A 72,089-nucleotide genomic window follows, 5' to 3' on the forward strand; every position below is an offset into this window, starting at 1 on the left:
CTCACGGTTATTTACTCAGATCATAGATACATCATTGTTGAATTATTACCAAAACTCTTAGTAGAAGCTGCTATTTACATAAAATACCGGTTCTTGCACTTGGTTCGAACGTGAGATAGCGTTGTTACATGGGTAGTTTCTTGTGAACTAGAGACCAAACATATTACATGTGTGCAAATATTTTGATGTCAATGTCACATATAAGCATGGCTTTGCCTGGCTTCACGCAATCGATAAATACATATATTCTCATCTTAGAGTAAGAGTTAAACTCTCGTAACATGTGTCACATGTTTGCCTAGCCATGTTGTACCACTTACGAGCAAGTTTTTGGCTTCTGAACAAGCAGGTGCTCGCAAAGGTTTCATAACTACCTGATAGGTTTATACTTCAGTCTATTATAGACCGCCGCCAATTAGCTGGGATATTGCTGAGTGCGGAGTAAAACTAAACTCACTCACTCACTATTATAAGGGTGGGCTCTATTGTGTCTTTGATGATTTGAATTCAGCCTTTTTATTATATTGTGTGGAAGAGATTGTTTTATAATATATGGATAGGAAATATTAAGGGGCACGTGTTCTGTTTACTTCACAATATGTATGCAAATGTGAAGGCTTGTATTTCTTTAGAAAATAGTATCACCGTGTTTCCGAGTGCATGTTTGGTGTTAGACAAGGATGTCGCCATTACTATTTTCCTTCTTTATTAATGATAATGTTCAAATTTTTGTCAATGGATTACCAAATGTGTATTGATATAAATTTACTAGGACATTTCATTTAACTGTTTCTGCCGATAGTAGTATAAGAATGACACTACAGCTGGAGGTTTACAGAAACGAATTGACAATATAACAAGTTATTGTGATAATTGGCGATTAATGGTTAACACTGGTAAGACCAAAGTGATGTTTTTTTAGGAGACGCGGTAGACTAAAAAATATGAACGCTTCACTCTAGTTTCATCCTACGAGTATGTTGGAGTCCACTTTTCTTCCTCTAGATCATGTTACTCAAGAGATATTTTCACAGCAGACTCTACAGGTTTAGTCGATGCCAAGGTCTCGAGTCCAAGCTTAATGAATCTTTCATCTCGAGTTTGGAGCATATTTTTATGTATAATCTTATTATATTGTAGTGAGGTTTGGGGTTTTCACCCCTAGCCCAATGTTATTGACAACTTCACGACGAGTTTTAAAGAACATGTTACATCTGGGTAGGACTGTAGCAAATATTGCGGCTAGAGGCGCACTTGGACGTTATCCTGTTAAGGTGAATCAGCATGTCAAGATGATCAGCTACTGGCTCAGATTGGTGTACCAACAAGATAATGTTATCTTAAAGCTGTCATTGGCCGAAACTGGGTGTGGTACTGCTTACTCCCATAATATCTCAAATGCCACTCATTGCGTGATACACTGTTTTTTGTTTGAAAAGGCTATTGAAACCCAGAATAGTTTTACCAAGGCTAGTGTATCAAACTGTCCATGACGCTGGCTGTTTCAGAAATACTGATCAAACGAATAGATCATCAATTACCTTCCAGAGAGTTCACCACAGGTTTATATATGACTCGGGTCTCACTTAATCAGTAGATGTTGACGAGGTAACCTCAGGAAGATCTTAATGTTCCCCGTATCAAACAGACTACGTTTCAGAAACACATCTACCAAGATATCAATTTCAAGATTGGTAAAACCAGTAATTTGACAGCCAGATCCCCCTCTGAATAATAAATACCCTATTCGTCTTTCCTGTCAATCTGCACGTTACTAAAGTTCCAGATATAGAGGTATGATAGTCGTCCTTCTGTTAGAGATTAGCCAGACAGTGGACCAATAATAAAACTACAGTCAAATTCAATTTGTTTTACAATGACTACGTCCATTTCTCCAATTTACACTGTGTGAAGAGGGCAAGAGGGGACTACTGTAGGGATTGTTATGTTCACGAGAAAGAGATTAAGGCGGATAGAAATAGCCAACAGTACCCTGGTTAGGGATCCTTAAGTGCACTAGACGCCCCTTCTAAGTGGTGTAATGAATTGATTGTTTCGATCTAACTTGCTCGTGTTTCCTGATAGGAATCTATGTCATTATTCACTACAAAGGACTAGATCTGAAGCCAACACTACACTGGAGTGAATGCATGTGGCAAGAATGATTCCTGTTCTGCGGATGTGTTAAGTAATGTAATTGATGACGGTTGCCATGAAGATGTGTATACAGTGAGGAGAAGCGACAGTACAACAGTTCTCAAAAATGCATAGTTTACGAGTTTATGAATGTTCAACTTACACAATACAATTTAAAGATCTGTAGAAAAGCCGCTGTGAAAGGTAGATTACATTGTTCATATGCTGATGACAGGACATATTTGGGAACAGCATTGATGGTGATATGAAATAATTTTGAGACATACGCGTTGTTCAGTGTGTCATGTCTCGTAAAAATGTGTCCTTATACCTGGTATCAACATTTATGATGCATGTTGGCTAATATCAAAACTGTTAAGCATCTTTTTACCACTGTTGGTGTTCATTTAATTAATGACTTTTTAAAAGAAATTGATTTCATGGATGGATTTTTTATTAATATGTTCTGTAGATAGAAGTATTTTCATGATTGGTAGTTTAGATTAGTAGCATGAATTGTTAGTGGCAGTACCCTCAAGGGGGTGGAAATATCGTTACGGTAAAATTATTGTCCTCCCGAGAGGGCACGTAAGTCCCAAAACGTTCAAAGTCAATGTAAACAGGATTTTTAAGCTTGGTATTTTTGTTTTATTTTTAAAAGGGTACTGTAAGTTCCCATGGTCCCTAGTGTGGTGATCTACCTTCCGTTGTTAGCGATTGGTAGCATGTTTTATATTGTATTGTCCATATAATGATATCAGCTTTAACTTTTCACTCTAGTTTTAATGGTAATTGTGATATTCTGATACACACTGCCCTTTGTCAACAGGTTTTTATGGTATACATACATTCCGTCTCAGTGTTAAATGTTTTCGTCACGATATGACTGAAATACTGCCGATGTGACGTTAAATATTAACTCACTCACTCACGCATGTTGGCTTTGTGTGACATTCTCTGGCCACTGTCCACTTGAGCATGAGATCGACAAACTCTTCATGTTTCCTGTACTGATGAAAGAAACATCAATCTCTTTAACGTTAACCCGCTACATGATACATGCCATTATTCCTGCCAACACTAAACAGAGTGTGTCCCCATGGTGCGGTGATGTACCATATATATTTGTTGGAGATCTATAGTCCGTATTTCATATTGTATTGCCTTCTTTAATTAATAGAAGATTTTAGTTTTCATTGCTAGTTTTAGATTCATATATGTGATATTCTAGTGTTTTTCTGTCCATCGTCGACAGCGTTTACTCTGTTTCGACCTTCATTGTATAAATTGTTACGATATTGAAAACCGAAGTGTAAAAAGTATTTAACAGTGAGCATCGACACTCTCCCAGTGGCACAGTTAAGATATAATAAGTTATACTACTTCTAGAGGTGATGTACCCTGTGTACCCCTTGTACCTTGAGCCGTCTGACTCAAACAGAGAGTACGTAACACCTCATGCCCCAAGCATCGGCTATCGAGGAATGTATCTTTGCGACATTCATTCATGTGCATGAGTAATATATGAGTTTCAGTGAGTAAGCCAAACACGTTACATTTGTTTAGTGTCAGGACTGCACAATGGGTAGACGACTGGAAGGAGTTACTAAACCTGTCCAAATTCATTTCACAAGTTGTTATGAATTTCACTTTATACAAAAAGTAAACCAAAAATAATGAAATTAAGTTTACGAATCCTCATAAGTTTCCCATGCCCTTTGCAAAATGCGCATTTTTCAGAATTTTATTCATCTAAGGATACAATTTGTCTAATAAACAATCATAGATTCCAATCGTTATCATTGGTTTGTTACAAGGGGGTAAGCGTGGTAGTTGGAACAGTGAAACAATGCATTTGTGGTACGTGAAGAGTGTTAATTTAGACCACTCGCACTAGTTCTCGGTGTTTCATTTAATGTGCCTACCCCCTTGTAATACAAACCAATGAATGCGATTTAAGATATGTTCGTTTGTTAAACACCTTTTATCCTAACTTGAATAAGACACTGATATTCAAGGGTTCAATTGGCAAGGTACAATTTTGATGAATCGCAATTCTAATTTCAATTTATTTGATATACGTTTGCGCTTAAAGTGAAATCCATCGGTAAGTTTTCACGACAAACAGACCATAGTATGTTGTAATTTAAATGTCGAATTTCACAGGGAGAATCGATAAAAAATAAATGAAATAAAAACAAAAAGAAAAATAAAACCGTATCGTGATCACTTGTATTTTTATTTTTTGACCTATCAACAATGATTGTTCTGAAACATCAATCTTTAAGAAACTACACGAACGTCGAAGTGAACTTTCAGACAGTATGTTTACAAAATCAAAATCTTAGATGACAGATTGTAGTTGATGAGTGAAAATGAGTTACATGCCCCATCAAAATCGTCTCCACCAGCTGCTGCATGAGAGTGGAACAGTGAAACAATGCACGTACGGGACGTGATGAGCGTTAACTTAGACCATCCCAACTTGTTCTCGGTGTTTCATTTAATGTGCACACACACGCACACATGTACAGGCAAGTAAATTACTTACCTGAATAACACGGGAACATATGGGACATATCAAATTAGGTTATTGCATATGATATCACAAATTTTGAAACAACCATACGACCAAAGCATTGACTACAACAGAAATTCTTAGTTTCACAATTACATATTACTGTCACATGCTAGTTAGACCTTCTACAAGACCAACAGATAGTGTATGACCATGAATGTGTGGTCCAGATTCAAGTAATTACAGACTATCGTCATACAGCCGTGACGTTGCTGTATTGCTGAAACAGAAAACCAGCAGGTAACACCAGGTGACCGAGCAACATAGGAAACACCTGCCCCGGAGTTTTTTGATAACAATATCCAACAAAATCACATTAAATAAAGCTTCCATTTCCATGTGATGCTGAACCGTGAAGAACTGGATTGCAATTGCTCTCCAGGAATACGTTACCAACGGAATCGGGTTTTAAAGTTTTCTGACTGGGTTGACATGTCATTATATCTCAGTTCCGTAGATCGATGTTCATGCTGCTGAACACTGGATTGCCGGGTCCAGAATCGTGTTTTCACAGACTCCGGCATGTAGCTGAGATATTGCTTGGGGTGTGACGTTAAACAACTACGAGACCAAGTAAAGAATAAAGGTGGTCCTAGTATATTTGCACTAGACATGCGTCGGAATAGTTGGTAATATAGCAATGACAAAATACGATAAGCACATAGTATAGAATTACGTTTTCTTTCTGAACAGATTTATTTCATTCCTAAGGCTTTGTTTTATCTTGAAGTTGATTCACGGACAATAAACACAAAAAGTAGGTTCGAGGCTGTAGTGATTTAGATCACTGGTAACACACCAGAGAATTCAATGATTTAAAAACATTATGGTTGTATGTAGTGTCTGTATTTCTTTTGCAGGACAAATAAAAAACAAGAACTTCGTTTGTAGTAGGGAACAAAACAACCACACGTCTGATATGGAATCAATACAGGTGTCAGATAAATTAGTCTGGAGGAGATTTACTTGCCACTTTGAAGTGCACAAAAAATATCATTAGCGCATCTTCAAGGGCCTCTAAATACCTACATCTAACCATTACTGTAAAACTGTTGTACGCCCGTTATCGCACCTGCTTCTGCTCCTTCTGCAAGACTGATGACCAAGTAGAACAAACACACACTATCACATCCATCTGCTTTATCTCTCTCACATTTTTGGTGTGGACATCTGCAGAAATAGATAATGTCGCGAGTTCCGTCACACGAAACGGACCACTTACAAGCATGGCAATAATCAATACACCCAGACCCTTTAATGTTTCGTCGCGTCTCACATGCAACTTCGACAACAGAAACACCTACTCTAATGGCATCATTGGCGCATTCAGTTCCTCTGCCATGTCAGCAATATTCCAGACACATTAGGTGCATTATCTATAAGTGGTCGTGGGTCAGCTAAAGTGTAATGGTGGTGAACTGCATGAGCTGTCGTGATACGTTGACGCACAATCTCATTGTGACCACCAGATCCTGAAATAACAGCACGAGAGCAACACTGTGCAACGTGAGAGATGCAGGGCTACCCTTACAGGTTTCACTCTTGCATTGCCGAAATGCTTTTCAGCCAGATACTAGTAATACGGTTAGTTTCTAACGTTGACCTTCCATGTATACTACAAACAGAAAGTAAAGGAACACTCCTGGGGATTATCAACACAAGGTGATAGTCATATGTAACGTATTTGGGGTGAGGTCATATACTAGTATATACTCTAAGATAAATGCAACTCACTGTCCGCTTTATGGGCACATTCGACGACACGTTAAACCATGCAATGAAACGACTAATCACAGTTGTAAATGAGACCCTATAATGTACTTGCACAAAGTGGTCTTAGCTAGAAACTTTCCCGCAAGTTATCGCTTATATTACTAAGATAGCTCTATATAAGTGCAATTGACATTATTCATATTAATCTGTGCCAAATCATTATGGATTGAAGAACCCATTTATGTTGACACTGATTGCTAACATGCTCTGTGAAAATGCCGTTATCATACGTGTTAACCTATCGTGAAACTTTTCCCAGCCAGCCCTTATATGCATCCACTGCCATACAGTTAAATCGTAAAATCGAACTTGTTCCTGACATAGCTTATACGATCTCCGACTGATACTCTGAAACTGATACATTCTGAGAAAGATGGCATTTGATTGCTGCTGTAAATACCAGAGCACTTTCATTTCATTTCTGTAATATCATGCCAACCACGCACCGCCTGTGTGTATAGCTATAATTCATGTTTTTATTGATTCCATTGAATTATAAATGTCACAATCTGTCATTGTATTTTCTCATTTTCAAACGCAATTTCTTCATCCACCTTGATTCTCATATACTACATTTTAAAAATTAAACTCGAGAGTTACAAAAGCCTTCAGAGAATGTGATAAAGGATAGGTAAATGACATCTGATAAAACACAAATCTTGATTAATTGTCTGGACTCGTGTTTGCCTGGTGTCGAGTTGAGAGAAACTGGTTATCCGTTAGGGCTAGATAGGTTTTGAATGTTGTACGGCGTGTCCATAATTACACTGCAATTACCTTTCTACTATCCGCACATAGAACACTTCAACTAATGTTCCCATTAATCTGACATAGTAACAAGCTTCAGATGTAAACATTAATATCATCTTAATTTATTACAGGTGAACGCTACACATCTTTGACCTTGTTGGATAAAACGGCAAGCCCTCGAAATCTTCGAAATTTTGGTACCAGAGATGGTATGACGTACATCTTCACATTTAACACTTTCTTACACACTACAGAAGATTATATTATCTGTATGTAAATTAAAATTGCAATGAGCTTTGCCGACGATCTGGTATTACGATCGAATCGGCATAAATATGAATGTATGAATGAGTTTAGTTTTACGCCGCACTCTCCAGTATTCCAGCTAAATGGAGACAGTCTGTTAATAATTCCGATATTACTTCGGGGGACACCAGAAATAGGCTTCACATTTGCACCCATTTAGGGAATCGAACCCGGGTCTTCGGCGTGACGCGAACGCTTTAACCTCTAGGTTTTCCCAGTAACTCAATCAAGTCAGTGAGTGAGTGAGTTTTATGCCGCTTTTAGCAATATTCCAGCATTATTACGGCGGGAGACACCAGAAAATTGTACCCATTTGGGGCATCGAACCAGGGTTTTCAGCGTGACGCGAATGCTTTAACCAGTAGGCTTCCCCTAAAGCCTAATAACCCAATCGGGGGACGTAGGACTATGTCTAATTCTTCAGAGGAAAGTGTTGTATGGATATGAAGATCAAGTCTCCTTAACTAACGTATCCAGTCTGAATCCCAGGAAACAGATTATACAGTCAGTCAAAGAACTAGTTTTAGGCAAAATGCCAAATGAAAAGAATCAAATGCACGTCAAATCAAATGACAATCAAATCATTTCGTTAACCTCTTCATCACACTCTTTCTGTCAAGTAGCGTCAATCCGGAGTGATGAGAACGCTTAAACTGCTGGTTCGTGACAGCAGTGACACAGTTTCAGTTCCACAAGGATAATTCAACTGCCTCCATGGTATTGTTGGATAATTACTAAAAGTGGTTCAACGCCCAACTCGCTGAGGCCACTCCAATGTTGCCACACATATATACGTGTACTCCTGATGATTGACAGGACAGTTACCACAGTCACAAGGGACGCCGTTGACTGCCGTGGTCGAGAACAAACCTGCTGAAAAATCCCAATTAGATTACTTTAAATCAGTTTTGAAATCTACAACTTTCAAACGAGGAAATGAGTTTTGTGCTATGATATCGATGTTGCTAATCTGTTTTAACTGATGACATGGAAGTGTATGAGCACATGCAGTTGGATGAATCCCTGTGGGTTATTGCACCATCCTTTTTACCAATGCATTACCTAAGTAAATGAAAAAAACAAAAATATACAAACACCACCTAAATAGCAAATATATTTCACAAATTAAGGTATTAAACACTTTAAGCAACTTGCCGGACATAAAACATCAGTGACTATGAAACAACTGCTTCACAGTCTGCAACAAGTTCGAATCGATTCCACATGAACTTTGTCCATCCAGGAAGGAAAGAGAAGAGAAAGTTTATGAGCTGGCAGTCTCTATGTATGTCAAGCTATGATTACGCCTTCTTTTAAAGAAAGATGGTGTACATTAGGGTTTGCCACTTCGGGATTATATCCAAAAACGTTATTTTCCAACCAAAAAGTGCGACTATGCAAAAATTGTAGAGAAAGTCTGACAACATCATGGCAACGACTCATGCAGGGGAGTCTGACATGTCGTGATGAAGTTACGTATGTATGCGTGGGCACACACACGTGCACACACACTCACACATACACACATACACTCACACACGTACACACTCACACATACGCACACACGTACACACATACACACACTCACACACACATACACGTACACACACTCGCACGTACACACACTCACTCACACACGTACACACTCACACATACACACACTCACACATACACACACACATACACGTACACACACTCACACATACACAAACCATCACACACGCATACACACATACAAACCCTTACGCACATCTAACTCCATACCCACATACACATCCGCACACACACACATACACACACCAAACACACGCAACACACATACACACACACACACACACCTAACCCCACACTTTTCATCGCCTTGAAATTGACATTCATTTGATCTAGACGAATTGAAAACGCACAACCCATTGATATCGTGTTAGAAGCCCAAGCAGACGTGCACCACGATGTCACTGACAGATACATTTCTGGAGCCCCTTGCCGTGATATTACAGGAACATTGCTAAAAGCGGCGTTATTCCTGTACCTCTAATTCTCTGCAATGATCTACCTCATCCATTCCAGAGACACAACTGGATATCCCAACATAGACAAAGTCCGTGTATACTTTTACAAAGTAATTATGTAAATATGGTGTACTTCCTAATAGAGTCGTCACAGACATCAGCACATTTGCGTGATTAGGTGCACCATTACTTCTCTTGTAATGGACAGTGAAGTATCTGGCGTTCTTGTTGTTAACATATCGTGTGGCTATTTAGACGTTCATTAAGGAAGCGGAATTCTAACAAGTCCGTCGGGAGTCTCAATAGCTATGACATGAATATTTCACTAGCTGTGAAGTCAGAGAAACTGTGTCGTTGTTGTTTTAGGTTTTTTTTATGAAAACGCAGCACAAAAGGATGTAGCGAACGAGTCAGTTAACATTGCTCAGGAAGTCTGGGCGTCAAGTGGGAATGAGTTGGTTCTACAGTAAACATTCAAACACTCTGCGTTTACTTAACCAGTGCATGGATGTTTTTGTTCTGTAACAAGGACCTGTCGAAAGATAAGAGTCGGACTCAATTTCATTTAGCGTGTACACAATTATGACGTGGCACATTTCTTGATGAACACCATTTTTTATTAAACACGAGAAAAGTAAACAAACGTAAAGTATTTTGCAGCACGTGAAGATCAAGGTTAGAACCGATCTTCATTAACCCATACTTGTCGTAACATTTCGTGACATCCCGATTGTGTAGATCGATGCTCATGCAGTTGATCACTGGGTTGACCAGGCCAGACTCAATCTTTTACAGATCGCGCGATGTTGTTAGTAAACAAATCAAGTCTGCACCAGACACTCCAGTAGACTGTCACGATAACAGAGTCACAATGAAACAGTGATGACACCAGGTGTTCGCGAAAAGGTGAGCATGTCCTGCCCCACCAGTGGAGCCCTTCATAAACATATGGTAAAGCTAGTCAGTTGTTCACCTGAAATAATTCTAGATTAGATGGTGTATACAGGTCAAAATAGAGAATGTGATATCATTTGTGTCACTGATCCATCAAATGTCGAAATATCCTACACATTTTAAAGTTTTTCAGACGCCTTGGGACCCGTAAAGGTTCGGGGTCGAATAGTTCTTCAGCAAACCATGCTTGCCATAAAAGCCGAGTATGTATGTCGTAAGAGGCGACTAACGGGATCGGGTGGTCAGGTTCACCGACTTGGTTGACACACATCATCGGTTCCCATTTAAGCAGATCGATACTCATGCTGTTAATCTGGAGTGTCTGGTCAGTTACAGACCGTCGCCATATAGCTGGAATATTGCTGAGTGTGGCGTAAATCTAAACACACACTCACTGATGTCTTGAATGAACAACTTCAGAAGAAGAGTGATATGACGCTTTGAAATCGTTGTAAAGGGACATGATAGAAGAGAAGTAAGGGTGCAGCAATGTCATTACCTCATCCCCAAGCGTCACGTAATATCTGCATCCAACTATTAGCATACACAAACTGTTTTAGATCCCGAGGCCAAGCTACTTATGTCTGTCGAATCCTGGTGATAGATTGATGGCAAATCAGAATGCAAACTAGTCGCCCATCAATCTCAATTATCCTTGCCACTCTTGTCTTCTGATTTGTCCAGAATTATGTCGCGAGGTCACCTTGAAACTGACCACGTAAGTAATCAGGTTATCTGTGCAGGACTCTCTAAAGTAGTGTCGCGTCTCACATATGCTAAACAGGAAAACAAACATGAAATCTCATAAAAGTAAGGGTTCATGTTTATGTGTTCTATTCAAACACTTGACAAAAAACCAGTTACGTTTCTTTTGCTGTTCAGTATATATGAAAACAGAAGCAGCTACTGCAACAGTGAACCCTGAAGTCGGCTATGTTCCAGCTGCCGTAGCTGTTTTATCTGCAAATCGTCTAGTCTGGTCCAAGAAAATTAGAGACTGAAAGCAAATGCTGTTGGTGTTCATTAGTATGCACACTGTGATAATGTCAGTATTGGGATGAGAGCGAGACATATTCTGTTCCAGATGGAAGATGCATTTACCAAAAATGGAGATAGACCTGTGGTTCGTTATAGTGCTGAACACCTTTTGGAAAGACTGACCTCTGCTCACTCACTCACTCGCTCACTTATTTTAGTATTTAACATGCGTGCGGACTTGTTGTCATTGTACTGTACACTAAACTAGTACCTTTGGTTTTATGTATTACTGTATCAATATAAACAAAGGCGGCAACGTGAAGTTAGGAACGGATTCGTGATTAGTGATTGGGGATTCGAATCCCGAATCTGAATATTTCTTTTCTTTTCATCTGATTTTTCTTTTGCAGATTCAGAATTCGTTTTGTATGTATGTATGTATGTATGTGTGTGTGCGTGCGTGCGTGCGTGCGTGCGTGCGTGCGTGCGTGCGTGCACGTAGGTAGGTAGGTACGTACGTACAGACGTATGTATGTGCGCATGCTTGCGTGTGTATTTGTGTACGTAAGTATTTGTCTTGCACATTTGGAATTTGGAACTGCAGCGCCCTTGTAACAATGCTCTCTGCACAATTACCTGTCAAACGATTCTATCCTCGCGATGCTGTGCACCCTTGGACTTCCTAAAAGTCTTCCCTGCTTGACAACCCTCCATGGCAATCGAAGAAAAACGAACGATGTCAATATACATTATTTCACCTCCCTTCTAATGTACTAGGTGTTCCTCGTGAACCTGGGTACCTTAAAAACATAAACAACCAAAGTGTGGTTTTCCATATTTGAACCTCAAGTTTGTGAAGAACAGTGTCAATATACATAATCTCACCCCTTCTAATGTACTAGGTGCTCCTCGTGAACCTGGGTTCGTAAACAACCAAATTACCGTTTTTCATATTTGAATCTAAGTTTGAGTTTTCTTTATATTCGGGTTTCGGCATTTTAATCCCGAATCTGAATAATTTTTCGGAATTATGACGAACAGTGTCAATGCATATTATCTCACCCTTTCTAATGTACAGTTCCTCCTTGTGAACCTCGGTATCATAAAGGCACAAACAACCAGAGTACAGTTTCCATGTTTGTACCTCAAGTCTGAGTTTTCTTCACATTCGGGTTTAGGCATTCGGCATTTTTGTCAAGTGAGTCTGTGTGAGAGTTAAGATTTTAAGACACTCCTGCAATATTTCAGCCTTATGGTGGCTGCATGCTTGCCATAAAAGGCGACTATGCTTGTCGTAAGAGGCAACTAACGGGATCGGGTGGTCAGACTAGCTGACTTGGTTGACACATGGCATCGGTTCCCCATTGCGCAGATCGATGCTCATGTTGTTGATCACTGGATTGTCTGGTCCAGACTCGATTATTTACAGACCGTCGCCATATAGCTGGAATATTGCTAAGTGCGACGTAAACCTAAACTCAATCACTCACTCACTTATGGTGGCTGGTAGTTTTAAGTTTATTGTAGAATAAGGTAAATTATTAAACTCCTTGAACAAAGGACAGTAAGATAACTAGTTTAATTTAAAACTTGTAATGAACTCTAGAATATGTTACCAATATATAACAATACTATTATAATATCAAGACTATACAATATAAAGGCTATATATTGCCAGCAGTAGTAGTTGGCACCGTAGGGGCTTAGTGTACCATTGCTTCCTGCATGGACCCTAACTGGATTTAGGCCATCCCTTCTGCTATTAGCAATTTCAGGTAATCTAGCCACAAATTTAAAGAACACGATTAAAACTGGCAGTAATTTTAAATTTACCTTGAACCCTTTGAGACTTACGCACACTCTCAGGAGGACAATAATTTTAAAATGCTTCAACACCCTTTGATGGTTCAGCCATTAACCATTTCAGTTATTAATCTAAACTAGCAATGAAAAATGTTTTAGCAACCATTAATCAAATTATCTTAGACTAGTACTTCTATTTCTTAATTAACACAATTGAAACACAAGTATCACGTATTCGTGACATATAATATACATTGCTGATTTTGAACAAATAACAAAATTATAAGCGTACAATCGCGAATCAAATGTGCAGCATTTTGTACTTGGGTTTACTTCCCTTGAAACGAAGCATCCGGGAGACCGAATCCAGTCAGAGCGGGCGGGTGTGCACTCTATATCGAAGTCTTTTCATTGCCCGGTTCACTTGCCGATACACGGACGACTCACTGTTTGTGTATATAGAGACGATCTGTTTGATTGGCATTTTAGAAGTATGGCGAGTTATAAGAAAGTATGATTCTTTTATGGGTAACACATTCTTTTATTGTATACGATGGGACGTTTCGATGTGGATTCTTATACCGTTGTAAAGCAAGAGTTATGTTAGAGTTTGTAAATACATGCCCTCTGCATTTGCGTTCAAACCAATTACCAAACTTATGTGATGGTGAGCTACTGCGTGGCTGGAAAATGTCGTTCGTCCAGGTGGACAGCAAGACTTGAATGGACAATCGGAGTTAGCACCGTTTTCCGCTTGGTCCAGTCATCCACGAAAAATGGATGCAGTTCGTTTGCAAGCAACAAACATCGCAACATGTCATGTGTACAAATATCACTCCTGCTTCTTTGTGTAATTGCATAATGTGACGGAGACAGAAAGCAATGTATTTTAGTTATGCTGTATAGCCTGATAGGTGTTAATTTCAAATTGCAATGGGTCAGTGAGTGAAGTTCTGCACTGCATATTGTCATTAACAAACAGGCACGCAGATACATAGGCGTAAAATGAAACAGACATTGATAGAGACTTCCTATCACAATCAACATGTTTTTCTATCTTATGCATTGAAACATTTTAGTTTTCAAACTGTGCAATTTAATACATTTTAGTTTTCACCTATGTCATATTGGGGATTACACTTTCTTATTAAAGCATAAATTCTAGTACTTTCTTGGTTCAAACCCGCACCATCTGAGTCAGCCGCTTAATCCCAAATATATTTGTTTTTATGACATGTGACATTTGACCACTTTCCAAACTGGCCTTGTGCAATGTAAATTTCTAGATTTCAACATTGATTTGGAAATCTAAGGAATAAGAAATAGAAAATGAATAAGTAGCAAGAGATAAAATCAGAATCTGAAAAAGATCCTAACCAAAGCAAAATTTACTTTTAAGAAATTCACATTAAATGTATTAAATTCTACTGTGTCCAGATGTAACAAAAGTAACTGTGGAAAATGTCAACATATTGTTGAAGGACACTGTGTAACTTTCACGAGACACGGAATTGTCTACGTGAAACAGAACTTTGACTGTTCTTCCAAAAATATAGAATACTCTCTCAAAAAACGTATATAGGAATTTCAAGTGTATTTTTATGTTTATTTTGAATCATCTTGTAGGCTGTATGAGTCAATGAAATATAACGGAATTGTACACTGGGAATGCGGGCTTATCCGCACCAACTCTAGGAAAGTCAGTTTGAGAGTGTCATATGGAGAAGTGTGGTGGCGCTGAAGTCAATACCTAGTGTGACCACCGATAGCATCCAGAACTGCACAGCGCCGCCTCGGCATCGTACGAATAAATCTCGTTTTGCCCAGTCGCAGCCCACATTGCCTGTAATGCCTGTGCAAGTTGCTGAAGTCTCTGGGACTGAGGGTTACGGCTTCCGTCTGTCCAAGGCACCCCACAGATGTTCGATTGGGTTTAAGCCCGGTGATCGTGAGCGCCAGGGGAGCACATTGATGTTGTGGTTCTGGAGGAAGTCTCTCGTGTGACGTACTGTGTGGGGCCGGGCATTGCCCTGTTGAAACAACTCCCTCTGACGATCAATGATTGGAAGTAGGTGTTGGTTCAGGGTTTCGTCACACTATCTTTGAGTTGTCGGGTTGCCATGGATCATCACAAATCACTTTTACTGCGGCAGGTGATCTCACTCCACATCATAACACTGTCCGGAAGAATCTGTCCACCTGGGGAACGCAAGCGTTGACGAAACGTTCACATCGACGTCTATGCACCTGCATTCTTCCATCGTGTAGTTCCAGTGGAAATCGTGATTCATCACTGAACCAGATTCTACGCCAATTCGATACGTTCCATATCTGAAAGTTGTGGCACCATTGAACTCTATGTAGACCATGTTCTTGTCGAAGCACAGGGCCATAATAGGGTCTTCTTGCGCGTAAAACAGCCTCTCTCAACCTATTTCTGACGGTCTGTAGAGAAAGCCTCCTCAATCTGGGTATTTGTTGAGCGGTACTGATCGCCGTAGCACTTCGATGACGCAGGTGATGTACCTGGATGCTGCGATCCTGTGCCGCTGTGGTCGCTCGAGGTCGTCCACTACGAGGGGCATCTGCTGCCGAAGTCTGCCGGCGATATCTCTCCCAAAGCCGTGAAATGGCGCTTTGGTGAATATTCATGCGTCGGGCCACCGCACGTTGGGACTGGCCATCTTCAAGCAGACCAATGGCGATATGACGGTTGGCTTTACTTAGCATTTGGTTGGCCTTACTTGGCATTTTGCGTTCGTCAACAATATTCCCAATACAGTGAATAATCGACAGACAGCGATCAACCTTTTATACCCATCGTTGAGACTATCTGACCCCAACTTCCACGTGTATTGCTTGTGAATTGTGTATTCTGTGACACTACACGCCGGAATTTAAAGTCATGCTGTTAAATACGAGTATTTTACGGATGGTGCGTTTTGTTGTGATGTTTCAAGACGTAAAGACCATTGGACAAACAGAGCAAATCCTTTTATAAAATGACTCACGTTTTAATTGATTGCTACGTGACATTCCAATTTCATTAAGCGTTTCTGTTTTGGGAGAGTATATATGTCATAACATGCACATGCTGTAGTGAACAGTATATTGCTCAATCGGAAATTTTGAGAGCCCGGGTTTGTGTCCATAAAGAAAAATCAAAGTGTCCTGAAACCCGATGTACCAGCATCTAGATGTCTGTGCGGTTAGTATGCATGCACGTAGTGGTTTCACCACCTAAAATCTCCTCACACACTTCATACTTTCAAGTGGTTTTTGTGTTGACTTTAACTGTACTTGAGTGAAATTCTCGCCTGGGGATAACGTTTTTGCCGGTATCATTAAACGACGCAATGTTTAGTTGGCCTGTGAATGTGGGTCAATGGCACATGACTTAAAATGTTTATCAGTTTTCAAAGTGTACATGTTTATGAATTAGTTGCAGACATTCCAGTCTTATAACAAAGAGCACAGTACACATTTTATTGTTGCTATTTAAACTATCTTAACCTGCATCAACATCTGCAACTAACAACTATTTCAGACCCGCATTAGGTTCACAATTCACTGGCTGTAAAATTGTATTAACTGTAATTTCAACTGAAATAGCACTGACATATTGATGTATGTCGCAAAAAAACGCAAGGATGTTCCATCAGCTGAAAATGTCAGAATACTTCATTTCATTTCTCTGATGTCATGTTTGCCCAAAACGCGTTATTTGTCAAAGCATTGGTGTCATTCAACTTGTAATTTGATTAATATCGAAGACAAAGAAGAAAATCAACGGATCAGCTTTCTTTCAACCCTTCAAGCTCAATGACCACAAAACAGACTCTGAAGCTGAAACTGAAACTGAAACTGAAACTGAAACTGAAACTGAAACTGATCTATCCTTAATTCCCAAAGAAATAAGAAAATGAGGTTCACGTTAAACATTACTTTTCAGTTTTTGGGGAATCAACTCATAGTTTTCATAGAATGAAAATCGATACAAGAAGATCGTTAATCTAGTTAAAACGGGACACAACCTGGACAGATGCTTGTCTGAAACAAATGCGACCAAAATTAAGGGTTCTAGGTTATCACGTGAGATCAGACAAGTGTCTTATAATGAGATATGCATAGCCCTTGCGTGATCATAAATGATCATATTTGAACTTGTTCATACTGTAATCCATTGTGTTTCTAACGTAGATTTCTGAGATTCTGTAACTGTTACTTACCACTTACAATAAGCTTTTGTGTCGAACAAAGGTATTACTTGAAATAACAACAAACGTCACATACGTATCTACAGTTTTACTGGTCGGTGTGGTAGCTTGCGGGTGTGTGCGGATCCCATTTCTGATGTCCACTGTCGTGATATCGCTGGAAAAGTGCTATAGGTGGTGTAAATCTTAACTCACTCACTCACAGGTTTGCCAAACCATGTATTCGAACAAGTGTTCAAAATAGAACACACTCGTGACGCGATGACTGTAATTCCTTTTGTGTGTTTGATCAACCCGTCTGTGAACTCGTTCAGTTTGTTTCCCCGGTTGTACATCTCTCTTGAGACTTCAAACGTCATAGATTATACTGAGTAATAATGCCTGAAGCATCTTGAAATTATCTTCCTGTTTTAGGGGTTTTTTTCTTCTCCAATTTACCGATTGAAAATTGCCCTATGCCTGTTATCCTATGATTTAGCAAGTAAACGTGACATGCCTAAGGTATTTACTCATTTAAGACATCCGATCGATTGTTTCAGACTAAACAAGGCGCGGTTAAAAATGTCTTCATAAAAACAATTACACTGACTGAGTGAGTGAGCGAGTTAGTGAGTCTGGTTATTAATGTTGTTGTTGTTGTTGTTGTTGTTGGTGGTGGTGGTGGTGGTGTTTAGCAATATTCCAGCAACATCGCTGCGAGAAACAGCAGGATTGAGATTTGCACATTGTACCCATGTGGGGAATCGAACCCGGGCCTCCGGGAGAGGTTAGTGAACCAGTTTTCCGAAATGGGCTTGGAATGGAACGAGTGCCTACTTTGTCGATGTAACAGACCATCTCAACCAAGTCTGGACTCTCTGCTGCAGACTCGAACCCTTAATACGCACAATTCACGTCCGATACAAGGGCACTGTTACTATAGAAACTATATCGAGGTTTTATGACTGTCGTTTGTTTATAGACACAGCTCGGGAGTCTACTGAAGTTGCGCGTATGACAACTTAATCTGCTTGTTCTGTAAATTCCAGATGTGAGAGCTTGCGGTGGATTAACATTGTATTAGTAAAGAGATTGAGTGCCTTGCGCTTTTGATATTTGTTTTGTGTGCGTTTATTGTACCTACAAATATATTTCCTTACCTAAGAGCCTTTCAAATATCTTAGAGTGGCACCATATGGGCCTAAACACCTTTTAGTGTTCAGAAATTGGCCATATGACAGAGAATGACTACAAACTTGAATCCTTATTAGTTGGACTTATGGATCCAGCGAGCCAAGGTTCTGACCACCAGTCACGATATGGCTGAGATATTGCCGATGTGACGTTAAATCTTAACTCACTCACTCACTCACTCACTCACTCACTCACTCACTCTAAGTACCGGCAATCGCGTATAGATTCTTCACAACACACAAGTACTTCAAGTGTTTTTAGTGGTGCTATGCTCTGATTGGAGCTTTTTCTCCGCACATTATGTATGCTCATTCGCATAGAGGGTCATTTCAGTTACTTATAAACTTTCATCCCAAAGTGCTTTAAGTAAAGGATATAACACGAGACCCCTCATGCTTACATGTCCAACCAAAACCTCGGGATCGTGTTATATCTGTCATAAAAACCAAAGGTAAAGGCGATAAATACATCAAAATCGAGGTTTATTATGACGAAAAGAGATGGTCGATAAGCGAGTAACCGTTTACACTAAAAACTATCGCCCAAACACAGCCACTCAGCCGCCAGCTGTAAACAGCACGATCTGCACGTTGTAACTGTCACGACTACACGTGTCTGCGCGCTGGCTCGTCGTCAGTCGCTACTGTTACTTTGAAGAATATGGAGCGAGAAGAAGGTGATGACATTTTCATAACGCAATCGCAATCACGTGAAATGAATAGCGAAAGCAGTGACAGTGATCGTGAGTTTGAGTTTAGATTCGGCGAACCCCATGATAATAACACCATTGACTTGAAATTTGTGTTCCTAAGTCTACAAAATACAAGAATGATTGGGCTGTTGCTGTGTTTACTAGATAGCAGGAGGAAAGACGTCAGAGAGCCATGAAATACAATTTGGATTTGCTGAAGGTGTGTTTGTCAGAAAGTTTAATCGAAATGGGTGCTGAGAACCTTAATCTCGCCCTGAAATGTTTCTTGTTCAAAGCCCGGAAACAAGACGGAGGGTTGTATCCATCTCATACATTGTATGGTATATACGCCTCGTTATAAAGCGCCATGAGAGCAAAGGGATGCACAGTGAACATGTTTGAAGATAAGGAGTTTGAAGACAGTCGTCGATGTCTGGACGCAGTTATGCGCAAACGTTCTGCTGAGGGTCTAGGAGCCGGAAGTCAACAGAAACGATATCCCTCACTGAGGAAGACAAGCTTTGGCAGTGTGGGGCGCTGGGAGACGACACCCCCAGAAAACTTCTAGATACAGTTCTGTATCTTACAGGTTAGTCTTACTAAATACTCTATTCATGTACATATTGATTATAGTTATAGTAAGCTTTTCTATTCTTTGGCTGAAGAAAAAATGCTCAGATATAAATGTAGTTATTTTGGTCTTTTTGTAGGATTGCACTTCGCTCTTCGAGGGGGTAAGGAACATAGGACCTTGAGGATGTTTGCCAAACCACAAATAACGGCACCTCATACGGATGGCAACGGCCGAAAGTTCCTTCTGTATACCGAAGATGTGTCAAAAGCAAACCTTGGCGGGTTGAAGCAGAGGAAACAAGCTCCGAAGAAAGTGCGGGCATATAAAAACATTGACAACAAGGACCGATGTTACGTCAGTATTTTCCAGAAGTACACATCATTGTGGTGAGTATATTTTCTATCAATGAATCAAAATTTAAAAACAATAAGGAAAATAAAAAAATAACAAATTTAACATCTATAAGATGAAAATATTAAGATTTTCTTTCAATTAAGTGGATAAAGTATTTCAGAAATCATTCTTTGGGTTTTTTAATAAAGTGTGGATAGCAAAACGACCGATTACTTCTACTTCACTCCTCACACTTCCATCCAAGGATGGAAGTTGGTTTCTGAAAACCCCGGTTGGCCACAATACCCTCCAGTCTACAGTCAAACGGCTTTGTCAAGAAGGTGGTTTACAGGGTAACAAAACAAATCATTCATTGAGAGCTTCAGCTGCCACAAGGCTTTATCAGGCCAATGTCGAGCAAATGATTTGTGAAATGACCGATAAGAATACACATTCGACATTGCTAGACAATATTTTAATGTTTACATTGTAACAATTATTTCATTCACGTAACGCACATTGTAGCCAATGTAAATAGCACTCAAGATTAATTATGTTTGAAATAATCCAATTTCTAAGATCAGTCGCCATTATTTCACAACCTTTCAGACCCGTGAAGGTCCCGGGATAGAATAGGCCTTCAGCGACCCATGCTTGCCATAAAAGGCGACTCAGCTTGTCGTAAGAGGCGACTAACGGGATCGTTTGGTCAGACTAGCTGACTTGATTGACACGTGTCATCGGTTCCCAATTGCGCAGATCGATGCTCATGTTGTTGATCACTGGATTGTCTGGTCCAGACTCGATTATTTACAGACCGCCGCCATATAGCTGGAATATTGCTGAGTGCGGCGTAAAACTAAACTCACTCACTCAATTCTTTCCAGGTCACAAGAGTGAAGCTGTTCGTTCATACAAACGGACTTCTGATCACAAATCTACCTTGTCCGACATTCTTACGTCAGCGCCAAAATGCCAGACGGGTATCAAAGCTATATGTACGGTATCTCCAGACAAAGAGCTGAATATCAATGCCGGAAGTGACGTTGTTTCCAGGGAATCTAAACAGACAGTCGTGTTCAATTTCAACATCTCGTGAAATGTAGTTTCAAGAAATAAAATCACTGTCTCTGCTTGACTTTTTTCTTTAAGAAACTGAACGAAAAAATTGTCTCGTGAAAATATTCTTTCAGGGCCAAATAGTATATTAAACATCCCAGGGATATTCTATAGAATGTCCCTGGGATATTGTAAATGGCCCTGAAAGGAGGTTTACCTGACAAAGGAATAACCTGTGAAACGACACTAATAAGACACCTGAGGTTTATATTGTAAAATTATGGCTTTATCGTCCAAAACTGTGTTCCACAGGAGATATCACTTGTGTGAGATCGTATGATTTCTCCTGCGAGATACCATTTTGAAAGTAGATTTTGTACAATACCCTGACAATGCTATGACGTCATGAACTTAATGACGGCACAGTGCTATGACATCGCTGCCTTACCAGTCTAATGGTAGTACAGTGCTGAAATATGTACTCTTTTCATTGAAAACTAATGAAGAATGAGTTTGATAAATGGAATTCCGCCCTTGTGTCTACTGATATCAATTTTATCAACACTTGTTGATAAAAGGTGAAAATAGCAGAATTCCCTAGGCAGGGCCTCAAACCATTTCCCAATGTCAGCAGAAAACGTTTCCGTTCGTACGGAAATAAAGTAGGGAAGATAGCTACTTTCTGCTCCACTTTGCCTTCTAGACGTTTGATCTAACCGTTACCAATCAGTCGCAAGTTTATTGTGCCGATAACTACCATTGCTTTCTATGTATCTCCAGCTATCAATAAATCGAGACAGTATATTTCCACGGCATAGCTAAAACACTGGTATTAGTACGGGCATCGTTCTCATTCCCTTCACGAATCGGCTCCCAAACGACCATGCGAGAGCCGACATGCGAGACTAAGTCAGACTAAGTGAGATTGGTGAGACTGTTATGTTGATAATTGAAATGTCTCAAAGATAATTGTATCCTATGTGATGGATACAGATAACTTTCGAGTCTACATCCAGCCTGTCTCAATGAGTCGTGCTGCCAGAGGTAGTCTTCGGGGGATTCAAGCTAGTGATTCGCGTTAAAGCGAGTGAGTTATTACTTAGCGTCATATCGCTAATACTGCAGCGATACCATGTTGTGCACAATCAGTTATCACAGTAAACATCAATAAATTTAGGAATTAAAAACCCGTTGAGATGGTCTTCGAGGGCTTCAAGCTAGTGATTCTCGTTAAAGCGAGTGAGTTATTACTTATCGTCATATCGCCAATATTGCAGCGATACCATGTTGAGCAGTCATTGTAAACATCAATAAATTTAGAAGTTAAAAACCTGTTGACGATGAACAGTAAAACTAGCATGTAATCATAAAACGGCATTATTATTAATGCAATATAAACACGGGCTATTGATCACACAACACAAATTGATCTCAAATTAAAGGACCGTGGGGACTTGCATTACTTTTGCTACCTGCATGCACCCCAGATGGATTTACATCATGCCTTCAGGTGTTGGTGATCTTTCAGCAAAATAGCCATGAAGTAAAAGAACAAATGTGCCACTATTAAAATAGAGAGCAGGGGAAAAAAGGACATACCCTCTCAGGGGGACAGGCATTTCACGCTAGTGCATTCATCATCTGCGGTTAAGTATCGGGCAATCACTCGCGTACTTTTTATGCAAATCCTTTTTGAGAGACTATATTCTAGTTATATAAATATATGCGATATTACAATTAAATTGAATGTTTCAAGGATGCATTAGGTACTTGGTTAATACGCTGGTGAACCTAACACGTTTTTTGATTGTTGTTTAAATCTCAACATTTCAGCTGTATCATGACGGTCTTTCAATAATCTGGACCAGACAATCCTGTGATCAACAGCACATGCATCGAGCTATATAATTGGGATACGTCATTTGCGCATTTACGTCATTCGCGCAGCATATCCCGTAAGTCGCCTCTTACGACGACTATGGGTTGGTGAAGACCTATTCTTGTAACGTTTATTGATTGGATATCTGGTCAATAACGGATACGAAGGTATCAGTAGCCGCTTACGACACGCATGGGTTGGGAAGATAAATATTCTTTACGACTTAGAATTGTGTACCATGTTTGCCATGATACTCATATGCAATGTTTGTTCTGACTACGACCTGCTAGCCAGCTGCGCGTCACTAAGTTCCGACGGACCATTGCCAAAACTGTGGATCACTGATGCCAGGTCAGTGTGTGGATAATAACAGCATAGGCTGATGTTGATAGTAGGTCCAGCTGTTGGTTGAACTGATATACTCAAACCAGTAACGGTTGTCATCCCCTTCAATGTTATTTGACAACCATTATTAGTATGGGTATATGTGATTTGTTGTATATGGCCGAACCGGTTGGCGTGTAGGGACTAAGCATGAGTTCGAATCCGCTTTGATTGACCATTACCATACAACGGAGCGACTATCAAACTCCAGCTCATATAAAAGCAAAAATGATTGGTTGGAAAATTAACGCCAGCTAAACTAGGTTCTCTAGTACAATTAGGAACATACAGCTGAAGTATGTGATTATTACAGAAAAGTGAAAACATTTTGTAAAGAGTCACATTGTCATTAACTGTCACTGCCCCTTTGTCTTTGAAAAGGTGATGGTTACCGTTACAGATGCAACCACGGCGAAAAACGAAAGTGATGCACATGCCATTTTTAGGAATATCGAGATAGAATGTATGAGGGAGTTGGCACATCCACAATTACCGAACCCAAATTTGAAAAAAAGGCAACGTTAATTGCTGAATGAATACTCCTTATTGTGACTTTTCTCGAGGTTGGTAGGGTCACGGACTCAATCAATGAATTACGATTATAGATCTTCCCAGAAAACTGATACCCAGGGGTGAAGTCCTTGACAACAGACAAACAGACAAAGTATATTCAGTAATATTGGCCAACTGGCCCATGTTACAAATGTTGTTACAACACTTTTGGGGTCACGTAGTAAGAAAATGGAAACCACATCAGAAGAGGGGGTTCTGAAGACCTTCGAAAATTATTCTTGAAGAATACAGGAAGTAATATTAGACAAGCACAAACACACTCATGCACGCTCGCTTGCTCGCTTGCACTCACCCGCACACGCACGCGCACACACGCACACGCACACGCACACACGCACACCAGTAGCACCGGCTGCTCCCCAGCATTTATTTAAGGTTTCTATAATCCGAGCCTGCAGAACGAGAATAAACCTTACCTCCACAGACGTGGTAGATTTCATTTTGTTTCAGGGAACGTGTTAGTCTAAAGAAATACCATTGTTGTTAGAATCTCGTCTGTTTTCATTGATAATGTGAGTTGACAGTTTGTGTTTACAAGTGTCCCTCAACAAGGCACTATTGATGAAATATTTGGTTATTTTATTATCTGATTTCTCTTATAAAATGTTCTGTTTTGTACAACTTGCCAAATAGAATGCATGAGTAAAAGCACTGTACATGTAAGGCAACATATTGTATTTCTGTGCTTCCCATCGCCCAACCGATATATTTTCGCGACCCTAAAACAAAAAGAATTTCATTTCCGCCGACTCGGGATTTCCGACAGCTTTTTCAATGGCTTCCTTTCCGTGTCAGATCTGGGACGCGAGGCTCCAAGCAGATGACAAAGAAGGCTAGCATTCTCCCTTTTTCACATTGAATCTACCAACACACTAACGTTTTTAGAAGATTAATTGAACCTTTTATTGACCCACGCGGTTAACATTGTGACAGTAGCATCTGAGGAAAGAATTATTGTTCTCTGCTGCTTTGGCTTGCAGTGCAAATCTGTGTTATGTATTCAAAATATGAAGGAAAACTGAATATATAACTTTTTATGACAGGTCTCTTCTTCCTTCCCACGAGAAGATTTCCCACAGGTACTCCTAAACAGCCAAACTATAACACACCCTAAGTTAAAGATGTCCTTTTCCACTTCTTTTCCGATGGAGATATTGACAGTCTATATTAATTCAACGCACTCACTCTTTACAGTGAGTGAGTGAGTTTAGTTTTACGCCGCACTCGGCAATATTCCAACTTTATGGCGGCGGTCTGTAAATAATCGAGTCTGGACCTAACCATCCAGTGATTAACAGCATGAGCATCGATCTGCGCAACTGGGAACCAATGACATGTGTCAACCAAGCGAGCCTGACCCTCCGATCCGTTATTCGCCTCTTACGACAAGCATAGTCGGCTTTTATGGCAAGAGTGGGTTGCTGAAGGCCTATTCTGGGTTGCCGAAGGCCTATTCTGCCCCGGACCTTCACACGTCCCCCACTTAAGATCATTGTGGGTATGTGATACACACACAAAATGCTGACCTAAAACTATTTGCGAGACCGCCTGTATGACATGTGCTTCACAGCGTGGAAGGACCGAAGTCCTGGAAACTCTCATGTGTCAAGCTGTCACAAATCCAAGGACTCTCCAGGCCCAACGCTGCTTAACTTCAGCTGATTTTGACCTGAGCTCTATGCACAGGACTACACGCCAATGTACTTGCAGGATACACCATCCTGTTCAAAAGCAGCCACAGTGATCACATGGTAATGTTACATCACAGGCAATCGTGAAACACGATACAGCAGAACAAGCCTGGATTAACCAATATTCAAAGAAAAAAGTCCATGGAGTGAGTGAGTGAGCTAATATTTAACGTCACATCGGCAATATTTCAGCCATATCGTGACGGGAACAAAACACAGAAATGGAATATATGTGTATTATAAAAACCTGTCGACAAAGGACAGTAGAACAACTACAGTATCACAATTTGAATTAAACTAGCATGAAGAGTTAAAAATCAATATTTAGACAATACAATATAAAAACTGGGCTATAGATCACCAACAACAGAAGGTAGATCACCATACTAGGGACCAGGGAAAAAGTCCATGGAAATGCATTGGAGAATTCAGAAAATGTTTATGTGACAGGACTATCACATACACTTATTATAATCAAATATACCAATATTCTAGCCATAAGCATTACAAGAATTGGAAATGACATTCAGAGCCGGTATTGCAAAATATTTGTATGGCGCCGTGACGACTTAACGTGAGTGAGTGAGTTAAGGTTTATCCTCTCATGGTCAATATTGCAGCCACGTCGGGACTATGGTAATATATACTTTAATAATACAGTCATTTTGTAAAATCTGTCAACAATGGACAGTAAAACAACTACGTCTAGGCTATCAGTGATAGAAACTTAATCAAGTTAGCAGTAATATATATGTTGCAAAACAGGACAATGCAATTAGACCGAGCGAAAGGTCATTAACAACTGAAGGTAGATCACCATACTACTGACACACGTGAGAGAGTGGATTATGTTTCCAAATACACCTTCCTGGTCTGCAGTTATAATTGCACACGAAAAATGTGCAGTTGGGAGAAGTGCACTGAATCGGTTTTGCCTGGTATAGCAGGCGAAAGTAGTTCATTGAACTCGTTCACATTTTCGTCGCTTGCATTTGACCTACTGTGCAAAAATTAGAGACAATTTCCTACCACATACCTGTAGAGAGAATCTACAAACAGCACGCATCGTCAGGTCAATCGAGGTTGTCACATGAACGTTCCCGACACACACGTCTTCACTGACGCCTCAACGACTTCTTGGCTCAGATCTGACGCTGTATGTCATATCTGATTATGAAGTCGGCGATGAATTGTTCTGTAGTATGATCAAAGGAAGCCCACCTGGCTGGTTTGTGATTGACAAAAAGTTGCCATTAGTAAAAATGTATCAGAAGGTACAAATGCATGTAGGATATTGTGCGTGCACTCAGATGGGCGTCTTAATAATCTGGGATCTGTAGAAAACAATATCACCCTCACTGACCTTTACTGAATTTTCTTGCATCCTTCTTTGAACGATCAAATGACACCAGAGTAGAAAAACATATATCACCCTTGTCGTCGGTCAAGCAAATAGGACTATTTTTCTAAGACTGTCTGCTCTACTCTTTGAAGTTATTGCAATATTGTTTGCCTGTGAAAATACAATACTTCTCTTACAGATGCTTCCTAGGGCAGTTTCGCAAAGACTAAATCGACTGTACAAAGGGTTCCCAGTGCTTGGAACTAGACACAGAAAACTTCATATTTGAAGAAAAGTTGGAATAATGATATGTTATTTGAACCGTCAACAGCTATTGGTAATTGTGTAATTTGTCTTCAGTGCATAACATCTGTGTCTCTTTCTCTCGTGACGTTTTATGATGCTTGATGTCGGATTTGCAATTGTACTTTACCTAATGAGTATTTCTTTCAAAGTTTTTTAGAAATTGTATTTTTTCTGTCCAGTAGTTCAAATCCTGAGGCGGTGGTGTGGCCTAGTGACATTATACACCGAATTTTTCTCGCCGATTTCCACAAGCATGTCGACACTTACTAAATCAGGATCTCGTCATATGGTATTTTATGTTAACTCCGTCCTGCAACTCAAAATCTCTTTGTGATTTGATCAAAGCTTAAATAACACGTTTGAACAATATTTCTAACAATAATGACTGCAATGTCTCTGATAATGTCAGAGAAGGCCCCTTTCAATTTCAGACAATTATTTTTATTCCAATGTGTCATTAGGAAGAGGCCTTATGAATGTCCGTTGTAGAATACGCCTTCAGCAATCCACGCTTGCCATAAAAGGCGACAAGTCATGCTTGTCGTTTGAGGCGACTAACATGATCGGGTGGTCAGGCTCGTTGACAAATCGATTCCCAATTAAGCAGATCGATGTTCCTGCTGTTGATCACTGGGTTGTCTGGTACAGACTCTTAGTTACAGACCGCTGCCATATAGCTAGAATATTGCTGAGAGCGGCGTAAAACTAAACTCACGCACTAGACACAGCATATTTGACATGATGGTATCTATATTCAGAAACACATCTCATCCAAACCATTCTGAGTAGGCCAAAAAATCACGCACATAATCTATACGACCTTTTTTACACAGATTATCGTATCCCAACTGCGTAAATAGATGTTCATGCCGTGGATCACAGGACTATCTGGTCTAGAATTGATTACAGACCGCCGCCATTTAGCTGAAATATTGCTGGGTGCGGTGTTTAACAGCAAACCTACCCCTTAAAATGTTGAACATGCATGTCGATGCATTGAATGGACGTAGCATACGTCAATATGTGATGTTTTATATTGTTTACAGAATGTTTAAGTATGTTCACTGGTGGATAATAAAGTCTGATGACTTCAACGTTGGTGAGATAATGGCATTATAGGATAATGCAGCGATGGTTGTCATCAATGGAAATGCTAAAGGGGCGCTTGAACAGTTTTGTAGTTCATGGACGCTGACGTAACCCAGCGGTTAAAGCGTTCACCCCGAAGACATGGGTTCGATTCTCCACATGGGTACAATGTGTGAATCCCATCTTCTGGTTTCCCCCATCATGATATTGCTGAAATATTGCTGAAAGCGGCGTAAAACCATACTAATTCATCCACAGATTATGTACTTCAACATCATAAGCTTTATGCTTTATGCAGATGTCAAACAAGATGCTTACTCCACTGTATTTCTCACACTGATAAAAATACCCTCCGGAAATGTGTATCAAGAAGTAACTGATCTTTGACCTTTCAGGACAGTCAATCTCGGTCATCCTCGGAAAAGCTAGCGTTGGCCAAATGCACAGTAGGACGAGTTTGTCAATACGACACTTATCAACAACCTGGTTTTGAGATATTTTTCCCCGTGTCAATAGTTGGCATCAGTGTATAAACATGCACAAGGGAAATTCGTGTTAACAGTAACCAGAAGGAGATTAACTACTGACAACCTTCACACCAGAAACACATTATCTATTAAGAAAGCATTGGATATTTATTTATACAGGTATCGATGTTTCTCTCTCTCTCTCTCTCCATCTACCTACCTATACAATGTCATACATACATACATACATACATACATACATACATACATACATACATACATACATACATACATACATACATACATACATACATACATACATACATACATGAAATACTACCGTTATGCGTCGTTTATAACTACACTAATATGTCTTACTTTTCATTGCATACCTGAAGTGAACCGTTTAAAGGCGACAGATATTGTGCAGAAGAGTCTTGACGGGAAGAAATATCTGGACTCATCTTAAATATTTATGACTTGTACATCTACACAGATCACTTGCCATAAACCTGAATACGTACATTCTCAAAACACTACTGAAATTAAACATGCCTGTTGTTACGGTGACTTCGTGATTCTTCCTAGGTAAATGTGGTTATCAAATGTCAATATCCAATGTCGATTACCGAGATTATTAGATTCAGACCAAATTAATTTTATTACTACTTTCCATATTGATACCTGAGTGAGTGAGTTTAGTTTTACCCGCTTTTAACAGTATTCCAGCAATATCACGGCGGGTCCATATTAATGAAAGTCAGGTGTTGGAGAAGCACGTACACAAAAGACGTTATTGATTCATCATCCTGTGCCGTGTCGCCTCCATCCTTTCTTGCACACCTGACAGTCCCTTTCTTTGCTCTCTTTCCTGTAACAAATAGTGAATTGAAATGACAGAATGCGTATACATACAGCATTGGGCGTGAAAGGCAAAACAGTGATGACATCTTCGTGAATGTTAGGATTAGGATCTCTGAATATGAGTGCTGACATCAGGTGTTTGCAGAACAGAACAGATCAGAACTAGTTCTAAACAAGAGACTTTGAAACGCATAAGAGAAAGCAAAGTGCGTATTTGGAAGCAAGTTTTGCCCAACTGGCAAAATCAGGCAAGGAGACAATCAAGGAGTTTAACAATATTGTTAACACTGCCGTAGCGAGAATTCGAGAACTAATACCCACGATAATAGTAAGCTCGTCAGTGTTCTATTTCCAGTGCGGAAATTGGCGCGAACAGTCAGAGGGTGACAGCTGGTCAATGACAAAGTCAGAAATATCACCGGTATAAATAACCTTGTCTGGACCTTTTCAAAGGTCAAAAGAACATGTACTGTTTCACTCCTTACTGGACCATACTCAAGGTCAATTTTATGTAGTTGCGTACAATTCTAAAACAACTGACACGCTCCTATTCTAGACTATATAAACCCTAAAGTAAACGACGGGCGCTGATATCGGAACCCCTATTCGGAATGTTTTAAGAGAGCTAACCTGTGTACCAATCCGTATTTCGTTATCCAAAAGAGAGCCGTTTTTATAACGTTCTTGGCATGACAGAACTGAAGCCATCCTTCTATGTTTTGACACTGGGGGAGCGTGAGTGAGTGATTGCATGTTGTGTCAGACAATACCTCGGACTGCTTACATTAGTGTTTGTGGGATCGGTGGTGTAGCCGATGGCCTGGGTTCGATTCCACACAAGCACACAAGGTTACAATATGTGAAGGCCATTTATGGTGTCCCACGCCGTGATATTGTTGGAATGCGTGAGTTTAGTTTTACGCCGCACTCAGCAGTATTACAGCTATGTAATTAGTATTACACCAATGACATGTGTCAACCAAGTCAGCGAGTCTGACCACTCGATCCCGTTAGTCGCCTCTTATGACAAGCATAGTCGCCTTTTATGGCAAGCATGGTTTGCTGAAGGCCTATTCTACCCCGGACCTTCACGGGTCGAAAAATATCAAGCTGCCATATAATGATACTAATTAATACAAATTGTTCATCATAATGTAATTTACATCATAATTTTCAGTTGAGATAATCATTTTGATTGATAGATGTAAACTTAAAAGTTTTACCTTTAAAGCCTTGCTTAGTGTATCCTAACAGATTTAGCAACTCTTGACATGCAGCAAGCAGAGGTGTTATTTCATGGCATCAGGTTTAAATACTTATTTCATCTAATTCCATATATTTTTATTTCACATATTCAACTAATAACTTACAAAGGGTTATATCCATAAGACCGAGATTAAATACTGGTTTATAAATAGCGTGCATTATTGTGTGTTATGTATGTTATATTGATGGTGTACAATTCATTGTGGAATGATCGAATCTAGTAAGATGCCATAGCTTGCTTTCTCTGAACATTTTATGTCGCAAATGTTTGCGCATGTATGCTTTCATTACACTTTTAGCACTGCGCTTTTAGCCCCCTCTGTCACATGGAGTTTGTCAAACATGAAACTGTCGTTTTAAGCGCGAAGGCCTACAAATTCTCGAATAATTTTTCCTCTAAGTTCATCTTTCTTAACCCCGATGGTCTTGTGTCGCTCCATGGGGTATAGCGGATGGCCTATTGCATAGTTCGTCGTATCGATAATGGAGAGGTGGTCTCCAATAACGTCATAGGGGTCACGGTTTCTGTCATAAGTACTCTTAATTGACAACTTTCATATTCTGTCATCATGACATTGTATTGAAATGCGTACATTATGCGCTTGGCATGTTCTGAAATGGCGAAACCTACGGAAACAAGTTGATTAAGTGTCACAAGCATTTTTTTCCAAACTCCTACCTCCACATGTTCCAAACAAATGTTGACACGTTTGAAATTTGTCTTAACTAAATGTCGAAGTACTAAGCTCCACCTGCTGACAGTTTCTCACACTTTGCGGCTGTTTCCCATAATTTGCATTGATCATGGGTTTAAACAGATCTTTCGGGAAGTCGTCGGTGCTTTCCTTGCGTTACAGTCAACGTATTCTTTCATCCATCTACTCTGAGAAAATTGCAACACTTTGTTAATTTGTATCATTTTCAACCCAACACATAAGCATAACTGAACGGTGGAGGAATAGATGACGTAATGGTGCTTGTCTTTTCACGTGGAGAAAAGTTTGTGCCCGTTGGGGGGCCTTTCCTTACCTTTTTTCACTACCTAACCTTGCTGGCATTCCTCGATGATGTGGTGAGAAGGAAAGCTTTAAATTCTTTCATAGGAGCCACAGGCAAACTTTGAGTGAGGTGCAGGGGTCTATGATATTCTAAGTCACATTCTAAAATATATCCCTCATCCCCCTCGTGATCAAGCGCGAGCCAGTCAATCTGTTGTATCTGTTCAGTCTCCAACCATTTGAAATTCCCCGGAGGTCAGATTCTAATTTGGATTCATGCAAATCCTCTTTTATATATTTCTTATTGACTTCGGCATATCGATGGTTGACATATCTCAAACCTCCTGTTATGCCTTGGTCTATGAAATTGTACATATCTGGATTGGTAAAGTGATGTTCGTCATGTGGAGACAAACATCCATGGCCAGGCCCGGAGGTGTATAATATATAGAGGATACTAAACGACCTTCCGTGTAACACCATTTTTATTTAACGAGTTAATGATTTGGTATCAAACGAGCGAAAGCGAGTTTGATACTAAATCTTTCACGAGTTTAATGAAAATGGTATTTCACGGAAGCGAGTTTAGTATTCTGTTAATACCTCAACATAAATTGACAGAAACTGCGGCGAAATTGCCTACAGTGTGAGGACTCTCAGCTTTCAAGTCAAGCAAGGTCTAGTAAAATCGCGACGTCAACATTAGCATTGTGACGTCACAACTTTGAACCATTTTGACGTCATACGTCAAGCGGTATTACACTAGTGTATAATTGAAGTGAAAATATTACACTGCTGATTCTTCAACGGGCGAGTAGTAAAGAAAAGGGTGCAATTTGTAATAATACATACACGATTCCATAAGATTCCATCACATCGGCCAGAATCTCAGTATCCACAGACACGTACAATTCCATAAACTGTCGGACCGATGTGATTTGGAAAGTGTCCCAAATTTTGCGAACATAATGATAATGTTCTGTTGACATTCTATCTTCTGTTAGGGGTGAATAAAAGGCACCTTCGCTAATCTATCTTATCACAACTGTCTACGAACACGTATAAGTATATATGTCGGTAAATATTTTAGCCAGACTTCGGATCAGAAGGTCCGTTGTTCGAATCCCAGCACGGGAGTCCGAAAAAAACACTACTATGTATGTTGGAACTTCCCGCAAAAGGTTGAAATTTGACAATGGATACTTTGACATTTAGTACCTCTTGAAAATTCAAATAACTTCATTCTCCATCATACGTATACTTGTCCATGTCACGTATTTTCTTCTTATGGCATCTGTGTATAAGAGTTTCAGTTTAGTTTTAAAATAAGGCTCAATGCACAAGGTCTCGCCATGAGATGATGTTTTACTGAACTTAAACAGTGTGCACAATGCCCATTTAATAGAGTGTTTACTTTCATTTCCTGTTTTAGGAGTTGTATAACCTCAGGTTGAAATTTAACCAAACAGAACATAGGGTCGTGGCCTTCTTGACCTTCTTGAATGAAATGATATTCCTAGACCTGTCCATTCAAAGCTGATCTGACACATCCCTGTGGAGCCTCAACAACAGCTCGATGGGAGGGTGATCCTTGGGACCCATCTTTCACCACTGTCTTACTCCTTTTAGTTTGTTTCGAAATCTCCTTTGCTTTCCTACGTTTTTCAGCTTGACGAGAAGTTCGCTGTTTGTCTGTCTTACCAGCGTCTTGTTGTGACACATGACGGGTTATGATCGGTTTATTCAAATCTCCAAGAGATGAAAAAACATCTCGAGCATTTTGTGAGGGCAGAGCAGAAGGTTTACAGCTTTCAACATGTGTCCTGTACACATCAAACTCTGAAAATGTCCTGTTACACGTTCGACAATTTAGATTTACTCTATCATTTTTATGCAGTGTTCTCACGTGCCTGGTTAAACATTCATTCTTCTAAATGCTTTGAAACAGGTCTGAAATTGAAATAATTTATTGGCTGGATGGGAGGAAAGTCCCACTAGAGCCTCTCCTACCTAACCAACACCTTGTTGTGAAACATTATGAGCACTGACGAGTTTATTTAAATCTTCAAGAGATGAAAAGCATCTCGAGTATATACTACATTTATGAATTGGGAAACAGCAGCAGGTTTACAACCCACATGTTTCCTATAGTCTTGAAAATTACAGAAGGAGCTGCTACAATGTGAACGCCACTACAACACGCGGCGGGGGATAAACAGCAACTTAGCCTTATATCACCTTGCTGATTGCTATCTCTCCAGTGAAAGGTTCCTTGGACATGAGTCTCGTATGAACACAAGAGTCACACGACTTCCAACACATATTTTGTTTCCTTGTATGAGATCACATTCCTGACACAATTGTAATATTCAGACCAGCGTTACATCTACCTCCTCCTACACACAAGCAATGCTTGCCATAAAAGGCGACTAACAAGGGTCGGGTGGTCAGACTCGCTCACTTGATTGACACGTCATCGGTTCCCAGTGGCGCTCATGCTGCTGATCACTGGATTATCCGGTCCAGACTCGATTATTTACAGACCGCCGCCATATAGTTGGAATATTGCTGAGTACAACGTACTTATTATGACGCGTTTACGCGCATGCTTAGGCATTTTAACAAATCTTAGACGGGGTGACAAGTCGATAACGCGACATATTTTGACCTTATAAATTGTCGCGAAGTCGTTCGTATGTGACTCTTTGGATGAGTAAAAAATATTGTTATTTCAAAATGCGACAAATGGCCAAAGCGTCGCGTTGTCGCGCTTCGGTTAATTTTGCCTCATTTTGTTTGTTTTTGAGAGGGCGGCAACGCGAAAATGCGACAACGTGACAAGGTCTATCTAGGATCCCATAGTCTCTAGATGCGGAGGTTGCTACCACAGCAAAGTAAAGACCTTAAGAGTATTTGTATTCATGTAACACTAACTTTAACTGTTAGAAATCTGTCAAGAGTGGCCATCACAAAAATGTCATGATCAAAAGAAAGTACTTAGAAGTTTGAGTTTCAGGATCTGAGTACCCCCAACAACTTAAACAAAAACCTTACTATCCCCTGTATTAAGTTGAATATAAGATTACTGTGTATATTATACCAATACGTTTACTCACCAGCTAAAATCTTTAAAACACAAATAATATGTACAAGTCAAAATCACTTTAAGCATATATTGTGATTTGTGCCTTCTCCCCAAAGTGCATACTACTATACTATTGTGCTCTTTTAGCGGGATATGAAGTCTTGAAAGGCGCATCTTAATCAGTATTACCAATTATTATCATTTCTTTATTATTTCTCCGATAAGACCAGTTTTGACGGCAATACATCTAACAAGAGAAGACAGAGAGAACAGATGTCTTCAACAACAGAAAGTTTGTTTAAGATGGAGATTCGTGGTCTGAGTAAACCTCAACAGTTGATTAAGACGAAAATTGAGAAAGGGAATAGACTTTTCCTCTGCAAGTGCACATTCTTCTCGTCATCGTAGAATATTGGAAAGAAAGCGATGTCGAGGAATGTGGTAATAGTGCCTATCGAGGAACTTATGGAAGAATCGGGACTTGAACGCGTTTAAGGTAACTACTTTCTACAAACTATATATGAGAATGAAATTACAAAGCTACAGGACGAACGGCAAGTGACATTATGGCGAATTTGTTTCATTATTGATAGAACTATAATAAAAGTGATCTTTGTCCACTACAACGCCATTGGCAACCGTCTACTTTGCGACGTATTAATAGTCAGAGGAATTTGGGTAACTGTAGGATAAATAACAAATGCTTGAGCTTGAGGTTCAGCTGTCATGCTTCGGGTGTAGATGTGGTTGAACAGGAAGTCCACGAGGGAATAACTGTAGAAGAGAAGGAGTTTGACAATCTTGACAGAAGAAACCTCGGCATGGTAGGATGCATGACGAACCATTCTCGTCAATTGCCAACCTTCGGCTGTAGATGTTATCGAACATGAAGACTTTGACCGCGATGGAAATTCAGTGTTTGTGAAAGAGAAGGATTTTTCGGATGAGACGAGAATATTGCTGGGGAGACTTTTGACACATATGTCGAAGACATTATGGGGAGGGTAATAACACCGGTAAAGGTCATCTTGTCATCGAAGAAGATGGATTAAGTAGATTTAATCTCTGCGGTATATGTGGAGAGCCAGTGTTGTATCACAGAGGGCAACCTCGCGACGATGAGATTACGTGAAAACTCCAGGACTTGTCCGTAGACACGTTGTGAGGGAGCTGTAAAAGACGAAATGAGAACATGGGTATAACTTAGTTAATGGTTAGACTATAAATACCTTATCAACATTATTTTACAAACCAAAATAATCTAATGTAAATCCTGTTTAAGACTCGGGCAATTACTACCGTTGTGCAACAATTACGTCTCACGGGAAAAGGGGGGACAATGTGCCTATTACTCCAATCAAAGATGACACAACACTTAAAAAACAATAATACTGAAACAAAATTATTGAGTCAAAAATAAAACATATAGCTTTATGGATTACAACCTTTTGATAACGATGTAAGAATCTACATCAAAACGTTGCTCAACGTAATAAATCAAGAATTTGTAATCCATTGGCTGTATGCTTCCATATTACTGGTTTTGTTTGTGTGTGTTGTGTCATCTTTGAATGATGTAATGGCTACATGTTTCAATTTTTGACTCGCCAACTTCAACATAGCCGATTAATACCATACTGATAGGAAAGGCTTCATTAAAGATAATGCAAATTCCGACTGCACAGTCCAAGTGATGCTTAAAATACAATCCACAGATGGAGGTGGCTTGTTGTCTCCTCAACAGGGCAGGCAGAAATGGCCATTGTGTAAATACATGTGTGGAAATGAATTAATTATCCGAATGATAAACAGGATGTGACAATCATTATTAGGGAAACAATTCTGTTGAAGAACACATAAACACTATATTGGTTCCAAAGCGTCGGTGCTTATGTGAGCGCACAACCCCAAAGACTATCTTCATAAATGAATTCATGTACTGGTAAGAATGTAATAAATGGTTATTACATGATATATATTACTAAACGTTGCAGGTATAGTGAGTGAGTTAAAAGTTAACGTCACATCGGCAATATTTCAGCCATATCGTGACGGGAACGTAACATTAAGTGAGTGAGTGAGTTAATATTTAACGTCACATCGGCAGTATCTCAGCCATATTGTGACGAGAACATTTAATTCTGAAATGAAATATATGCCTATTATAAACCTGTCAACGAAGGACAGTAAAACAACTAGAACATCTCAGAAAAGAATGTAAAACTAGTAGCTATGCCTAAGATAATTTATTTATAGAGGACAATACAATATAAAACTGGGCTATAGATTGCTAACAACTGAAGGCAGATCACCATACTAGGGACCATGGGGACTTACAGTACCTTTGCTACCTGCATGGACCCTAGCTGGATTTACATCATCCCCTCAGCAGTCAGCAATTTGAGAAATCTAGCCATACAATAAAAAAACCCACTTATACTACGATTAAAAACCTGGAAATTTAGAATTTACTTTGAATATGCTTGACCGTGACTGTCTCATCACAAGGGATACAAAACGGAGGATCCTCACCTTTTAACAGGTGCACATGAGTATATCTAGTATGGTCAATACGACATCGTCTTAAAATAACCTCTTCAAATCTGGACTGACAGCCCAAGTCGGTGCAACCAATATACGGTTTTATTTCATGTAATTTATTTATACCTACTTGGGTGTCCCACTTCTTCTGCATCAGATCACGGATGTAAGTTCTAATGCTAACTTAATAATCAGAGTATGGAATAAGAAGTGGTGTCACAGACTTGTTGAGTGCTGCCTTGGCAGCAAGACCGGCCATTGCGTTACCGGAAATGCCTACGTGGCTGGGTAACCAACAAAAGACAATGTCGTATTGGCCAGTGGCAAGATCATTATATAACTCAATAATTTGTATTAAAAGTGGATGTTTACAAGAGATATTTTAATAGCCTGAAGGCAAGAAAGAGAGTCGGAATAGATTATATATTGTTTACGTTTAGGGTGTCTTTGAATATATTTAAGAGCTGTTCATATGGCGTTAGTTTCTGCTGTAAAAATAGAACTGTTATCTGGTAATCTAGACGATATTGTTCTGGATCCAATGACAGTGGCACAAGCCACAGCGCCACCGTCCTTGGACCCATCTGTAAATAAGGATTTGTAATTGCTATATTTATGTTTCAGTTGGTTATATTCTTGTTTATACTGTAATTCATTCGTTTCTTATTTTTTAAATGTCGTTAATGTTAGGTCAACTTGTGGCCTAACCAACTGCCATGGAGGAGGAGAAAGAAGACGGGAAGGGGCTATGATTTCCAGCTCAATGCTGGCAGCAGAAATAAGTGGTTTTATTCTTATACCAAGAGGCGGAAGAAGAGAAGATTTCTTATTGTATAAATCCTCATACAGAGGATTGAAAACACAGTTATATGCAGGGTTTGATTCATCTGAATATAGTTTTGTTACATACAGTAAATCTAAGTTTATACGGCGCTGCTCAAGAGGTGGTTCATCAGCTTCGACATACAGGCTGTCTACAGGTGATGTTCGAAAGGAACCAAGACAAAGTCTGAGATCTTGATGATGGACTGAATCTAATAGTTTTAAGTTGCCTTTGCAGGCTCCACCATAGACAATGGAGCCATAATCAAGTTTAGAACGCACGAGAGATCGATATAGATGGAGAAGGGTAGCTTGATCCCCTCCCCATTTAGAATTTGAAACCACATTCAACAAGTCAAGTGCTTTCAGGCATTTAGTTTTAAGTGACTTAATATGCGGTAAAAACGTTAAGTGTGAGTCAAAAGTGAGACCCAAGAATTTAGCTTCCTTCACAACTTTAATGGGAGTGCCATCTAGAGATAGTTCAGGGTCTTTATGTGGTTTGTATTTACGACAAAAATGTATGCAGTTAGTTTTCGATTTAGAAAATTTAAAGCCGTTTTCAAGACACCATTTATTAATCTTGTTTAAACACAACTGTAGTTGCCGTTCAGCGGTATGTATACTTTTACCACGACAAGAAATATTAAAATCATCCAGAAATAACGATCCATCAATTGAATCGTTTAAAACTTTGGATAAACTGTTAATCTTTATACTAAAAAGTGTGACAGACAAAATACTGCCTTGTGGAACACCCTGATCCTGATGGTAATGATCAGACAGGTTAGAACGCAGTGGAACTTGAAATTGCCTGTTATTTAAAAAGCTGGTTATGAATTCAGGCAAACGACCTCGCAACCCGAAATCATGTAAATCTCTCAAAATGCCATATTTCCAGGTTGTGTCATATGCTTTTTCTAGATCAAAACAGATACACACAGCATGTTGTTGATTAATTAGTGCGTTTTTAACAAATGACTCCAAACGCACTAAGTGGTCGACTGTACTTCTGTTTTTACGGAAACCACATTGTATATCTGTTATGAGATTATTTGTTTCCAAGTACCAAACAAGTCGATTATTTATCATGCGTTCCATGGTCTTGCAAACACAGCTAGTTAATGAAATCGGACGATAATTGGATGGATCCGTATGATTACGTCCAGATTTAGGTATTGGTACTACTGTAGCATCACACCATGAAGAAGGAAATTTCCCAGAAGTCCAAATATCATCAAAAATATATAAGAGCGTCTCTAAACATGATTCTGGTAAGTGCTTCAGGAGTTGATATTGCTTGTTATCAGGTCCTGTAGCAGTGTCATGAGCTTGATCAAGAGCAGTGTGGAGTTCATGAATAGAAAATGTTTCATTATAATCTTCCCCATTATCTGAGTTGAAATTGTTTTCTGTTCTTGTTGTTTTTGATATTGTTGGAATTTAGGCACATAATTTGAAGAGGAAGAGTGTTTAGCGAGGGTTTCACCCAGTTTATTCGCAATATCTTATTTATCTGTAAGTAATTGATCTCCATGTTTAAGATGATGGACACTAAATTTAGTACCTTTACCTTTGATTTTCTGAACCATGCTCCAAACCTTGGACATGGGTGTCCGAGAATTTATTTTGGATACATAATTTTGCCAAGATTGGCGTTTGTTTTGTTTAAAAGTATGCCGCGCTTTAGCATTTAAAATTTTAAATTTATTTAAATTATGCACCATGGGATGACGACGGAAATAATGTTCTGCTTTTTTCCTTGCCTCCCTAGCTTGTTTGCACTCATCGTTGAACCACGGTTTTCGAATGTGTGGAACTGCAGAGGACTTTGGTATACATTCATCAGCTATAAATTTTAGTTCGTCAGAAAAACATTTGATAGCGTCAAGAGCATCAATAAAATATTCAGGTTGAAGCCTGGTAGCACACAACGTTTCATATAAAGGCCACTTAGCCTTTTTAAAATTCCATCTTGATGATGGAAGCACATCAGATGGTGTTACAGATTTTAGTATAGTAGGAAAATGATCACTTCCAGAGAGGTCATTGTGGACTGACCATTCAAATTCATTTAGTAAGTTGGAGTCAGTTAATGACAAATGAAGAGCTGTATATGTTCCTGTGCCAGGATGTAAATATGTATTTGTACCATCATTATATATACATAAATTATTATTCGAAATGAAATCCTCCAGAAGCTGACCTTTTGTATTCGTGGCTACACCACCTCAGAGTGGGTTGTGCCCATTTAGATCACCGATGAGTATACATGGTTTGGGTAATTGATCGTAGAGAGTTTGTAGATCAGCATGCATAAGAGTTGATGAAGGTGGAATGTACAATGAACATAAAATAAGCGTAAAGTTCAAAGTCATTCGCACAGCAACCTCTTAAGATTAGTTTTGAGTTTTACAGGACTGTGAATAACATCATGTCTTACAAGAATTGAAGATCCTCCAGTGGCTCTATCACCAGGTGGGGAAAAGTGATGATATGCATTATATTGACGTAAGTTAAAAGTATTTGTCTGCTTTAGATACGTTTCTTGCAAGCAGAATGCTGATGGTGTGAAGTCTTGGACTATTAGGTGAAGCTCATTATAATTAGTCGTTAGGCCCCTGCAATTCCACTGAATAATATATATGAAGACACTATTTCTTGGGGGGACTGATTGGGGATCTACCCCTTGATTTCCTTGAGGGCGATAAGCTATGTGCCCTACTTTGGATGTTTCCGGACACATCCATGTCCTCTAAGGATCCAAACTTATTAAAACGTTTGATGGTATCATTTGAACTTTTGGAGGTTCTTCTACTTTGACATTTTTGTATGTCATTTTTGGTTTTGATTTTATTTTTGGTAATATCTTTCCCATTATTTTGTGACTGACGTTTAGGCATAGGCTGTGATGATGAGGACGATTGTTCTTGAGAAGATGACCGTGATTGAAATGGAGGAAGTGTTTTTGGAAGTGATTTAACGGTCTGGGTCGACTGGTTGGGTGTGTATATTTCAGGCTTCTCTGTATCCACCCATGTGAGATCAGTTTGGCACTCCATTGATGAAGTGGATACAGTTGCTTGGTGGCTGACGGCAGAGGGTATTCTCGTAACTGAGGCATAAGAAGTGGTCTGGTCTGTTGGGGAGAGAAGAAGTTTCTTGGCATCAGCAAAACTAATATTTTGCGTGAATTTAATTTTGTTTATTTCTATTTGTTGAATCCAGATGGGACTTTGTTTCGAGAAAGATGAATGTGTCCCAGAGCAGTCTGCACATTTTTAATGTTGTTATTGCAATCCTCAGTAACATGAGTTTTCTCACTGCAATGAGCGCATGTTACCGAGTTAGTACATGTAGTGACACCGTGTCCATACTTTTGACATTTGAAACATCTCGGTGGATTAGGAATACAGGTATCAACACTGAGACTGCAATATCCTGCTCTAACTGGTTTGGGAATGGTTGGTGAAGAAAAATGGAAAAGATAAGTATGAGTAGGTTTAGTTTCAGAGTTTATTCGTGTTGTAAATCTTTTGACAAAAATCACTCCTTGCTCTTTCATTTCTGCCGCGATATCAAGTTCTGACATATCGGAAAACAGTCGATCTCTGTCTCTGACAATCCCTTTGCTCGTATTCAGAGTCATGTGAGGGGAAATTGAGACCGGAACTCCAACGAACAACTCGGTAGACATCAGGTTGGTGGATAATTGTTTTCGATTACACTCTATAAGGAGAGAGTCTGAACGTAATCGTCTGACATTTCTGACCTCACCCGAAATACCATGTATACCTTTTGATACTGCAAAAGGGCTTAATTCAATAGGTGATTTGTCAAGAGTTTCCATAACGAGAAATCGTGGCCAATATTCGATTGAGCTGGACGGTCGAGGTTTATCATCATCATCATAGTCAAGGTGACGTTTGTTTCTTTTTAGGGGGGTTGTGTAAGCCATGGGTAATGTAGTATGGTTCATCATCTGAGCTCCCCACCCACCACCGAGTATTACAAGGACAATGCTAAAAACAAGTGGGCCTCCGACTTGCAGCACCAAGGATACTCAGATGATATACTCTAGCGGAAGAATTACAAATAAGTAATCCACCAGATTGGCCCATGAGCCACCGCCTTCTGGCTTAAGACTCCAGGCAAAGTTCAAATACATATTAACATATTTCAAATTCCAAATCATTGCACTGTAATAATAAGTCCAAGTCCAAAAATCAAACAATTCCGAATAAGATTTGTGCATTGACATAAATACAGTCCATACACAGGGCTTGGCATGACCAGCCGATTGGTTGAACCGGGCCCATTCAACCTCCCGTCTAGGTGAAGTAAGGATCGAAGGGGAGTGTTGAGCAAAGTGAACGCGGTCACAGGCCCCCAGTGCTCTCATCCCGAGACTCCCGTCCTCCACCGACACAGGGCCGCAACCCACGGCAAACGGGTTGGTGGACCAAATATGCCCCCGGGTCCACAATGGGGGTGTCGGCGAGCTCTTCGCGTTACCCAGCACCCACCACGAGGAGGTGGCTCACCACGGGTGCCTGCAGGTATAATATTGACCATGTAGAATAATACATTTTATTACTCGCCCGTTGAAGACACTGCAGAGTAAAACGTTTACGGCAATATCACACTAGTGTAATACCGTTTGACGTATGACGTCTCAATGGTTTAAAGTTGTGACGTCACAATGCTAATGTCGCTGTCGCGATAGACTAGACCTTGCTTGATTCGCGGAAAGCTGATAGTCCTCATATTAACACGGAAAAATTGGACAAAGTTTTACCAATGTTATATAACGGTATGTCTTATTGCAAACTGGAAATGTACAGAGCAACTGACCACGTTCCTCAATGCTAAACATGTCAAGGGTCACAGTGATAACGAGCATCGGACTTTATCCGTGACCAATATCTCTAAAGCTAACAGAATGAAGGTGCAATACATGTATCTGTTTGTAGTTCACGCTGGTCAGATGACGTGCGTGCCACGTATACCTTCGCGGCATACTCACAACTGGCCATCGATGCCTCGGTCCATCTAAATGACATAATATCACGTTCACAGTAACAACATTATCGTAAATTTATCTGTAAACGCGGGTATCTGGGAAAGCTGGAACGGGTATATAATACGGATGACAGGCACAAATCGGGGTGGAGGTCTGTTAGTCATAATAATATCACACAGTTATGTTAAATAGTTTACTTTCAAATGTTGAAACCAAAGCCGTATGTACAGAACGCGGTAATACAGCTGAGTAAACCTAACCTCACTCACTCACTCTTTGCAAGAGATTTGTTTTGGTTTGAAACATATTCGGGTTGTGAACACGATAAAAGAAAATGAACTGAAACCATACTATTGCCGTATAAACCTTTTCATGAAAGTAAATCGCTTCAGTTTTCAAATCTGATTATTGTGAAGTATTGAACAAAACCGACCCGTGAAGGTTCAGGGTAGAATAGGCCTTCAGCAACCCATTCAGCGGATTTGGTTGACGCATGTCATCGGTTCCTAGTTGCGCGTATCGATGCTGATGCTGTTGATGACTGGACTGTCTGGTCAAGACTCGACTATTTACAGACCGCCGGCATATAGCTGGAATATTGCTGAGTGCGGCGTAAAACTAATGCTGAGTGCGGCGTAAAACTAAACTCACTCACTCTCTATTGCATAAAAGCGATATTTCCAAACCCAAAATATAATCCTATGGCGAATAATATGCTTAAAGTATAAAAAATGACGCATTCTACATTTTACAACAGCTATTTGATCGCACAAGAAGTCGCATGCCTTCAACTTTCATCTATAATGTGTATTGATTCTATTCTATTTCATACTGCGTTTGACGCATAGATTTTAGAAGTGCATTATAAACTGTCTGCACTCCGTGTAACACGATATGATGTTGTTGGGCACAGTTTCAATGATTTCCCTCTGAAATATTTTATAGAGCAACATGTTTTTTTCTAGAGCAAATAGATGCCACGAAATAGGGGATATTAGATGAGTGCCACGAAATAGGGATATTAGATGAGTACCAATGCGTATAGGATTTGAACGAGTCCAAATTTCCTACCCGGGTACACCACTCCCTATTACCCTACCCTACACAGATACCAGTTTTGTTAATTCCTCACATCAAATTTGCAAGAAATGGCAATATAGTTTTCAGCTCGGAGGCCAATATTTCAGGTTTTTCAGTATCTTATCCATGTATTATATTCAAAAGAAGTGACCATAAATTATGTCTAAATTTCAAAGACAGTACAGAGTAGCATGTCACAGTGCTCAAACTATCAGAGAAAACAATTGTGAAGAATCTTTCAAGGAAAGCCCTAAAACCCCATCTTTCACAATATCCCTCTCATAGGCTTTTCTCTCTCTTCTTCAGCACCGTTGCGCAAATGTTTTTAAAGCAGACGCTATATAATTTCATTTATCATTATCATAAAGGATCCGGGTACTGAGACAGGTTTACGGGTCCAACTCAATAGCCATCCGTCCTGGGTATCTGTGTTAGCCGTCCTACCCCAACATGTAATACAATGTCCACAACACGAATGCCTAAATGCTGGTATTTCGCGAACGAGAGCGAGAGTCGTAGACATAGTATGAAATAGGCAGGAATAAAATGTTCTGTTATTACCGAAGTCGTCAAATTGATTAAAATAAACCCAAATCTACTTTTAAACTGGTTGCCCGCCGTCGCCGTAGAAAGCAACGTCATTGAGAAGAAACGTGACATCATTCAATTATTCATGACGTCACGGCACCAGGTCACAATTATATTTCATATGGGCTTCGTATGAAAAACATGAACCCCACAAGGTTCGCCCTCGTAAGTAATAAAACATAATTTGATGGGGTTACAAACAGATGTAATCTTCCATATGAACGTGTATCGTAGTTCTATTGAATAACTGAGTTTTGTATTGACCTTGAGAAAGTTGCGTGTATATATTACTGATCAAGAAGCTGACAATAATCAAACATAATCACCGATCCTACCATCCGTCACCATGCACTGACACTAGTCTCATGTGCAGTCAGCGTTTACAATTACTGAAATCGGTTTATATCCTTGACAACAAGCTCAATGTGGTACCATGTGTTTCAGGAAGCGAGCATGGCGGGATATAGCAGAATAATGAGCTGTGTCTTCTTCCATCGTGTGCTGTCTTTTACATAAAATTCTATCGGTCGATGTCACTTCAAGTCTTTGGGCAATAGATGGCACTCCACTTATCGCCTGAAGCTGTCAATCGAGTTGTCTCAGATGGTGCGTTGAGCTCCACAAGACCTTCCTGCGTCTCTGTAATATAATGTTTAATTGGTTGCTAATGGTTTCCACAGAGAATTTATTAGACTATTAGAATCCGTCTCTGCTTCCCGCCCTATACCTGATGTCCACCGTGCCGTGATTACGCCGGAATGTTATAGAAACATAGAATGTTCATAAAACCAAACACAGAAAATGACTAAATATATTTTAGAAGGTTTGATAATTTGACCAGTCATTGTTTTACCTCTTAACAAAACCAGGCAGGGTAACATGTACTTCCTTCAGACGTCTACTGAACAAGACAGTATAGCATGATTAAATCATTTACTCTAAATTTCATTTCAGTTGCTGGCGATCTATAGCCTGCTTTTATGCTGTATTGTCCATATAATGACATTAGTTCTATTTTTCTACGCTAGTTTTAACGCTATAAGTGATATTCTAGTTATTTTACTGTCCTTTGTCGACAGTTTTATATAATACACATATATCCCATTTTAGTGTTAAATGTTCCCGTCACGATATGGATGAAATATAGCCGATGTGACGTTAAATATTAACTCACTCTAAATTTCACTCCCGAGTGACCTAATCCTAGTACTATTATCTTGAAATGAAATCATGCCAGAGAGACCTAATGTTGCACTATTATCCTGAGATGAAGGCACTTCAGAGAGATCTATGGCTAGAATTATTACCCTAAGATGAAATAACTCTCCTCTCAATGTCAAGATACTCCACACAAGTTTAATCCCCCTTTAGACACAAACGGATCTTCCGGTGTAAATGCATAGGAGCCAATTTAATAAATTGTAAATTACGTAAATGAGAAACTATCCACAGGCGAGTGACCAGTGTGTGTGATTGGTATGGATGCGAGGGCTATTTACAAGTTGGAGATTTCAGTCAGAACAAAACGGCATAATACTGACATAGTCAGGCCGCGTCAATTCGAACTTTTTAAATAGAAAAATCACCATATACACAATTTATTGCCTGCAATAATGCATGGACATATTAAAACAACCAACCTAAGAAAGTCACTCGGGTTTAAAGAAATCGCCAATGACGGTCTACTTGGGGTGTGGCTAGAAACATGCACGCATGCTGACCATTTCCAAGTTCTTGCCATCTCCATGTATAATAAACTAGCAAATCAGAAACGTCACCTAACTTATCAATTACCACTGAAATTTACCGGTGATAATAAATGGTATACACGAGCCAATGGGATTATCCGACCTGCCGGATTAATGAAGCAAAACCAAGTGTTCCGTTAATCCGCTACCGCTCGTTAACGTCAAGATCAAGAGCGGATTAACGAATCAAGAGTTAATGAGTTTACATGAGTAAACAAGATTGGTGGCATGTACATTCTTATCAGGTACAGTCACAGTTATATATTTAAATTCCAACATAATGGGAGACTGTGTCATGGGACTTCAGTGTTGCATCCAGGCCGCACGATTGCGGGATATGCCCCATTTCACATGTCCCTCTAGCAATTTTACTAATATTAAGGGGAAGTAATCACAGGAAAATATTTATACTCTCGTAGTAGGGTAAAAAAACTGCTCAACCTACCTGGGCATTTTTAAATACAATACTTTCCAATGTTATAGACACTGCAGTCAATGAAAAAAATATATCAATGATCAGTGACAGTCGTTCACGTATTCAGTCGGAAGAGTCACTTCGTATTTACGGATACAATCAGAAAATCTCGTTACATTACGACTGAAAGGTATTTTATCCGAGAACATTCCGGATACATAATGACATGCGCAGTAGATGTTTCCACCCAAGTGAGTAGCGAGTCGAAGTTGAACTTTTTGTCTGCAACTTTTCAAGTTAGAGAACTTGTCAAAATGTCCAAAACAAAACGAATAACTGATTTTTTAGGACTTTGGCGCCAAATCTGTTCGCGAGAGGATGTTCGAACATCAGAACCTCAACTCTCACTCGACATTTGAAATTACGTGACCACGTGCAGGCAGTGAAGGACAATATTCCTCAGAATAATTTTGAACAAGCTGTATCAAATGAAGTTCATAAGACATGTGAGAAAGATGAACCAGTAATTTGTGCTATGAGTACAGCTTCTTTTATTGCTTGCATGAAATATTGTTTTGTACTCTTACTCGGACATTTGGAATTGCAACAAGAAAATGGACTTTCGAGAGAATAAAATGGCTTTGACAATGCAACATACACTTAAAGAGGGACGTGCAGAGTTTATTGATGTTTTCACAGAGGTGATTGAAAGTGACATTGATAATATTACAGACAGTGAGTTATTTCTGTGATGACTGACGAAAGCACTGGCATTTCTGTTTAGAAGAAGTTGTTTACGACAGAGTGGTTGATGACAATATGAACTGCAGAAAAATATTCGTGGGAAATTTGAAAATATGTGATGTTAGTGTTACAGCTTCTGTGCTGTGTGATGTACAGGGAAATTTTCAACAAACAAGTCCCCACTGTATTTAAGTGCACTGCATGTTGAATCTGTGTTCCTCAAGGCTGCAGATAGCGTTCCATATTACAACGACACCTTCAAAAAGGTGATCACTGACATGTACCATGTTTTTATCAAAATCAAATGCGCGTACCGAAGAACGCCAAGACATACCAGCCATCTTGAATTCTCAAATTGTGTATCAATCACTGAAGGCACTTGTGACATATTTCTGCAAACATAGGAAGGAAAGCAAACGGGCAGGATCATTGTTTGCCTATTTATGTGACTAAATATTTATCTGACTAAATATTTCTTGCTACACTTTAACTCATGATGGATGTAATCCCATCACTTACTGCACTGAACATGCTTCCAGAAGACTGAACTTGACATTGCCACTGTTCAGCCAGCCATTGATGGATTGTACTCTGTGATCAAACAGGCTATGAAAGGGAAGGGTTACTACAAGTCACTGTTTTATACTTCTCATTGCAAAATTGCTTATGGAAAGATGTATGTAAATCGAGTTGAGGTGTCTAACTCAAGTGGTGGCAGAAAATCAAGCATGCTAACGAAGCGTTTGAAACTTCTAGAACAGATTTCCTCACTAAACTAGAGGAATAGATTAAGAACAGATTTCCAAATGACAGCACAAGTGTAGCTACTGCTTTTCAAGTGTTTTGCATTGAGAACATTGACCTTTCTGTCACAAAATGAAGTGCAGGATGATGGTGTTGATGAACTTGAAACGATAATAAAGCACTATGGTCAACAGAAGGGGGGTGAAAAGTACTGTACTGCAACAGAGGTATCCTAGAGACAACACAAACGCACTGTGGAAAGTCATCAGAAAAAGTCATGTCAACCAATTTTCAAACTTACTAAAACTTGCCAAACTGCCTTTACAGATCCCTTTACAAACAGATGATTGTGAAAGAGGATCCCCTGCCAAAACAGAATACACACAAGTACAAGAAATAGGATAGACCCAGCAATGGTCAACAAACTCATGATTATCCAGCTGGAGGGAGGACCCTCCAAATACTTTGATTTTGCTAGTGCCCTAAGTGTTTGGAGGAGTAAGAAGTCCAGAAGAATATATTGTCATTGAAACTTAACACAGTGAGACTACATAACATTAAATTGTAAATTAAATATTCCCTTTTTCAAGACATGTAGGTGTAACATGTTTCTTGCAGATCATGGACTAACACAGTTCGAGTGTACTCTCCCACTTTCACTATTTGCCTAAACCTGGATGCAACACTGGACGTATTCAAAACTAGATCCCTACTACCATAATATACTGAACCAAAAACGTTTAGCACCCTGGTGTAAATGAGTCTTTAAAATGATAATCGGATGTTTACACTGTCAAATCTCTTGGCACTGATGCATGACAAAAAATCGAAATGCACGTGCATTCTTTCAGATGTTGATGGTAATCATGGGAAACGCATTTGTCCTGTGTCACGCAGAACAAAACCATCCAGTGGTCGAAACTTTAATGCACACACATTAACGCATTCACCAGAACGTCAAAAACGTTTAAAGTTTTCAAGCATTCAGCATACGGCAAATGTGTTGTGGTTTTTTACTATTATACAAACTACAGATGACTGGTGCATGATCATTAATTAATCACAATGTATATTAATTAAGTGAGCAGGGTTTCCATACCAGCCCCTCAGTGAGACCCGAAAAACTGTAAAATGTTCACCAGTAAATGAGACAACCCCGTTAATCCCCCACAGTTACTTTGCTCTGGGGAATTTCTAATTTGAACCCATAGGTACCGAACCTCCGAGAAGTCGCCGTATATTTGCCTGACGTGAAATATCCCAGGAATTTCTTCAAGTTTTAATTTTCAAGGACGGCATGCATAACTGTCCTAAAGAGGAAAAATAAACGAATGACATTTCTTGTCAGGCCCAGGCTGTTATTTCTCACATGGATACAATGTGTGAAAACCATATCTAGTTTCCCCGACAAAAATCGCTGGAATATTGCTGAGAACGGCATAAAACCAAACTCATTACATTTCCATAAAATATGTGCAGTAAATTTGTCCTGCATATTTGAATGGAGAAAGGTTAAAACTTGTTACAATATTTTCACATCCGTATGGCTATGTTTTTGCAAATCGCAGTCTCTCACTGAACTGCGGAATCGTCCCGATGCATGTTAATGCTCCTTGTGTCAGCTGTATTCTCCCTAGCAGTTTTAACCTACACCAAACAAAAGAGAGCCAGTGAGCAAATAGTCTTGCTCATTCACACATGGTTGACTTCAGACATATCTTAACATATGTGGTAAATTGTAACAGATCAATGGTTCTATTAAAATGAAAACAGTAATCACTGTACTGGACAAATCACCTACCAAATGAAAGAGAGCCAATGAGCAAAAAGAACTTGTTCATTTTAACATGGTAGACTTCAGACATATCTCTTAAAATGGCGTGTGTTACACTGTAAAAGATCAATGGTTCGATTAAAAACAAAACAAAAATCACTGTATTGGACAAAAAAGAAACATAAATCAGATCGGTAGTAACAATACAAGGAGTGCAGTATCCGGGACCCAGACTTACCATATTTCTATTACCAGTCCTGTGCTATTCCCAAGCACGATGGCAATCACCCGGCCCTTCAGTCTGGCGGTTGACGACATGAAGAGCTACCTGACCTACGATCACAGTCTAACCCCCGGGAATTTCACAGACATTGTGGCTTGAGCTGTCCTGAGTAATTACATCACTCTCGGCACACTATTAATAAAGGATAAACATGAAGTGGATCTCACTGGTATAAATATGGGATGTCAGGTAATAATTCCTAAAAACATAATACTTTTTTGCAAAATTGACCAATATATCTTTTAAATGGAAAGGAGCCGATCTTCCGTTGACGATTACGTGAATAATTCTTTTAAAAGAGCTTCCTCAAGGGACTTAGAACCGGCGCAAGACTCGTGATGGCCTCTCTGAAAGCTGTTATGAAATCACCAGTCCTACAACAAGGCATGAATCCTATAATTAACTCTTCGGGTTTCCGTCAACAGAGTTAAAAACGATGTTGTCGCCTCGCTATAGTAGTAGAGCAAAGGAAACGCCAAATCTGCAGAACTTGTCTTCAATTAGAACTTAATGAAGCATAGTATGGAGGAAAATGTTTTAATAAGTATTTTAAAAGAAATCATACCGACCACAAATAAAGGATGACGTCAAATCTGAGATGGTTGTAATAGGATTGACGACTGACTGTAAAACGCCACTACTGTAAAACCACAGCGCACGTGGAACTAATTAAACTTTACAACTTAAAAACTTTGTTTATTTATCTTTCAATGAGCCTGATTTTCTTTCTGCAATTAGTCTATTTCATCGTTTCGCTCTCAATTCATGATCTTTGGTTGGGACATTAACTCACAAAATCGCCATCATCATTTAATTACACGTATGCATTTTCATGGGTCAGAAGATACAGTTACTTAATCAACAAACTTTTAGTGATGAAACCTATTAGCTTTTCTTGCACAGTGCAAAGAAATATGTGACGGGGTAATATAAACGCTCTTAGACGTTGTTAGCCAGGCTATTATCTATAGCATGTTTGAGGACTGCATTAAAGACATAGGAGCTCGATATTATACGCATGTACAATTAAATAATATTCTTTGTAACTTTAAGGCCCAACAGAAAGGATATGTGAAATTTTCACACACTTGGTTATCAGAAAGACAACATGCAATGCAATTGTTATTTTTAACTGTAGTGTTGTAGTATGCTATGGGACACTGATTTGTGATGAAGTGCGAGGATGTGCAGTGTGATACTGTGTGTTCTGTTGAAGTGTTCTGCTCTGCCATGGGACGCATCTGCAGTATTGTGCTGAAGTGCGAGGATGTGCAGTGGGATACTGTGTCATCTGTTGAAGTGTTCTGCTCTGCCGTGGAACGCATCTGCAGTATTGTGCTGAAGTGCAGTGGTGTGGAACGGTGGATATGTCTTGCGTCTCTTACTGTCAAAGCGCAGTGCTGGGCGCCATGTTTCGCGCTGAAGTGCAGTCATATGGATGGCATGGTCAAGGACAACAGGAGTTGTGTTATTTCCCATGTGATATTGTATCTCTGTTGTGTTAAATTCCGTTGGGACTCTTAGTTGCTTTGCCAAAATATCTCTGTTGAAGGGAGACGGCGAGGGATGCCTACAACTGAAGCAGAACCAGCAAGTAACTTTAGCTTAGCTGAAAACTCAGTAGCTCATACCCTGTAGTCGCATTGTCTATTGCATTTTCTTAGGCCCTCGATCTCCAGATGCCTCTGAGGGTGTCGCCTGATACTCGGTGGATGCGTTGATAATACATTTGTTACAAAGAAATACAATGAACTCATATGCATACAGAAGGAAAAATGGATGCTCATGTTGTTGATCACTGGATTGTCTGGTCCAGACTCGATTATTTACAGACCGCTGGAATATTGCTGAGTGTGGCGTAAAACTAATATCCCTCACTTTAATATTTTTCTTCTATATTATTACCTTACATAAACTATATGTAGCGAATTTCGAATGGACCAAGTATAAGTCTGAATGTATCTGAACAAACCATGGAACATGTTTACATAGATAACCTTAAAACCTGAGTGAAATATTAAAAATTAGAAACAGCTTACAACCAGCCCACACCTCCAGTCGTGACCTACATGTCCAGGCTCGCCTACATCTCCGATGGAGTGACCTACATCTCTAGACACCTGCTACATTGACCTTATGCTAGTTCATTTGTACTATATACCCTCTGTACAACAACCAAATCTCGGCAATACATCTCTTGTCAACCAAGATTCCTGATTAACACTTACGTTGTAAAGTACCTTGCACAGACAAGACGTTGATTAAATTTGATCGGCTTCCTGAAGTTAATAGAAAAAGTGACGGCTAAATAGTTTAAATCTTGATTTAATAATCTCTAGTGATCACGATTGGATTTGGAGATTTGCCTTGAGGATAAATAAAATGTTATCAAAGCTTATTTTCTAGGTCGAGCTACTGTTCTGGTTGGGAAAACTGGTGCTATAGTTAGGTGGATGGTTTTACTGTTGCAGCATTCTAAAGTTTCCTGATCAACATATATTCAACCACTTGTGTTAACGTCTTAACGCATTTCAAACACCGGTATTTATGATATATTCATTTTTTACAATCTTTTTTGTATTTTTTTAACTTCATCAGAAACATTGAATCACATCGTTTTCAACAACGAAAAATTTGCAGTATCGTGTAGGATACTACCTCACTTTAACACAACACAAAACAGTATCGTGTGGGACAGCTCCTTCCTTCAGCTCAACACAAGGAAGCGTCGCACTCGATACCCCACACTTCAACATAAAATGCCACATTGCATATGATACCATCACAGCAGCAGCAGGTACAGTATAGCACGGCTTTAACAAAACGCATCGCATGTAGTTGTCTCCCTTGTCATTTGACAAATGACGTTTCTGAGGTCCAGCACGACTATTATTGTGTTACAAATGTCATGCATGGCATTAATCCCACTATCAATCGTAAAAGTAATCGTGTGGCAAGAACTGATCAGTCGAAGAGATTCGTCCATAATAAACGGTAATAGATTTCAGGAGTACAGAAATGGTTCAAGTAACTGTGCCTTCCAATTAATAAAAATGACTAGCAAAAACGATGAAACGTTCAAGGAGAATATCTATTCTTCTGCAGCAGGCCGTCAATCGAAAAAGCATGAGGAAATGGATGATTTCGAGAGATGTAATGGCAGTTTCGACAAGAAACTAACAAAATTGTTTTTCTCAAGATAAGTTGCAATTTCTAATCAATTCCATTTGTGACCCTGGTTTTACATAACCATGCACATTTTACGCAATGAGTCACCTGTAGCTTAGGACGTGCTTTTGTCGAGGCAGAGTTTAGAACAACCGATCAGGTCACATTGATGTTGAGGGCGTGTTATTAGGGCTGTAACGATGCGTCGATGCATCGATGGATTGCAGTTGGTGAGTCTCCGATAGCAATTACTCGATGGTACAAACGACAGACCATCAATGCATCGATAGTATATGTCACTATCGATGGTTTAGTAACTGACTTTCGTTGATAGATGCGCAGGGCAAAATATAGGAAGTACCAGCTTCGTTCACTTTGACTGACCTGCCTACCCCAAATTAGGCCTTTGTGGATCCAACTCTATCATTTGGTGTAATTTTTAACCTTGAATGTGTAATCAAATCTGATCATCATGATAATGTGTTTAAGTAACTAGATAGTCACTACATGAGTGCATGTAATCATGTACTGTATAATACTGTTAATATAGTAGATATATTTTGATACTTATAAAGAAAACACAAATGTTATTTCATACCTTTATTTCTGGATGTAAGCCTTGCCTCTGTAAGTCTCAGTCTCTAAAAATGCTTAAGTTAGTCATACTTCTTCAGAGACTCATAATAGGCACTCTTGAGCCTTCTGAGCTTCTCAGGTGTATAGCGATTGTTATGTGGTTCAGTCTCACTGGCCTTTATCTGCAGTAAGCCAAGAGAAGCCCTTTGGTAGGTCTTGTTCTTCCTTACCACAGAAAATACTCGTTCGCAGGCAGCATTGCTGTGTGGAATGGTAAGTATGCCAAGCATAAACTTGGACAGATTGCTGAACATCATCTCATCTGTGGCATCCTTGACCTCACTCAATCTGACCCATTTCTTATCCATTCTGTCTATCTCCAAAAGTGCCTTGGGTAGTTCATAGGACTGGTAAGTGGTGTACTCCATTTCTCGTGTATCCAGAGAGCATCCTACTGGCACCAAGCATGGGTATTTCTTCTGGAAGTACTGAAGATCTGACAATGATTTGTGTAACTGGAGGTCAATGTCAGCAACCTCAGCATGTGACAGCAGAGTGTCAGTCAGTGGGAACTTCTGTTTTATGTACTTACATGATGCAACATAAAACAGTCTGGCATTAGCATAGAATTCCTCAATTCTGCTGTCTCTCAAGTGCATTTCTGTCTTCATAGATATGAACTTCCTTGCTTCTTCTCCAATTAAAACTTCACTAGCTGGCTTCAACAGCTTCTCATCATCCAGTGAAACTTCAGTTACATGTACTGAGTGCATTCCAGCAGGAGTGATGAAACGCACAAGCAGATCCCTCATCAACTTTGTCAGGATACTTTGCAACTTGTGAATGGGTGGTGCCTCATTCTGTAGCTTGACATTCACTTGATCAAATGACTTCATGGCATATTTCAGGAACAAGCAATATAGTTTGTTTGTTGGGGACTTGAAAAATGTCTCTAACCTTTCTGCTTTGGACAACTGAGGTGCACATGATTTCATGTCTTTGTTTTCATTACCTGATGTAGTAGGAACTTTTGAGTTTGGTTTCTTTGATGGTGGGTTTGTGCTTTTAGATTTTTGACCTTTTGTGACTGATTTACTTGACATTTTGACTGAAGCAGATTCACTTTTAGAATGTTCTTTTTGTGTCTTCTTTCTTGCATTTTCCCTTATGGTGTTGGCTTCTTCGTGAAAGAACTGCTTCAATGCATTCCAGTTTTCTAAGACCCGATCCAGAGACTTGCCTATACTCAGCCATCTGGTTGAAACATGTCTCAGTATCGTCTTATGTTCAACATCGTACAGTTTCTGCCACTCTCCTAACCCACTGAGCCGCTTACTTGACTTATCAAGATAATAGTATATATCCACTAGAATTTCATCTATGTTGAATGGCAACTGTGATGCTCCCTTTTCAGCAGCCAAATGAATCAAGTGGCATGGGCATCCAGATAAATGAAGTTGGGGTTGTTTGTCTAACATGAAAGCAAATACTCCCTTCTTTTTGCCAGTCATTACATAGGCATTGTCCAATGCTAGTGATAGTTTCTCCAAGGAATGTTGTTGCTTTCTATTTCTTGACAAATCAAGTTGAAAATATTCTCACCACTTGCAGCCACATCTCTCAATACTGGAACTGACAGTAATTCCTTCTTCACACCTGTACTATCAGCAAAAGATATCACTAATGGAAACTGTTTATCGTATTCATCATTGCTGCCATCTGTTGCTACACTGAATGGATTTGTCTTCAAAGAATTAATCAAACTTATTCTCACATCATGAGCAAGTTCTTTAACAATTGCAGTCGTTTTGCTTCTTCCACATTCATAATTTTTGGCAATTTCAGAATCTGGGAAAGCCACTTTGACTGCTTTGGTGATAGAATCTGCTGCTGATAATGGTAAGTTCAGCTGAACTAACAAATGGCTAAATACTGATTCAGCTTGTGTAACTTTGTAATCAGTCACATTTGTTTCATTTCCAACAAAGAATTTCTTAATTTCACCGCTCGATTTCGCTACTTTCACATATTCTGTGTGAGCATTGGAGTGTACGTGTCTCTCGATATCGTACTTTCCAGAATGTGAGATGCTAAAATCTTTTTTGCAGTATCTGCAGAAGGCATATCCTACCCCACGTAACGAAGGTTGTATCCCTGGAACATCACTATATTCTTTGCGGTATTTCTGCTCAATTTTGTGTTTCTTCCCACCTGATTGTTCGCTAGAAGATTCACTCTTTCTTTTTGGCGGTGCCATTTTTCTCGCATAACATGAGCGGAAGTTCATCAATCGGACCATCATTCGGACCAAGTCGTCACACCCCGAATGCCGATTGTCGTAATGTTACTCGGTAGCAGTGTTTGTGAATGTTGAGCGATCAAATCAGTGCATGGAGTTTCAATGTCAACTTGTTAAATATTTTTTGCTTCTACATGTCAAACATTACTTGAAAGGTACAGTCCTACTGTTTATGTAAAACTACAACTTAAATAAGTTCAGATTTAATGAAAATTCAAGCTCACACACAGATAAACCATGAAGGGAGCAAAAAATGCTGCGATTTGTTTCACTTGCAACATGTCATAGTATGTCCTTACGTTTTTCCATTGATATTTTAATTTTTCACGAAATCGGAAAATTATAGTAAACAGATATAAAAATAATATGTATGGTTGACCATTTCCCGATGTCAGGGGCTTTCCGCTCGGTAACGGAATGTAACAGCGCGAAATGCCGCCGTTTTCGAAGCTTCGTGTGAGTAACTTTTGAGACGATTCGTTTGATGATGGGTAAGGTTCGAAAGCTCTATACATCAAGTATGTAAATGTGTCCATGTCAGGAATTTTTCACAGTTGTAAGAAGCGAATTTATTGGATAAAAATTGGTTACTAGTGACGCTATTTTTGCCTCAGTATGAAATAAGGATCATGATTTGTCAACATCATACACGTGACCAAAGTCAGCCAATCATATAAGAGCAGTGGGTGCTGTCCCCGTAATCTGTAGATTCCGGAGAAAGTTCCGGGTAATTTCTTGATATTCTCCTATTCAGTTCTAAAAAATCACCACCTACATGTACATTATGGACCTTGCTGGACGTATCGTGTTAGGTTATGACCAATGACAAGAACCTTTACGCATATATTTTAGCATTAAACATCGTGTCCGAGCGTCATGTTCGGAAGCGACGAGAGCCGAGATGTCACTTGAATTATATTTCACCATCGCACAATAAAGATGAAAATAGTAAGTTACAATGACCATTTCACAACTTGGTTGAGTACTGTTGTTGATTTCGTTATTCAGGTTATTTAATTTGTTTAGTTCTCTCATCGAAACATCGTTAATTTGCTTATTTTGAACTCTAATGCTGACCCGTTCCTCGAATCGTTTTTTTTTCAATAAAATTGCGAAAAATAGTGTGTAATTGTAATCTTGTCGATAATATAATAAGGTCATCTCAAAATTTGTTCTGTGTTATCAGACATTGTGAAAAGTGATTAAGTTGATAAGAGAAGCATATGTTCGTTAGGCTCCGAAAAATATGTATCATTTTCACATGACTAACCCTGCCTTGCCGATGAATCGGCCTCCGGTGTTGAATGGGTTAAACACCGAGTTACGGAGAGCATTAAAAAAATAGTAAAATTTGAAAAAGGATGAAATAAAGATATTCGATGTTTTCACAAATGCAGAAAAATGTACCTGTCAATAACTTCCTTATTTACGTGTCTGAATTCAATAATGAGGCAATAAAAATAACCTTACAGGTTGGTCACTTCATATAATTATCTAATTTGCGTAATTTTTTTCTCTGAAGTCGTATTGGCGTAATTCAGGTGTAAAAAACGTAATACTTACGCAGAAATCGTAAGGGTAGGCAGGTCTGCTTTGATTTAGAGTTATCCGCCCTGTTATCTCTTCCATAAACATGACTGTTTACTTGATGTAGGTTTCAAATATATTGGCAGTTATCAAAAGAGACTGAAACTACCTCATTCTTTTTTCTTGTTCCATACAAACTATATGGTCATTTGAGAAATGAATTCAAATGCGACAATTCAAGAAGGAAAAAAAACATTCAATGATATTGCAATAGTATGTTGCAATATAGCTATCGCAATAGTGATTCTCCCTTAACAGACACCCCTACATATTATCATACTTGTCTGTTTTTCGGGTGTAGTAGCAGATCTAAATAACAGTGCAAATCAACATGCAATACGTTTTGAAATACTTTTATCAGTTCACTGATTTCAGAAGGAAAAAAAAGAAACACATTTCTTTACGAAACACGAGATTGAATTATTTGTGTGATTGTTGTTTAATGCAACACTCAGCAATAATCGAAACTATAGTGCAGTTTGATTCAAATGAGAACGACGAATGATTAAAAAACACAGAATACGGATAAGTGCTCAAAACATAAATAAGACACATCATTCCGAAACCTCTGTACCCACCAAGATCTGAAATTCGACGTTTTATGATCGATGACGGAAAAAAAGGTGCTTAAGAAACAATCATGTAACATTGTTCCATCGTCATGCTTCACATCTAGGGCTGGAATTGTATGCTTCTTCCAAAACAAAGTTTTGTTAATACATTCTTATGAATGTACGAAATACATTCCAGTAAGCATTTCGTTTGACGTTTACATAACGTTCCAAAGATATGATTGGAAACTACACAATCTATGAAAGAATGCGTGAGCATGGTTTTACGCCCCTCTTCGCAATATTCTGCTGCAGGACCCGAGAAATGGGCTTCACAAACTGAACCGATGTGCAGAATCGAACAAGGGTCGTCAGGGTGACGAGAGAATGTCTTAACTACTAGGCTAAGCCACCAATTCATCAAGCGATGACAGTCACATGACCTAAATGTATGTCAAAGACTTCATAAACAAAATCCAATAACATTGATATATCTACGTCAAGATTCAACTGCAGTGCTGTAATTCACTGACAGTTTCGAAGGCTATGCTTACAACAACAACGACAGTCTGGATAATTATATGTTATGGCGAAAGTTTTGTTGCATCCATATACATATTGTTGTCAGTGCGATGTCACAAAGAATGAAACAGTGCTCATTTCAAAGGGTAAGGCAATACTGTTGATGAAACCTAATCACTCATGACAAGAAAATCATCGAAGCGGCATTACTCAATATCTTCCATTATTTCCTGAAGACGATCAAACACACACCGGAGGCGAAACAAACTTACGTGTCAATACCAATCAGCTGCATCGCTGAAAACGTTTCTCTCGGCAGCCGTAACTCGAGAGTATACCAGCATCGCTTCAGTGCAAGCTCCACAAACCATATAGCAATATGGTTTTTATAGCCTCCGTTTGCGGGCTAACATATTTCACGAAAAGGTTTGTGCTGAAATAATTGGATTCTTCCAATACTTCAAAAAACATCGATAATGCTGTCTTTAAAGCGCGATTGTAGACGTACTGGTACCTAAAGAAACCTTGCAATAGTTCGACTAATGTATTACCCAGTGTTTTTTTCTGCAATTACTAAAGGAATCTGAATAATATCGTTACAGTGTACGTCATCGTCACTCCTAATTCGCGCTTGACGTCCTTAATCTGAAGCTCGATCAAAATACGCCTTTATGGCCAGTTCATGCAATACCACCTTCTCTTTCATGTCATGTTTTGGTGAATGCAAGTGATCATTAGATTTCATGAACCTGTCATAGCTGATTTTCAAATCTATAATTTGCAAGTTGCGATATATTTTTAGCGAATTTAGTAATGACATTATATTTGTCGCGGGCCCCTTTTCATCAAAGCAGTAAATTATGTCAGTGCGTGCATTGAGTAATTTCAATTGATCATGACAGTACGTGCTTACAAAGTTTATCTGTTTTTGTGTTTATTTTCTGGCGCCTTCATAACATTGTACATGCTGTCAACACAAATCATTTGCAGTCACCTGGCGGCCAGGTGTAGCCTGTGCTGATCATTTCGGCCAATCGTCGGTTTTGGTTCAATAATATAAGTGTTCGTTATATTGTTAAAATAATATAATTATTATTATGTATTCCATGAATCCCTTCACTACTTGGTAACGCTGTCCTGTTTCAGGACATTGCCATTTGCAGAAACCCCAGGTCAATTAAAATCCCCTCTCCCATTGAAATGGGTCATGGAATTTGCGTTGAAAAGGACGAAAGAGTATTATAAATTTCATTGCAAGTTCAAAGAACTTACTCGCAACGGGCTGTCGACCCCAACACTGTTAAGCAATGGAACAAGAATTATGACGTCATTATGGAGCGTGACGTCACCCACCGAGACGTCATTTAACAACAGACCTGTCAATGGTCCGTCGTTACCCCCTGGATGCCGAGTTTATTTTCAGTCGCACATTTTTCACACTCCGGCGCAGGGATGACTTAGTATAACATCACTGCCACAGGCTAATTTGCATATCACGTGACCGGCCTACTCACACTGGTGTATTTGTTAATGGAGTTCATTCACGTGTAATGTGCACATCACATGACAAAAACACGGACTACTTTCATGAATGTAAACACAAATGGTGCATGGACATGGAGAGATTTGAATCCGATTTAGATAACATTGTGCAAATGTATTGTCGTTCAGTTATGCTGAAACCATATCAGAGGGAGGCTCTTCAGTACATTTATACCGAAGAAAGTGATTGTATAGTTTGTCTACCAACCGGGTACGGCAAGTCTTTAATATATCTCCTGCTCGGACCTCTTCTTCGCCAGAAGAATGGTTACAGGTCGTCGTCTATCCTTGTCATATCTCCCTTGAACATAATCCAGTGAGATCAGATTATCAGCATAACAAGACGTGGCCTTAAGGCCTGTAGGCTCAGTATTAGCGGTAAAGGGACCGCCCTTCGAGATGACTACAACGAATATTGTGTGGTTAGTATTAGTAATATTGTAATAATAGTAATATTGTGTCTCATTATGTATACATTATCAGCCATATCTGATACAAATCAAATTGTAAAATACTGTAGAAGGAAGGTGTGTAAGTATTAAGGAAATTGATAATCAGCAGTTATCGCTCCATGTTCGGCCGTGTTCGTGTAAGATTTGAGAGATCACTTGGCATGACTTGCCATGTCTGTATTTCTGAAAGCAAGACCAATGCATTTACTGTTGGCTGCCATAACTATAGGCATTCAACTCTGGTCAGGCACATGAAAGCTGATGACCACAATTCTGCTATTCAAGCTACTCCCTTGAGACAGAACATGTCTACAGTTGTCTCCGAAGTGCTGAATGACAAGGAACGTGCAGTTCAATCTGCAATGCTGAACATATACTGGCTGGCAAAGGAGCAAAGTGCCTCATGAAAATGTGCAGCATTTGTGGAATTATGCATGCTTCATGGACTATCACTTCCAAAAACATTAGGTTGTGACTCAGACTCACTGAAATACACATCTCACTATGCAGTTGATGATATGCAAGATGCCCTAGCTGATTCATGGACCCTTCCAGTTTGTTTTTGGACCCCTAATTTTTAAGTGAAGGGGTCCAATGGACCCCAAGAAAATTTAAGCCAGACACTGCATCATCATATGCATTTCCATTATTTTCTGGTAATTATTAATTATACAGGAACAACAAATATCATGAATATATTGCCATTGCCAATGTTCTCACAAGTCATTATAAATAATAAATATGAATTAAGTAACTAATAAATTGTGTGATTACCACTCATGACACTGATTGTTAATTGTTATTTTTTCTGAAAACCAGACTTGTGTACTTATCTTGACATCTGGTTAGAGTGTTTTTTTTCACATCAGTACTTTTTGTGATATTTGTCACATTTAATAGCTGAAGCATATTTACATGATCACACCATACAATTATTTACATATATGGTGAGGCAAATCAGCACTGCCTGAATGGAGCCCCTTGTAGAAACTAACTTCTGTTGCCGGTCAGTTTAATATACTATAGATAAAATATAAGGGAACTAAAAATTTGAATGCAGCAAAAATGTAGGTGAAAGACTGCGTTATCTTAACATTAACTTAAAATCAACATCCAATGACAATGAAAATCCACATGAAGCGTTACCAAAATGTGATGCACATGCACACAGAATTAACCTCTGTAAATGTATTGGAGAACTCAATTACTAATGCAATAGATTTGTCAAGAAGAAACAAAATGGAGAATTGTGGGGATGATAGGTGTTGAAGGGAACATAATTGTGTCAAGTTGCCCGAATGTTGGGTACATCAAATAATATAATTACACGCCTGTGGAACTGACCCTCTAAGTCCCAAGCCCTGCCCCCAACTGAACATCAATGGGACATTTTCGGTCGTAGGGTGTATAGCGGGCAACCATCCGGAAATTTAATCAACAGTTTACCATCAAAGTGTCGTGAATGTGTTGCCCGACATGGTGGACACACGAAATACTGAACTTCATGCCCAAATTTGATTTACTTGACATTCAGAACAATTTCACTTTCTCTGTCATTTCATCAGTTCCCTTTTTTTCTCAGTAGTATATTCAAACGTGAGTTAGCAATAACACCTTCAGGCAAATGAGGATCATGAAGTTATAACAAACAGTTTGAATTTTATTACATGCAGTGTCAAACTGATGGCAAACCATCATTTTCTTCATATTCATCATCATGATCAACTTCAACCATCTGTCCTCTAGACAATCTGGTGATGACACGTTTCATGTCTGTTCTAATGGTCTGAAGATTGATGCTTCCAAAATTGGGGTTTGGCTGATACATTCCTCCTTCACACCTCCAACCACCCATGAATTAAAGGACGCAGTTCACGGAAAATATCTTGAACCTTTTTCCGGTCAACTTCTGAGTCCCGTGTTGAGTGACGGGAAGATTTTGACCTGGTGCCAATGCTTTGGTTGATTGACGGTGTGAGCTTAAAAACTGTGTCAGCAGCCAGTGACGCCCGTTGTATGGCCTTTTCAGTCTTATTGGCTCCAAACTTACGAATGAAATCTTTTTTGTTCCTTACTGAATGCTCCATGACAAGATCAGTCTCCACATTGTTGACTAAACCGCCCCGTGGGTTCACAAATCTTCCTTCAAATAGACTTAGCTGCATTTTATTAGATGTACGGAATTGTGTCTTCAACAGAATATCAATGTTCTCCACAAAATATTTGGAAAGTTTACTGTGCGAGTAAAAAAACGGTAAGTTGGGTTTACAGCCATGCATCATTCTGTCAATGTCCCCTTCCTTGGCTGTGTCATTCACATGTATAAGCTGCATAGCCCTTTGTGCAAGATTGTTGGAATAGGTCATTACTTCATCCTCCGGAACTGGAACTTCGTCTTGGCTGAAAAGTATTTCGCCATCTAGAGAACCGCCCTTAACTACATGTACAGTTTGTGTCTTGCTGTGTCTTGTCTTGATGGAGATGTTGTAAATGAACGTAAATTTTCATAAACTGTTATCAAGATAATCAATACTTTTCATATACATGATGAGATTGTCAATGTCAGTATTATGGAGTGGGTTTTTTGTTGCACCCTGTCTCGTCATAGAACGTACAGGCTAAATACGCTCCCAGAGCCCCCTTAATAATGGTGGGTATGGAGAAGGGGGAGATATTATGACATCACAGAAATTTCAACTATTTGGCATATCAGTGGAGAGTTTGGTGGTTACTGTAACAACGTGCAATATTTTTTTTTCAAATTGTCACCATCCTGGAAGGGTTGACACAGAAACTTGTTAAAGAATCACTGACCAATGAAATAAAAGTATTTCACACAAAGGTAAGATAATGTTTTTGTCATATTAAATTACCTTTGTTGGTTGAGAGTCATATGTCTATATACCAAGGTATTCAAGAGCCTGTTCCACCATTAACATTCACCAATGAGGAGAAACAGTTCTTCGTGGCCAGTATAATTGCTTTTCACCTGGCCATTTACATTTGTTCCGCGCAGGAAGACCTTAAAGTGAAACAGACAGAAGCGTCAGTAGGCTTTCTAAAATTGAAAAAGAAATCTTAGGTTTGTGAGAAATTATCACAGTTGATCTTCGTAACACTTCCTTTAAACATACAAGTATTTTTTCATATTATTTATTATATAGGATATGAAAATGATCAGGTGCCATTGATGTAAATAACTTAACCATCATCTATCCACCCATCCATCCATTCATAAGTGTGGGTGTTCATGAATGTATGAATTTAATTACGAAGGTTTTATGAAATTGTAGTACAATTAAATTTATCATGTTAAATGAATATTTACGTACATGCAAAAACTCCTGATTGTTATGCCACATTGTACACATGAAAGGATCAACATCTCTTCACAGGATTTGGTGCAGGTGCCCGTAATGGCTTGGCATACTGTAAGCGTATCCGTGTCAGTTGATCACACCAAAAGGACACTTTCAGTTTCTCAAGTTCAGGTGATGAGCCTATATTGAAACATGAAAAAACAACCGCTGTTAGTGAAGATCATCAATTTTCCCAAACGCATGCATGCACTCACACACGCACCTAATAATTCCAGGATCCTCCTTTGAGTATCTTCCATTGCATCCAATTCACTACAGCCACTGCTCAGTATATCATTCATCTATCTAATAGCTGTACGAGGGTTGGCTGAAAAGTTCTCAGTCTGAGTGGTCGTCCCCACCAGGTAGAGACAGGTGTTTGCCACCAATGAGGACAATCATTTAGTGAATCATAGACACAAGAACTACAAACGTACTAATAGTTTTAACTCAACTACAGCTCTTTTGGTAAACCTATCCTCTGAAATCATCAGAAATGGACAAAACTGAATACAGGGCAGTCATCAAGTACTTGCAAAAGAAAGGGATGTCCCCAACACAGATACATGCTGACATGGTCTCCACTTTAGGGGATGATGCTCCTTTATTTTCCACAGTAAAGAAGTGGGCTTCAGAGTTTAAGCGTGGCAGACAAAGCCTTGATGATGACCCACGCTCAGGAAGGCCTTCAACAGCAACCACTCCAGAAAACATCACGCGAGTGCTCGATATGTTGATGGATGATCGACGATTGACTACTCGACATATTGCTAGTGTAGTGGGCATCTCTCATGAGAGGGTTGAGCATATATTATCACCAACGAATTAGGAATGACGAAAGTTTTTGCAAGATGGGTGCCAAAGCTCTTAACAGCAGAACAGAAACGTGTCAGGTTCCAGACGTCCCTTGACAATTTGCGTCGTTTTGAAGCAGATCCCGATGATTTTGTGGCACGATTTGTAACCATGGATGAGGCCAAGTCTGTTCCTTCAGCTGGAAAGGTGATGGCATCAGTCTTTTGGGATTCCAGGGGTATTCCGCTCATTGATTATCTTGAAAAAAGGTCAAACTATCAACGGCAGATACTATCCTGATCTACTGAACCAGTTGCGAGAAGCAATCAAAGCCAAACGACGAGGAATGATCGCTAAAGATGTCCTCTTCCACCAAGACAATGCGCCTGTTCACAAATCGGTGGTGGCCATGTCAACAATCCGCGATTGTGGCTTTGAACTCATTGACCATCCTCCTTATTCACCTGATTTGGCTCCTTCTGACTTCCACCTGTTCCCCAAAATGAAAAAAGGAACTCGCCGGTCGCCATTTTGCAAGTAATGATTACGTCATTTCCGCTGTGACTGATTTTTTTAGGGTAGCTGAAGAAGATTTCTTCCTGACCGGGATTCGGGCCTTGCAGCATCGCTGGCAAAAGTGTGTGAACTTGGAAGGGGACTGTAGAAAAATAAGTTACAAACGTGGACTTTGTAACTTTTTTTCACAGTGAGGCTTAGAACTTTTCAGCCAACCCTCGTACCTACATAATAGAGATTACATTATGGTATTGTGTCCACAGGAGTAATAATATGCAACCAAATTATTATTTACAATAACTTAATTTGCATGTTTATTTTTGTGATTAAAAACGTTGGTTTAACATATCTAGTGCTTCAGAAAAAGTTTCCCTCAAAATATCCTCTGTATTGTCCACGATTTGTAAGCAGTCTTCATACTTTGACTCGTTCAGTATCATCAGTCTTGATGAACAATGATGGACTTCTTTGACACTGTGTCCGAGTATCTGTTCAAAATTTAGAAGTTAAATATATTTTCTTAACTACAATGGCATTACATGGGCCCTCGTCTCATATCATGGATAAGTAACCCTAGAGTTCAGTACTGTAAGATGTAACCATTAGTGATTTCAGAAATAGAAACCTTGACAAATTGGGATTTATATCTTTAACTTGAGTACCTGCGAGGAATATGATCTGGCAGAACATATGCCATCCACTCCAAGGCAGGGATGTATTTGGCCAACCGTAAACCAAGTAATACTTTGTAAGACTGCAACAGTAACAGCCTCTCACTGGTGGTTGTAAGAATAATTTTTTTCTGGTGTTAGATCTGAGGCATTGGTTAAGGGATGTTTCAATGATTGGGTCAAGGTTGTTTCTGCAAGCCTTGATAAAAAAACCCCGAAAAAACAGGGTGGCAAAGTAATGGCACTCTTGGACTTGGTGACCGGATGCCTGATGCCTAGTACGGATCCTTATGTCACGGTTGTCACCAACTAGATTGCATAAGGGAAAGCCTGGAGTGCTTTGATGATGGTCTGCTTGTTCTGTATGGCACACTCATCAAGTAGATTGATCTTGGAGGTTGGAGACAGTGTAATGCCAAGCTTGTTTAGTGATATCAGGCAATAGAAATAAAGAATGTATGCATGTCATTTCCTATCCATCTATCTGTTATTTGTCTGCCTATCATTTTTGAAGATATCGAATTATATATAAAGAATCCAACAAAACTTGTAAAAGTGACCATGCCTGATTCATGGTATCTGTATGGCTAATCCCCACTGTTGTAAGTGCATTTTGATAACAGAGACATGGTTAAACATAACTTATTTTTTTACAAAACAGACACAGTAATTAAATTTTCACGTCAATGACTGACTCATTAGTAAAATGTTATTTTCTCCTGTCCTATTCAATTGAAAGCGACTCAAATGTAGTAGTGTTATGTAGAATTGATTTTTAGTGAATTATCTAAAATGGGTCATTTCCATAAAATGCATATACAGCACAGTTAGGAGTTATCTTCCCTGTTCATTAACCGAACCTTTGGTTGTCATTATTGTCATGACTCTCTGGAATGCTGATAACTGCTCATTCCTCATGTACATGAGGATGCTGTACACCACGGATATGGCTCCATGGTGACGACTGGAGATCAAATGTAGGTGTAGCCACAGTATCCAGCATGCCAAGAAGAAAGGGAGATCTGAAATAATACACATTAGAACATGATAACATGATAACATGATAAAACATGATAAAATTATTCTTACAACCACCAGTGAGAGGCTGTTACTGTTGCAGTCTTACAAAGTATTACTTGGCTTACGGTTGGCCAAATACATCCCTGCCTTGGAGTGGATGGCATATGTTCTGCCAGATCATATTCCTCGCAGGTACTCAAGTTAAAGATATAAATCCCAATTTGTCAAGGTTTCTATTTCTGAAATCACTAATGGTTACATCTTACAGTACTGAACTCTAGGGTTACTTATCCATGATATGAGACGAGGGCCCATGTAATGCCATTGTAGTTAAGAAAATATATTTAACTTCTAAATTTTGAACAGATACTCGGACACAGTGTCAAAGAAGTCCATCATTGTTCATCAAGACTGATGATACTGAACGAGTCAAAGTATGAAGACTGCTTACAAATCGTGGACAATACAGAGGATATTTTGAGGGAAACTTTTTCTGAAGCACTAGATATGTTAAACCAACGTTTTTAATCACAAAAATAAACATGCAAATTAAGTTATTGTAAATAATAATTTGGTTGCATATTATTACTCCTGTGGACACAATACCATAATGTAATCTCTATTATGTAGGTACGAGGGTTGGCTGAAAAGTTCTAAGCCTCACTGTGAAAAAAAGTTACAAAGTCCACGTTTGTAACTTATTTTTCTACAGTCCCCTTCCAAGTTCACACACTTTTGCCAGCGATGCTGCAAGGCCCGAATCCCGGTCAGGAAGAAATCTTCTTCAGCTACCCTAAAAAAATCAGTCACAGCGGAAATGACGTAATCATTACTTGCAAAATGGCGACCGGCGAGTTCCTTTTTTCATTTTGGGGAACAGGTGGAAGTCAGAAGGAGCCAAATCAGGTGAATAAGGAGGATGGTCAATGAGTTCAAAGCCACAATCGCGGATTGTTGACATGGCCACCACCGATTTGTGAACAGGCGCATTGTCTTGGTGGAAGAGGACATCTTTAGCGATCATTCCTCGTCGTTTGGCTTTGATTGCTTCTCGCAACTGGTTCAGTAGATCAGGATAGTATCTGCCGTTGATAGTTTGACCTTTTTTCAAGATAATCAATGAGCGGAATACCCCTGGAATCCCAAAAGACTGATGCCATCACCTTTCCAGCTGAAGGAACAGACTTGGCCTCATCCATGGTTACAAATCGTGCCACAAAATCATCGGGATCTGCTTCAAAACGACGCAAATTGTCAAGGGACGTCTGGAACCTGACACGTTTCTGTTCTGCTGTTAAGAGCTTTGGCACCCATCTTGCAAAAACTTTCGTCATTCCTAATTCGTTGGTGATAATATATGCTCAACCCTCTCATGAGAGATGCCCACTACACTAGCAATATGTCGAGTAGTCAATCGTCGATCATCCATCAACATATCGAGCACTCGCGTGATGTTTTCTGGAGTGGTTGCTGTTGAAGGCCTTCCTGAGCGTGGGTCATCATCAAGGCTTTGTCTGCCACGCTTAAACTCTGAAGCCCACTTCTTTACTGTGGAAAATAAAGGAGCATCATCCCCTAAAGTGGAGACCATGTCAGCATGTATCTGTGTTGGGGACATCCCTTTCTTTTGCAAGTACTTGATGACTGCCCTGTATTCAGTTTTGTCCATTTCTGATGATTTCAGAGGATAGGTTTACCAAAAGAGCTGTAGTTGAGTTAAAACTATTAGTACGTTTGTAGTTCTTGTGTCTATGATTCACTAAATGATTGTCCTCATTGGTGGCAAACACCTGTCTCTACCTGGTGGGGACGACCACTCAGACTGAGAACTTTTCAGCCAACCCTCGTACAGCTATTAGATAGATGAATGATATACTGAGCAGTGGCTGTAGTGAATTGGATGCAATGGAAGATACTCAAAGGAGGATCCTGGAATTATTAGGTGCGTGTGTGAGTGCATGCATGCGTTTGGGAAAATTGATGATCTTCACTAACAGCGGTTGTTTTTTCATGTTTCAATATAGGCTCATCACCTGAACTTGAGAAACTGAAAGTGTCCTTTTGGTGTGATCAACTGACACGGATACGCTTACAGTATGCCAAGCCATTACGGGCACCTGCACCAAATCCTGTGAAGAGATGTTGATCCTTTCATGTGTACAATGTGGCATAACAATCAGGAGTTTTTGCATGTACGTAAATATTCATTTAACATGATAAATTTAATTGTACTACAATTTCATAAAACCTTCGTAATTAAATTCATACATTCATGAACACCCACACTTATGAATGGATGGATGGGTGGATAGATGATGGTTAAGTTATTTACATCAATGGCACCGGATCATTTTCATATCCTATATAATAAATAATATGAAAAAATACTTGTATGTTTAAAGGAAGTGTTACGAAGATCAACTGTGATAATTTCTCACAAACCTAAGATTTCTTTTTCAATTTTAGAAAGCCTACTGACGCTTCTGTCTGTTTCACTTTAAGGTCTTCCTGCGCGGAACAAATGTAAATGGCCAGGTGAAAAGCAATTATACTGGCCACGAAGAACTGTTTCTCCTCATTGGTGAATGTTAATGGTGGAACAGGCTCTTGAATACCTTGGTATATAGACATATGACTCTCAACCAACAAAGGTAATTTAATATGACAAAAACATTATCTTACCTTTGTGTGAAATACTTTTATTTCATTGGTCAGTGATTCTTTAACAAGTTTCTGTGTCAACCCTTCCAGGATGGTGACAATTTGAAAAAAAAATATTGCACGTTGTTACAGTAACCACCAAACTCTCCACTGATATGCCAAATAGTTGAAATTTCTGTGATGTCATAATATCTCCCCCTTCTCCATACCCACCATTATTAAGGGGGCTCTGGGAGCGTATTTAGCCTGTACGTTCTATGACGAGACAGGGTGCAACAAAAAACCCACTCCATAATACTGACATTGACAATCTCATCATGTATATGAAAAGTATTGATTATCTTGATATCAGTTTATGAAAATTTACGTTCATTTACAACATCTGCATCAGTTAGTCCCACCCCTCTAATATTTCGTAATAATTTAAGTTCAGATTATAGGTGGAATGCTTTTTATAGTGTTTTAATCGATACTACTTTGATATCTTCAGATCAGTATTCCAGACAACATCATGAGTTTACCAAGACACAGAAGAGCTGTTCTGGCAGACAAAGTCCTCATTGGTATTCTAAATACCTTTGAATATTCGAACTTCAGCTTGTCACAACACAAGGAGAGTTCTATTAAGCCTCCAAGACACAGCAAGACACAAACTGTACATGTAGTTAAGGGCGGTTCTCTAGATGGCGAAATACTTTTCAGCCAAGACGAAGTTCCAGTTCCGGAGGATGAAGTAATGACCTATTCCAACAATCTTGCACAAAGGGCTATGCAGCTTATACATGTGAATGACACAGCCAAGGAAGGGGACATTGACAGAATGATGCATGGCTGTAAACCCAACTTACCGTTTTTTTACTCGCACAGTAAACTTTCCAAATATTTTGTGGAGAACATTGATATTCTGTTGAAGACACAATTCCGTACATCTAATAAAATGCAGCTAAGTCTATTTGAAGGAAGATTTGTGAACCCACGGGGCGGTTTAGTCAACAATGTGGAGACTGATCTTGTCATGGAGCATTCAGTAAGGAACAAAAAAGATTTCATTCGTAAGTTTGGAGCCAATAAGACTGAAAAGGCCATACAACGGGCGTCACTGGCTGCTGACACAGTTTTTAAGCTCACATCGTCAATCAACCAAAGCATTGGCACCAGGTCAAAATCTTCCCGTCACTCAACACGGGACTCAGAAGTTGACCGGAAAAAGGTTCAAGATATTTTCCGTGAACTGCGTCCTTTAATTCATGGGTGGTTGGAGGTGTGAAGGAGGAATGTATCAGCCAAACCCCAATTTTGGAAGCATCAATCTTCAGACCATTAGAACAGA

The 72,089-nt window shown here is 39.4% G+C and overlaps 2 protein-coding genes and 1 pseudogene across 2 annotated transcripts; 1 reads left to right on the forward strand and 2 right to left on the reverse strand.

The window, feature by feature from the left end:
• Positions 1 to 15,456: 15,456 nt before the first annotated feature.
• On the reverse strand, positions 15,457 to 16,038 carry LOC137281084 (uncharacterized). The gene has a single exon (XM_067812222.1). The coding sequence runs from the start codon at positions 16,036 to 16,038 to the stop codon at positions 15,457 to 15,459; it is 582 nt and encodes a 193-aa protein (XP_067668323.1).
• Positions 16,039 to 19,615: 3,577 nt separating this feature from the next.
• Positions 19,616 to 52,620, forward strand: LOC137281085 (uncharacterized protein KIAA1958-like; annotated as a pseudogene).
• Positions 52,621 to 54,864: 2,244 nt separating this feature from the next.
• Positions 54,865 to 56,295, reverse strand: LOC137281086 (uncharacterized). Its single transcript, XM_067812223.1, has one exon. The coding sequence runs from the start codon at positions 56,293 to 56,295 to the stop codon at positions 54,865 to 54,867; it is 1,431 nt and encodes a 476-aa protein (XP_067668324.1).
• Between the last annotated feature and the right edge of the window lie 15,794 nt (positions 56,296 to 72,089).

Source organism: Haliotis asinina, chromosome 4 (assembly GCF_037392515.1).
Source record: "Haliotis asinina isolate JCU_RB_2024 chromosome 4, JCU_Hal_asi_v2, whole genome shotgun sequence".
In the NCBI taxonomy this organism is placed as follows: Eukaryota; Metazoa; Mollusca; class Gastropoda; order Lepetellida; family Haliotidae; genus Haliotis; species Haliotis asinina.

Bases quoted from the DNA above. Each gene is read 5' to 3' on its own strand.
- LOC137281084 (XM_067812222.1), bottom strand. From the start codon at position 16,038: ATGCCAAGTAAGGCCAACCAAATGCTAAGTAAAGCCAACCGTCATATC.
- LOC137281086 (XM_067812223.1), bottom strand. From the start codon at position 56,295: ATGACTGGCAAAAAGAAGGGAGTATTTGCTTTCATGTTAGACAAACAA.